The following is a 66,360-nucleotide window of genomic DNA, read 5'->3' on the forward strand; positions in this document are numbered from 1 at the left end:
GCAGGACCGACTGGGATGGGAGTGAACACAGAATAGGCGAGTCTACTTATGCTCCACACGTAACCGACATTTGGCATATATCTGCAATCGCAAAACGTAGCTTGTTCGCGAGAAACTCACTTGAAAGGAATTGAAGAGGTACCAGAAGCTCCATGCATTGATGACATTGTAATAGAGACATAGATACAGGGACGTCACAACACTAGCAAGACCTGAAATGAGAACATTATACAATAGATTAAAAAATAGGATTCATTTGTTCCTCATGTTACATATTAAATTTGCATCCATACTTTTAACCACTGATGCTTCAGAGTCATTTTATGCATGTCTGAGTCAAGGCTCAAGACCAGAAACCAAGTCAAGTCACACGATCTTCATCAAGTCTAAGCCATGTGTCAAATAAGCCAAGTGTCAAGTCCTTGAGCTTGAGTCCAGGTCAAGTCTCAAGATTTGGAGTCATGACAACATGAAGTCTAAAGTCTCTTTTGGTGGTATGCATGATCATCTCTTATTTAACCTGTGCATTAACCTATGGAAAAATATTGGAAGTACACAACATGTAAAAAACTGTAAAAATCTCCCTAATACATAATGTACTTAAAATTGTTTAACAGCACAATGTAACTTCAACGTGTACACACATTTGTACTAAACTAAGTACTTACAAATGTGGCCCAGCACCTGACATAAGTAGTGCTGAATGATATGTTATGTTGTGCTTCGCCTTAGCACTAAGGTGGTAGGTTATAATATACAGTATAAAGTGATGTTTGATTATTTGCCAACAGAAAAGTAAGTAAATTGGACCAAGTGCTTCTATTCAATGTTGTTTCCCAAGTTATTCTGGTACGTTCAAGTTGTGATAGAAGTTTGGGCAGTGGCCAACTGGTTGCCTAAAGTTATTCATGCTTAAATCACCAAATCCCTGTTGTTGACACCAAGGTGATTCTTGAGTTTCAGTGGTACAAGCTTACATCCTGCATAACATTTTCATGGTACTGTCTTTGCAGTGTATATGTTAATATGGACCCTCACACAAGTACAGTATTTGTGGGTTGTGGGTGCATTGGTCCATATAACCACCACTCAACTTTTTATTATAAAACTATAACGTACAGATACAGGACAAATTCAAATCACTAGGATTTGATAAATATGTTCACAGCACAATGCGGTACTGGTTGTAGGATAATCAAATGTAATAGAACATGCGTTTACAAATTCTAGTCAGTGGCAAACACTGACAAACTTGCCACAAAATATAGAAATATATAGAATATAGAAATACTAATGCATTTTAATGCATACTTTTTATATGCAACACCTACCTAATAAATTCGTAACATGAATTTGTTAGGTAGCATATACTGAATAACAGAGAGGATCAGATTCATTAGCAAAAATCCCTCTTCAACAGCTCATTTAACAACTGCATTCAACAACAGATATCACTATACAACAAATGACAACTTGAGATGAGAAAAACATATTTCTAATTGAAAGGAAGTCAAACTGATCTAGAGTAGCTGATCTACTCTGAGACGTTTAATGTTTGTTGTTAATGTTAATGTTACAGCAGTAGTAACAGTTGTGGTAAGTGTAATAATAGTTGTAGTAGAAATCGTCTTCACCCTTACTTTCCACTGTGTTAATGTCAAACTTCTTCCTGTTTCTACTTGAGCCTCCTTCACGTAATCCTTATGTGGTGGAAACACATAGGTATTTCTCTCACTTTTCCTGCACGGAGCACATATTTGCATTTTAAGAGACTATGCTCATTTCACAACATCTCAGAAGATCAGGTTTCCTAGTTTACAACTAGCCACATTCACCACTAGTTTACTGCACAACATCCACCACTAGTTTATTTACTGTTAGCCACATTCACTACTAGTTTATGTTAGCCACAAATCCACCACTAGTTTGCTACTAGCTACATCCACTGCTAATTTTTACCTTTATAGGCACAACATCGACCACTAGTTTGCGAGCTATATCCACTACACTTCCAGCCACAACATCAACCACTAGTCTGCTACTAGGGTTGCAGGGTATACCGCTACTATAAAAGTAGGGGAGAACCAGGTCGATTGTAGCAGGGGTACAGTTGTAGCACGGACCATTATTTGTGTTACACAAGAGCCAGGAACTTGCAACTTCCCTGCAAAAAATCAACACTGTGCGTTCTATTTTGTGGTTGTTATGGTCAAAAACGTGATTTTCATGACAAAATCATTATTAAATTATTGTTTGTATTGGTAGGGCACATGTGTAGGTTGTCCACATTCAAATATTGTAACTCTAGTTGACGCAATCTTTTTGAAATGAGGAAAAAACAAGAAGTGCTACAATTGTCCCAGATCTCCCCTACCAAGGTAACACAATTTTAAAATGGTACTGTACCAGCAGTACTGTGTACTGCGTACTGTGCACTACTGCACATTTTAGAGTGTCCTTTTATTGTGAGCAGCCCAAGGCACACCTGTGCAATAATCATGCTGTTTAATCAGCATCTTGATATGCCACACCTGTCAGGTGGATGGATTATCTTGGCAAAGGAGAAGTGCTCACTAACACGGATTTAAACAAATTTGTGAACAAAATTTGAGAGAAATAAGCCTTTTGTGTGCATAGAAAAAGTCTTTAGATCTTTTATTTCAACTCATGAAAAATGGGAGCAAAAACAAAAGTGTTGCGTTTATATTTTTGTTCAGTATATATCTTTGTGAGCTGTATTTAAAGGTTTTTAGCTTACAATTGGAGCCAATGACTTCTGGTTTGAAGGCTAAAAACGGTACGTGGGAAGTCGGAACATAATGGGAGTAGAGCAAACGCATTGTTGATTTTGTTTTTTTCATAGGATTTGTTGACAATAAGAAATGTATTTAAAAACACCAGCTGTATCCTTTAACAAAGCATCTGCCCGACAACCATCCCGATCTCTACAAGGAATTCAAAGCCTGACAGGTGTGATAATAACAGATAGATACAAGAGTAGATTATTTTACACGCAACTTAATTCAGTCACCTTTCCCCCAGTCCCTGATGAACACTTCATTCACACTCGTTCAAGCCTGATCCTCCTTGTGATTCTGTAAAATTCTGGGGAAAAATATAATAATAACGTGTAGGGCAATAGTGCACACACTTTAAAGCTGCACCAAGTAAAAAAAAAAAAGAGTGTGATATATCTTTAGTACTCAATATAAGAATTTATTCATGCTTCATAGGTGCCCAAAAATAATAAAATAGAAGTGCATCAGCAAATGAACACAAAAGGCTTATATAATACATAGGATTTCAAGCTTGTAAGCTAGTTACTTTTAATATTGATTTTTGCTAACAAAATGCTAATCATCAGGGAAAGTGGACTACAATAGCACCGATGCACTTTGACGCAGAGGTCATGAGCAACTTTCTTTGCCTCTCGTGTTCTGACTGTACTGTACAAATGATTACATTTTTCATAGTGTTACATTGAATAGTTATTATAGTTGTCATTATTCATATATAGTTAAAATTGCCTTGTTCATGTTACTTGTTACACTTTCCAGTTGTTGCTAGTTACAAGCTAATGACTGTTGTAGTCCACTTTCCCAAACAATTAGCATTTTGCTAGCAACAATTGATATAAAAAGTATCTGAAGGACAAAAATTCAAAGGTGATGTTAGTTGATGTACTTGCAAATCCATTATTTTCTATGGATTTTGGACGACACACCATATAAATGCTAACTTTACTGCCTACAAAATGACATCAGTTGCCTTTCTACTGAGTGCAATGTCATCTCAGTGTAAGCCTAAAACAACAGAGTCGAGTCAGAAATCAGTTTGCATGTGGATTATGTGCAACTCAACCGTGTGTTGCCAGACCCAGCTCCAATCTCTGCCTCTACACAAGGGATAAATATTGATATCTTCAGTTAGCACTCACCCACTCCTCCCAAATAAGGGCTGATGGCAGTCCACGCGCCAATGCTACCCAGACGCATCTTCTGGCCAATGGCGAGCTCCATGTAGAATAAAGGCACGCCCTCCACAACCAGCATGATGAGATATGGAATCAGGAACCCGCCTGAAGGTGCAAAGACACTCTTATTTAGCCAGCTTAGAAGAAACAAACGTTGTCAATGTCTGAGCCAGACATAGACAACTTTGCTGTTACATTAGTGTGTTTTCTAGAGTACTTGGACCTATTGGAAACAAAGCGTTTCTTCTAATTGTTTAAATGCCAAGCGTGAGGCTACATGTACACTGAGTGAACTGCAAATAGTTTGCACTGATTTACCTTTTCAAAAATCATATTATAATGAAAATAGCTATAGTAACATAACATTTAAATGTAACGTATTTGTATATTAAAATATGCATGACTGAAATCTAAATGAAAACTACATCATGGTCCCAACTAGGATTCAACAAGGATCAATATTTGCTATTATACTATTATAATGTTTTGTTTTTAACTCTGTAGCACTTTCACTGTGAATGAAAAGTGCAGTACAAAAAAAAGCATTATTATTATAACAATTATAATTATTATTACAATTATTGGACACTCTTGGCCCAATTTGACACACACACTCTTTGGTATGAACTGTCATTTTTTAGCTTCTCTGTATAATTTTATGTCACTTGCCTTTCGTCAAAAAACTGCACTCTAAATAGAAAGGAAACTGCACCAAAGAGCGAGTGTCCGGAATTGTCCACTGGTATGCTAATATTTGAATGTTGATTATGAAGGTATATAACCATAGATATGGTTATTGTGTTACCTTGTTTCTGCGCATAGAATGATGCAACTACATTTTTTTGGTGTCAGTGAACCAAAATAATCCCTATTTAGTTGCCCCCATCACACCTAAAGAGGCCTGTCACATGTCTCCACTGGTTTCCTGCCTGGAAGTTATAAATCCAGGACAGTAATTACAGTAGATAGGTGCTCATTGCTCACTGACCCATGCACAGAACCAATCAGTGGTGTGCACAGACTCTGAAAGGGACAGTGGCAAAATTCTCTACAAGGGCAACTCAGTTGGTTAAGGCGCCTAGCATGTAAAAATGCCTTGTGTTCAAAATCAACCTAGAACACTTGTTGCTTTTTACATCCACTCCCTCCCATCCTTTCTGTCTCTCTTCACTTAGGAATGTCTAATACAGAAGAAATGCCATGCGTTTTGTACAGTGGCATACTTGCATTTCTGACCTTTCTGAGATCTGATCTTTCTCTTACTGAGATTAAAATGTAATCCAATCTTCAAATTACAGGTATAAAATGAAATGGAATATGAAAGTGAACAACTCTGAAATATCAAATAGGACCTTATCAAAGTAGTTTCTTTGTTTTGCACCATAGTCTCCAAGTGGAAAATCACCACACCAATGGGACCAGTATTACAGTTTTGGACCTGTTCCATGAGGATAACTGGAAATAACCCTGTTTATTTTTAGACATTGCATTGTCATTTCTAATCTCCTTGCTTCATTGATCCAACAAGGTGGAATTACTTTACAATCTGTTTATTGCATACAACTTTCCAACTTGAGTCAACTCTAACTGACATGTTCAATGAATAGCTCATTCAGTCCGATAAGGATTAGCTTGAAAGTATTGCAAGAAACAGCCTAACCGTAAAATCTTAGATTATGCAACTAAAACAAATAAACAGGAAGCTAAAATATTCCACTGTCAAGCTTATGTGCAGTAAGAAGATGAAACCCTATCACACACATTGCAGCTTGACCTAACCTCTCTTTTATTTTACAATATGTTGCATATGGCAGTATATGATTTTGCACTCCTTTTATTTGCCCTTCAGTCCGATCTGGAAAGAGACGGCTTTGAGAGCTTTGTACTTGTTTTCATTTTTTTCCCCTATATTTCCTTTAACTAGGCCAAATAAATGAATGATTTGACATAGTGCAGTCAAACCTTCTCTTTTGAGATGATCCTCCTGTGTTGTGAATCAGGAGTGACAACCCAGTATATTTTAAAGCAACTAAAATCCACAGACACAACTAATAACTTTTGTCCTTTAACGTTTGCTAATAAATTACCAAACGGACACTTTGCTGCAAGTTAAGAATGAATGCACTGTGCATAAAAAAAACAGATAAAGAAAATACTTGCAATCCAGATATAAGTGTTGCAGAACAGAATCAACATTCACTTGTGAAAATGATTAATATGGCGTCTCTTTACCATAAAATGCAAATTTTTGTTTCTGTAAATGGATAATTATCTGCTCACTCTTCACAACTACGCCATTATAGCGCAGAGCCAAGATTTGAGTAGTTTAAAATTAACCGATGTTAACGCAAGTCATTATTTGAGTTACACTGCTTGTATTATAGAGAGCTTGAATTCATGCAGGGCTACAGATACTCTGCTGCATATTGCCAATGTGAGAGATTTCTACCTGCTGATGCCAAAGTAGAAAATGTAGTTCCTTACCTCCACCATGCATTTGACAGAGGTATGGAAACCTCCACACATTTCCCAGTCCAACGGCATATGATACACACGCCAGTACAAATTGCATGGGATTGTCCCAGTTGGGTCTTGCATCCTTCTCCATGTCTGTGTCCTTCAAAGTTGCTGCTCCACTGGAGTCACCACGAGAGCCAAACCTCAGACTGCTGCTCCTGTCAGTACACCAACAAATCCAAGGAGAGAGTCAAGTGTGCGACAAGGGTTCAGGAGGCTGAGTCTGTATGCTCCAACCCAGAGTTTTATTAGCACATTCTTATTCTAATGAGGTCCCACACTCAAGAGGGAGGGTCTTACGGTAGATTATAATTGCTACTGCCAAGATAACTTGAGTGAATGTTTGATTTCACAAGCCCTTACAGCCCAACATGACTCCCTCTTCCATGGAAAAGTCCAGTCAGTGTCGAAACGTTCGGCATGAGTTTGCACAACAAGTTTATCTGTGTGCTCCAGACGTAACCTTTCTCCAAGTCTCAGTCCAGCTTTTTCTACACCTGTCCTCAAAGTCTACTTTTGTTTCCAGAAAAAAAAAAAAAACACTGTCTTCTCAGACTCAGGCAAGTTTTAACTTTCTGTTTTTAACCCCAAAAGCCTAGCCAGGGACAGGGGTTGCAAATTAGCTTTGGCGAGCAACCTGCATGCATGGCATCTATTTTGTATTTTATATATGAAACAATGTCTAATACATTTGTAACCGTTAAATAAACGAGTAAATAAAAGTAAATAAAGTGATTTTATGGTCATTTCAGATCCTGAATAAAGCATACACAGATAAGGCAGTAAAGTCAATTGCGTAACTATCATGGTGAACATGTCACATTCTTAAAACTTCGTGATTTTAATCAAAGGAGCTGTTTCCCAGGCATGGATTAAGAGCCTAAGTGTGAGTAAACAGTTGAATTGGACAACAGTTTTAACTATGTCTGCATAAAAATCTCTGATTGTTGAAAATATTTTTTTTTCTACAATATGGCAATAAAATATAATCTTCTATTAATTATTATTCTATTATTACGAGTATAATCAAATCGAAACATAGAACAGGAGATAATGTGCACGGATATGTGTTGTTAAAGATGAAACAGACGGGAGAGGAGAAAATCAAAGAAAATGGCGGACATGCAGGGTTACTTAGGTCTAGCAAGTATTTTATGACTAATACACTTAACACTCCCAGGTTTGACGCCATATTCATTATGCCCCAGCACTGGTCAACAAAGATCATCCTGCTTGCGTAGGCATGCCTCCTGTCAGGAACAAGATATTTTTTGGAGTAGGAGCTGGAAAAGGGGTTTCGAAAGCCAGAAATGTCAGCCAATTCATCACTGATTCAGTGGTATTGTAATACGCAAATGTTCAAGAACCTCAATGTGATGACGCTGATCGTCTCAAACGACAAAGCGTCAAATGTCATCGCAATTGCCACGATGCAACTTCACGTCAAAACTGAAGCCTTATCAGACGCCGTGATTCACTTTCTTGCAGGTCATCATGATTCTCAGATGGTGGTAAAAAACCGGTTGTGCAATGGCCCACGTGTGGTTGCTTGCTGTGTGTCCCACTTATCCATTGTTGAATCCGCCCCATATGAGGGGGCCTGTTTTGTCAGGGCCTGTGGGGGGGCCACGGGGCAGCGTTTAGGACCGCGGGCTGTTGGACAGGAGTGGACACCGTTCGTAAATGGGAAACGATGAGTGCTGCTTCTCTGGGCACAGTTCCCCTATAAAACATCTCGGCATTGATCAATACCCTAACCCTAACCCTAACCCTACCCTGCCTAAAAGACTTTCATTAGTCTGGATTTCAGTGGAGAGTTTTAGTGTCCCGTGATGGTCTAAATTTGTTTCAGATGCTTTTCCACCCTGACAAGATATTGAATATCAGCTATCAGAGGCTTCGATAGCTCAATAGCGAGTTGAAGCCTAGCACTAAGATGCCTTGTGGGACTTAGGCCCTGGTGTGTGGGGTATAGGGACCTGATGGACTCTCAGACGCCTCGCCTTCTGGTCCGTGTTGTTGGAGGCCATGTGATGTGGAGGAGCGACACTGTAAACAGCAGAGCTGCGAGGGCTGCAGCTGGACAACCGGGAAGGATGTGTTTTCCCTCGTACCCCACAGACAGGACGCCCGACGCAGCTTTCTGCCCTAGATACGTCCCTCTGACTCATGAGCTGTGTTTATTTGGGATTCCATGATGGTTCGAGTCGGGTGGTTAAGAGGCCTGGAAAACAAAATGTGTGGCCGTTGAAGTGAAGCGAGCTTATCCGAAGAGGGACGCATTAGAGCCGCCTGCCTGGTTGAGAGGGGGGCCGGGGGGGGTGGGTGGGGGTCATGTTTTGTCGACAGATGTGGAATTTAACAAGACCTGACTCTCAAGAGGTTAGCATCCTGTCCTGTTTCTATAAACCACAACTGGTCCTCTGCACCGTGGTGGCCTTTCAGATGCTCACACCCCAAAGAGAGGGACCGTTGGGACTGGTCTCAGACCAGAACAATCCGGAAAATGCTAGCCTGCAGGCCAGTCTTCCAGTATATAGGCAAAACAGGTTCTGACATCCTGCTGCTGAAACACAGGGACCCCGCGTCCCCTTCCTCGCTGTCAACAATGAGCAATTACCGACTGTTGTAACAGACAGCGTGCTAAGACATCATTACATAAGACGGCCTCTCAGTGTGGCGGTCTTGATCTATGCTAACGGCTTTGGCCCGCGCTCTCTCTCCCTCGCTTTTACATGAGCCATCACTAAGTGATGAACAGTGCAGCTCATTGTAACAAACAATGAATGAGCCAGGAAATGCACATTTATCAAGTGCATGCAAATGGTCTAATCAAGTATATCAACAAGATATACTGGTTTGCTGCTGTTGAATGGACCCCTGGATGCTGTGTGTGGTCTGTGAATAATACTGGACCCCGGACAAGTGCTTGGTTGGAAATGTGTGGGAAAGCCAAGGGGTTGTATTGGCTAGGTGAACCATGGAGCTGATGGCAGCCAGGAGACTTCCTGATGTGTTCGTTGTTGGTTGTTCAGTTTAGAGATCAGCTTCTGACACATCGTCAGTTTGAAGAAGATAGCTGTAGCAGGGATAGAGGCTTACAGCAGTTTAATAGTGTCTCACTTTTTAATGAGGTAGCCTAGTTGCTACTGGGCACTAAGATTTATAACCTCATTACCATTAGTAGAGTAAAGCCATGTCATTTGAATGTGCTCTGGTACAGTAACTTAATGTGCAGTATTAGTGTTGTAGTGTAAAAACAAGCATATTGGCAGGTAATTGCATTAGAAAATCTTTACTCTGGTCTTCTACACTGTGTATTTGTATTAATGTATGGTCATTCACAAATGTTTTCATTATACTGAGTCCATTCACGGCCCATTCTAACTTGTCTGGGTTTGACGCAGCACTGCCACCTACAGGACAGATACAGTCATGAATCAAATCTTTGTTGAGCCATTTCCATATGTGATCCTATATTTTTTTTTTACATTATCCTGCAGCATAATTTCATACTCTGCAATAAGCTTATATTAAAAAAAAACTTTATTGATATTTGCAATGGGAAAAATCATTGCATCAATTTTTCAACTAAGTAGTCTAATCTCTGTAAAATCTTTGTAGTATCAACACTCAACATCTCTGAATCTCAGAATTACTGCATTATTTTTTGCGAGGTTCTTGCATAGCTTAAAGTGATGATACAGCTAGCGACTATCACATCTACAAATGTGTAGGAGCTAAAATGACTTCTTAAGAGTCTAAGAAATTTTGACAAGCTTCTTGCAACCAGTATCTCTAATTCTAACATTTTAGCTGACAACCATTCAATATGTCTGTGTGGATTCTTTAATCTGGTGAAACAGGAAATATTCATTTTCCTCTCCACTGGAAATCAGATTCTATCAGAGAATATCAAAAACGCACACAGGTCTGTTTAGAACACTCTACAACTACAATGGTCAAGGCCAACACCTTCTATGAAAAGCCTAATTCCTGCAGGTTCTGAATATATCTCTGTAATTGTGAAAGAAGAGAGGAGGAGGTGAGGTGAATGATTACACAGACAGAGTGAGACAAGGCAAAAAAGGTTAATAAATCTTCAAGGGAATGGAAAGTTATGCAAGTAGGCCTACTGCTTCAGTCAAAACACACTTGTCTGACTGAAGGTATTTTGAAGTTTCCCACAGAAGCAGATGGGCTACATGGCCACACTGACCACATTATTTGTAGCTTTTTAGATAAATTTGGCCACCACAAAATGTATATTGCATAATTATATTACATAACACCAATTATGGCCCAGATAATGGATCTAAGACATCAATAGCTGATTTTCTGACATGCATACACCTTATTTAGATTTACTTCCATGTATTCTATTCAGGCCTACATTCTATCATAAACTGCATTGAGGCATGACTGTATAATGTGTCACAAGATGATAGTGTGTGCAAAAGTGTATGATACGGATTAATTCATCACCCATAATTGCCCATGTATGCACAAACTAAACGACAATGAACATACCTGTGACAGGCTCTCCATTCTCCAGAAGCATTTTTCTCTTTGAGCAGGCGCAGCATTTTGTATAAATATAAACGTCTTTCTTGTGACTTCTCACACCACCTGGCAGCCATGTTGGAGGGCTTCAGCTCTTGGCAACAACGGCTGAGAACAGCTTGTGTTTCTAAACTTACGACTGCTCAAGTCTTCTCTGATACATCTATCTAAGCGTAGTATCTGGTAAGCTACTGTCTTCTTGTTACCGCATCTGATTTGACATTATGTAACTAGTAGAGTTGGCTAGTAGTTGCATGTTAATTAATAGTAGTTAGCTAGCTAAGAAAGCTAAAAACAAAACAAAACAACAACAACAAGTTTGTTGAGGTTAACTGAGCTGACTCAACTCAAGCTACAATTCAAGAGTGTTTTGGAGAAGCTAGGGCTAAACTGACAAAGAGTAAAGGGACTAGGGCTAAAATAAAGAGAAGTCAATTTGTGTCACAGTAACATTAACCTAAATCTAGAAACAGACTATTATCAAACTGCTCACTTTTACTGATAATATTACGGAATAGAACGCCGGTCACAACACAACAAGCGTTTTCAGGTAACGTTAGGCTAGCCATCTTTTCCTAGAGCTTGTTGTTATATGGCATATTAGCTAACAGTCAATTCTACGACCTCCATGATGCCAGACGCGTAGTTACTTAACCACTAGTCCTTTAAATCAGTGGTTCTCAAACGTTCTCACGTCAAGGACCCCTAAACTGACACAAATTGGACCACATACCCCCATTTGATAAGATTTTGTCCCAGAGTCCCCCATCTGATAAGATTTTTGCTTTTAGATGTTTTATTACAGAAAGTGTATGAAACCTATGACCAAAATAGTCATACATTCTGTCATTGTGTTACTTATGGATGGAATTATAGTGAAAATAAATGATTCCCCTTTTTGCTGGGGACCCCCTGGAACCCCCTCAAGGACCCCTGGGGGTCCCCGGACCCCACTTTGAGATTCACTGCTTTAAATCACCCGCCACATGGTAACCAAGGCAACGGCCTCATCAGCTCACGTGTACTCTCATGCCTCACAGCCTCAAACCCCATCAATACAACCTGAATCTCTATACTGTATATCTGGAATAGGAGCAATTCTTCTGCCATTTCGACCATTAAGACTCTTAATTAAAGCAATAACACTGAACCTTCTTCTGGATAATTCATGCAAATGTAATTCAAAGGTATTGTAGGAAACCGAATTTAAAAGAAAACAAAAATCTGTTTAAGGCTACAGCCTAAAATGACTTACCGATGCCAGTGCGCGCAGGTGTAAATTAAAGGCTTTGATCGGTGAATGATAAAAAGAAAACAGGTCTCCCGCGCTATTCATTAAAGGTAAGTTTTCTTCACTCAGAATTGAAATAAATAGTCTTAATTTCCATTGAACGGATATGGATTTGACAAATTTGTTGATTATCCAGAGTCAGCTAATGAAGACTATGCAAATCGTATTCAAATTAATAAACTGATGCATTATCATATTTTGACAGTATCCATCCGTCTCCAGCGTCTCCGTTCTGTTTGGGATTTTTCCACTCATAGTGGAGAGAAAGGCACATGAACGGCGGGTTACTATTGGCTACGTCTGAGAGGGCTGGTGTTGCGTTCAAGTCCTATGGTGAAAACTGTCAGAACACCTTGACGGTTCACAGCATCGACTTGGAGGTGTGCAGTCGTTCAAACTCTTTTGAAGCCGTCATAACGCCATAGTTGACGTTTTTCTGTAGACTTTGGCTGCTCCTGATCAGCTTTTTCACATTTGAAACACACTGATTTAGTGATGATACATTTGACTTCATGCTTTACAGCAAACCAAACATTGCAATATTAACCACAAACCAAAAACCCAGGGAGTAGTGTCCTGTCATGGCATTTTAAGAGTATTTTCTAGGAGTATTTACCCTGTGAAAGCTAGGGTGAACAGCATTTTCAAGTAGCAGGTTGTATCAAGAGTCACATTAATGGACTCATAATCATCACTGTTATTCTTCTATTTCATTTTATATAGACTACCTATATGATGTCATGTGAAATTTTAGCAGACATTACACAGCAGTGTCTGCAGGTTTTCATAATCAGTGAAATCACCTGACTTTGGTTTTCAAATAATCCAAATGATAATGATTTCTACTTAAGTTCTAGTGTTAAAATTGTCAGTTGCATATGCTTATATAACCCCCATTGCTATATCACAGGTGGAGGCTCGAGTCACATGACTTGAACTCGACTTGGGACTTGACTCTGACTTGTGCTTTGATGACTTGAAAAGGTTTCCAAAGTCTTGACTTGAGATCTTGTTTGTGTAAATGACTTTTATCCTATTAAAACCATATTGCATTGAAAAGTCCTAGATATTTAGTTTTCTTTAAGATATTAAATTAATACTGGACTCTTGATTTGTTCTGACTTGACTTGCTGTTCTACATTTAGACTTGAGACTTGACATTAATGACTTGGACTTGACTTAAGACTTGTGCCTCAAGACTTGAGACTGACTTGGGACTCGAGCAAAGTTGACTTGGTCACACCTCTGCATCCCACATACTTAACACATGCTTAGCTATAGTCATGGTGTTTTTTATTGTTACAGTTTCTTTTTTATTTCCATCAGCAAACCTTGAGTTCCCAAGTAGTATTTTCTAGTAGTATTTACCATCTGAAAACTGAAGTGCGCAGTATTTTCAAGGATGCTCGTATCTCCCATCTCTCCCATGGCACCTGAATGTAGCATCGCAGCCTCTCTGCAGGGCTCATCTGTGTGGGCTCGCATACAGCGAACTGTGTATTGTGAGGTTGAATAGGGCCGAGGCGGATTAGCATGAGAATGGTGTGTCAGTGCGCGCTGGTATAAAAGAGAAGGCCACAGTGCGTTTCGTTTCTGTGACACTCGGGCTCATGATCTCTCACCGTACGCCTCTGCTCCTCCGAACCCTCTCTCTCACTCTCTCGCTCTCTCCCACCTTCTCTTCCTCTTCCCCCTGACCCGCTTGTCATCATCCTCGCCTCGACCTTAGCCTTCACCTCCCCCCCACCCCGGTACCCGTCTTCCTCCTGGAAGACAAGTCGGTGACAGCATGGAGAGCCCCCTGACCTTCCTGTACTTTGCCTATGGCAGCAACCTGCTGAAGGAGCGGCTCCAGCTCAAGAACCCCTCGGCCACCATCCACTGCGTGGCCTGGCTCCAGGTAAGGCCCCTGCTTCCCCTTGTGCGGTATGAACAGCACACACGTACTTTGGACTTTCTCTTTCCCTCTCTCTCTCTCTCTCTCTCCCTCTCTTTCTTCTTTTCAGGACTATAAGTTGGTGTTTGGGAACCATAAGGGCCTGGCCAGTGACCGGTGGCACGGGGGTGTGGCGACCATAGAGCGCAGCCCAGGCGACGAGGTGTGGGGGGTGGTGTGGAGGATGAACATGGCCGACCTGGAGTCTCTAGACAGGTAATCAAATTCTATTTTGTCCTAATTTCCTTGAATGGTTTTATTCAAGAAATTGACATCTAACCATGGTGTGTGTGTGTGTACATGCACCTGTACAGTCAGGAGAATGTGAGGTTAGGTGCCTACAGTCCTGTGGAGGTGTCCGTGAAGACGCAAGACCAGGAGCTCAACTGTCGTACCTATATAATGAACTGCTGTGTGTACGCCTCACCGTCTCCACAGTACCTGAAGGTAACACCGCTTTCTCTACTGTCTCTGCTCTTGGGCTCAAGTGCTTGACTTGACTTGGGTTCTGGTGACTTGAGACTTGACTTTGACTTGTGCTTTGATGACTTGAAAAGCTTTCTAAAGTCTTGACTTGAGATCTTGTGTTTGTGTAAATGACTCAGATTGAAAGTGATGAGATTTGTTCCAGCAGACGACTGAATTTAAATTCTGTTTTCTGAATTTGTATGGAATGATTGGATTTATTGAAGTTGAAACTGATTCTAGAAATCAAACTCATGATGCTCTTACCAAGTTTTTATCCTATTAAAACCATATTGCATTGAAAAGTCCTAGATATTTTGTTTTCTTTAAGATATTAAATTGATACTGACAATGGAGTGCTTTAAGGGCGATTCATTTCAGGCAGCTGCTGATTCTGAAAAGAGAGTCCACTTTTCTACTGCTTCTCATCAAAGTAGTGGGGATACTTCCACCCAAAGTAAACTTTTCTACCATCTTTCACTGAATATTGAGTGTGAGAGTTATGGTGATTAAATATGACTAAAATGAATGGAGGGATGGAGACATGTGATAAGGTTTTTGGATATCTCAACTTCAGTGTGACATTAAGAGCCAGTGCCAATATTCCTTGATTAGTAACTGACATTGAAATAGTAATTTGTTACACAACTTGGGAAAAATAATAACACTACCATGCAACACTGATCAACAGTCACCCATGGATGGCAGTGTAGATGACATCATCCTTTTTGAATGAGCCTCTGTCACTCTGTGTGATGGCAAACAGAACGGTTGTTGTGGTGGGGTTTTTTTTTTTTTTCTTCTGGTGCTTGCCCTGCACCGAGATGGTTTTTGTATTGCGGAGACAATGGGGCAATTTTAGCCTATTCACTCCTGCCCTCTTCCCCTCCCTGAAACATCTGGAATATGCATTTCCGCCCCACAATCCGGACAGACTTCTCATTAATCTTCTCATTAATCGCGACTGATGTGAAGTGATCAACAGGTCAAAACAATCCGGACACACCCTCCTACGCCATGCCACGTTTCACAGATCTGACAGCGTGCGAGCCGGAATGCCAGATTGTTCTTTCGCAAATAAAACACTGCGTTGAGAGGAAAATAACAGGCATATGTGGACAGCATGGCTTTGTGAGCGCAGCTTTGTGTTGTATGGTGTGAGTGCGAGAGACACTCCGCTGAGCCTAACGCATTGTTCCCTCTGTTATGCTGGGCCTGTCTCTGTGTGTGCTGGTAGGTCTGGTTTTGGGCATCCTTGATTCGTACAGTAACATTTTGCGATACCTCAGACATAATGGCGATTGAGCGAAGTGTACAGGGTTGTTTACGGATTTGCAGTGAGTGTGTGGTATTGTGGCAGCTCACATGGCAAGCTCCGTTGCCTCTCGCTACTAACAATGAGTCCAAACAGGGTTTGTCCAAATAGCTGTAGGCTCCACAGGGGAGTTGAAAGTAAACAGAAAAGTGGCAAAGTAGATAAATTAAAATTAGCTCTGATTTCATGGCAGTTCCGCCATCACACACACTTTCACTAATCAGGAAATCACAGAACTATTTCTGCAGCACAGACTGCTGTGGGGTGAAAGTGCGTTACTGGCGGAGTGATCTAGTTTTGGAAGGTCAGGTCAGACTGTGAACAGTAGAGTTTGGTAGAAGACGATCCACTGAGTGGAAATGGTGCTGCTGCTTTTCAGGCTGTGGACAGAAATAGGTCGGTTGGTCGCCATATTGTTTTCACAGACTGGCTTTTTTAGAGATATTTTGACAAATCCCATTTGGACTCATTGTTAGCAGCAAGAGGCAACAGAGCTCACTGTTTCAACTGACAGCTGACTCTGGAGACAGTATTCTCTGTGGGTCCAACATATCCTTTAATAAGCGAACTATGTGTGAACTTAATAGGATTAACCACTCCAACGAGGAGTGACATTATTATGCCTCTGCGCCAGCGACAGCCGTGGCCAGAGGCATCATGTTTTCAGGTTGTCTGTACGTACATACGTACGTCCCATTCTCATGAACACGATATCTCAGGAATGCCTTGAGGGAATTTCTTCAAATTTGGCACAAACGTCCACTCGGACTCAAGGATGAACTGATTAGATTTTGGTGGTCAAAGGTCAAGGTCACTGTGATCTCACGTCCGTCCCATTCTCATGAGCGCGATATCTCAGGAACTCCTGTAGGGAATTTCATTACATCTGGCACAAACGTCCACTTGGACTCAAGGATGAACTGATTAGAATTTGGCCATAACTCAAGAATTCATACGTTAATTATGACAAATTTTCTGTCTAATAGGATAAAATGATGAAGTGATGACATTTTATATCCAAAGGTTCAAAGGTCAACTTCACTGTGACATCATAATGTTTTGCGTACCACTGTAGCTGAGAAAACGATCTTGGGTCATTCTACTAAAACGGTGGAAGTGCTGTCACTTACTTTTGCAGACACCAAAATCCTTTAAGTTGACCTAATAATCACATTAATTATATATGTTCAATAAATAAAGACTGTCCTTGCAATGATAAAACAAAGTTTAATGGCGGAGGCATACAACCGTGAGGCGGATATTTCTAGTTATTTAGTTGCATTGAGTATGTAGCCCAGGGGCAAGGAAAAACACTTTTGTACAGTATGGGACCCTTGACTAAGCTACTATCATGGATAAATTCAAATATTTATTGCAGTTAGTTAACTTCATTTTTTTTACACGTTGATGTTTGATGCAGATTGTCCAGTTTCTGATTTGTGTCTTCTACCGTTGCAGGTGATTGTGTTGGGAGCAGAGCAGAATGGCTTGCCAGAGGACTACCAGGAGAAGCTGAGGGAGATCCAGTCCAACCAGTATGAGGGCCATCTGCCCATGATGACTGATCTGGAACGAGCCATGAGGAGAGCAAAGGAGAGAGCCAATCACCGTTCTGATGCCTGATAACCAACCAGACTCCATGTGTAAAGATGTCGACCTTACACTGGGAAAGTCCATGTGGCAGTGGATTCAGCCTAATAGTGTAGCCAGTTCCCCTAAGCTAGGTGCCTCACACCTCTGCACTTATTTATGGGAGCATTTAATAATCTATGACTTCGATCAACCTCTACCAACGACCAGTAGGAATTAAAACATTGACTGGTCTCTGGCGCAGCTTACGGTGGCCTGTAATTGACATAAATAATAAAGTCACATTTTGACAATAGAGAGGAGTAAGCTAGAGAATTAGAGCACAGATCCATCAGAAACCTCTAGTGAAGAGGTAATATATCACCATGCTAAATACTGGATTATACAACAGTTAGTTCCGGTCAATTTGATCGGACAGAAGGCATTCCATGAGTGCTGATATACAGTATAACAGCACTGGGACATTTTACTATAATGTATCACTCCGCTTTACAGGTCTTCTAATATAAACAGTTTATGTGTTGCTTGGCAACACTTTAGTAGTGGAATCCTGAGGGAACTGTTGTTGTTGGCGGAGACGAATAAAAGACAAAAATCATAATCTGTTGTCTCCAATTGCCATTACTTGATAGCTTTGTTTATAGAACTGTTGTATGAAAGCAATATCACACAAGAGGGAGTGCTGTTAAACTGTGTATCAGCACGGCTGCGATTTGGTCACAGCCTCTTGTGTGATATTGCTTAAATAGTAATACTGCTTTGTCATTTGCTGTTTTAGCCTCCGGAGCTGAAACCTGTTGCAACGCTGGGCGCTCAGTCTAGCAGTTGTTCAGGCCAGAAAGTCAGTTTTGAAAGTGAGAAATCTCAGCACCCGGCCAAGTAATCATTGAGGCATTATTATTGATCAGCAACCCTGTCAACCCAATGGTACAGCAAAATTTTGACTTAATGTAAATGTAATACCTGAAACGGTTTACTCACTTTTTGAAAAATACATTATGACCCTCTTTATTTCATCACAACGTCTACTTTATCAGTAGCCCACTCTGGACAAAATATGATTAATGAGAGGAACAGTTGCGCAGGACTGATGCATAGGAAACTGATGTACTTTCTTTTTTGTGACCAATTTGTTTTTTATTTATTTTATTTTCCACAAGGTTTGCAGGTATACATCAACAAGTAACCTCTGTCAATAACATAACATATAGGTATACCAGGGCATTGACGGACAGGTAAATAAATAAAAACAGGAAATAAAAACCTGACCTACCCCATCCCCATGGGTCTTTCTCTAAATTCCACTATACATGCAGGATATTTCCTAACAGTACTTTGCAAAATGAATAAGCAAACAAAATAAAAATTGTTTCATCATGGAAACTGATGTACTTTCTGTAGGCAATTGTATGGTAGTGTGAGTAATGTTAAAACAGACTAAAAGCCAGTTAAAACCACTAAGATCGGTAAATCAATAGGCGGATAAAACAGTAAAAACTTGCAGCTGGAAGTCAAGTTATTTCAGTAATGATGTGAACTGAGTTGTTGTAAACTCCATGACTTTCCCAGTGTATAATGAGTGTATAAGTCCCATTCAAAAAGGAAACACCAGGCATAACTCATACTATTGAATGTTAGATAAAATGTGTTAAATCTTTTAAGTCTGATTTGGTTGGTGGACAATAATCCCCCTCCTAGTTTTGTGTCTTTTTATACAATATGTTTTCGCACATCAGTTCATTTAAGCTCTCCTCATTATGCTCTGTCATGTCTTCATTGTACCCTTGAACTCTAATGTGATTTCACCAAACTACTTTCCAGGCAGTCACCTCTTTTGGCAGGAAGGACACCTAACTTTATAGCATCCGGGATTAACCCCCCTTTAACATTTTGAGAATATAAAGAGAATATTTCTTTTTTGTTGCGACATGCTGTATTTTATCTGTATATTTGACTGATATGTGTGAAATGATAATGACAAAGTACATTACATAAAATGCAGTATAATTGTCTGAATTAAAAAAAAAAAAGTGATATTTCAGAATAACACACAAATGACATTAGGTGACTTCTCGGCTTGTTCTCTTACCTCCTGCCCCAGTGATTCATTATTGCAAAATAAAAAGTAAGTAAGCTATTTGACAAGATGCTAGTCTGTGACAGGACCTCATACACCCATCCCCTATTTTCAGTGCTGAGGACCAAGTAGTGAGGGACTGGGTGCTGGGATGCTCAAGGCAGACACTTATATAATAACTGTTTTCATTATTTAGGGCTCCAGGCTGTGCACAGGGGTCCAGCACTTTGGCGAGGATGGATACCATCTTTCTGCCTTCATTCTGCTTCTCCAGCATCCAGGCCACTCTGTTTCAGACAGTAGTATTTTTGGTAGACCAACTAACTGCATTATTCATTTAGGGCAGACTCAGTACCTAGTCTACTACAGTAGATTTACTGTTTGTATGATATTTTAAGGTATGATTCGCACTATACCTCACTTATCTTAGATTCCTCCAATATCAAACAAAATGAGGCGGCATTACTTTTTGTAACTTTTATATAAATATAAATGTTATATAAAATCAGGCAGCAAATGTCACATTGATCTATATCTCCATGAAGAATGAATTGGAAAAGGTGGATAAGTCGACTGTGATGAGCATGATTATTTTTGGGGATGAAGGTATATATTAGGGTTCAACCAATAGGCTGATACTTATACCGATATTATTTATTTCAGATTTTTGTGCCGATATTCAATATCTTTAAATTTGACCATTCAGTGTTTCCTCCAGAATACTCCTGACAGTATTGTTGTCAGGGTAGAAAAGCCTCTGAAACCGCATTTAGACCATCATGCAACTTTAAATTCTCTGCTGAAACCCCTGAAATGAATAAATAAAATATGCAAAGTATATGCAAACCCATCTGTCTGACCAGGTATTATGGTTATGATGTCCAGACTTAAGAGCCCACAGTGTCTGAATCACAGTCTTTATCAGGCTCCAGGCTGTACATCGACACAAACATTGTTTTTTGAGCTTATGAATTTGGAAGTGACTTGTTCATATTCACCAATAGCAGACCATTGTTATTCCACAGCACATGTTTCTATTATTTAAACACGTGCTGTTTGCATTAGAAAACACTGTTCTTACCATAATCCCATTATCCCTCTGCTGATATTAGTCTTACACTGAAATGCCATAGCCTGACACAAAGAACCCTATTCTATTCTACTCTATTCCATTAGATTACATTTTTATGATCCCTGTGGGAAACTGGGAAACTGAAAAGAATACATAAAAAATCATACAACAAACAATAACAACAATAAAAATAATAATAATACAACAATAATACACAAAAGATAGGACAGACTTCAAGTGGAATTGGTGTGAAGTCACATTCATCCCATTCATCTGCATCTAGGCATTCACTTTACAATCGGCCTCATCAAACTACAGTTCATCTTTGTTGATGTAGTAGTAGACAAAAAGGAGGGTAAACTATGACCTCCAGTTGGTGATCATCAAGACAAGGTAAGGAGACACTTTATTGAGGGCGTCGTCGTGGCAGCAAAAGGGCATCATATGATTCAGTGGGGGAAAGGAAAAAGAACACAAGACTAGTAGAGGTAATAAAATGATAAAACAATAAAAGCAATGAAGTAGAATGCAAACAATTGTGGGGTTATGTAACATGTATGTAAGTGTTAAGTAGGCTATAAGAGTAAAGTATGAGATACAAATGAATTATAGCCATTTATGGATTTCCTTTCGAGTGGGTTTCCTCCCACAGTCCAAAGACATATAAGTCAGGTGGAGACTCTAAATTGCCTATAGGTATGAATGGAAGCAGAGTGTGTTTGTCTATGTGTGTTAACCCTGTAATGGACTGGCCACCATCACAATGGAAAATTAATTAATTTTACTTACTAACAGTCTTGATTGTTTAGTTAAATGTGGATTAGTAAATATGAAACATTCTACATGCAGCTATAAGTAGGCTATATACAGTAGGCTACAGCATGATTATGCATAAACATATGATTACATACATATAAGTAGGCTTATGTATAAACATATCATTAAGCAATCCACCAATAGAAACAAAATCAATTACATTTTCAGAAAAGCACAAATTTGTAATTCTTTCCCCTTAAAACTCCCTATTCTTAAATAACTTACTGGTACTATTTACTGTGATGCATATTATGAGTTTAAATCATTTTGATTTGTGTCAGGTGGTAAACCCTATTCCACAAAAAAGGGGTGTGTGTGAGTGTGTGTGTGTGTGTGTGTGTGTGTGTGTGTGTGTGTGTGTGTGTGTGTGTGTGTGTGTGTGTGTGTGTGTGTGTGTGTGTGACTTGACTCATTCATGTGGGATAGGCGGGGCCAAGAAAGACACTACTGCACAGGTGCTGTCGGCCACGGAAGTAGGAGTCGTAGAAACTTTATCGGCGTATGCGCTGGGTGAGCAACTTCCATTGGAATAAATGGACCGCCATCTTTGAATGCCTCATCCGTAGTTTAATACATCCATGGGGGGGGCTTTTCCCATTGGAGTACCTGCCCCTTTAGAAGTCTGTGCACGGGCCTGCGGTGGTCCCTGCCAGCGAAGTGATGCTGCAGAGTTCAAGCTCACCGGGAGATCAGCCGCAGGCGTTATTGACCGGACGGGCAGCAGCCAGCGGAACCTCAAAAACATGTATTTTTCTTATGGAAAGATTTGTTTTTTTCTTTTTTACATACGAGTTGCAGTAATGGCAGCCAGTATCCCCACCGCTACTCAAAATAACGGAACACTTTCAAATTGCTCCGACCATTTTTTGTATTTTGCCTATGGCAGTAACCTGCTGACGGAGCGACTGCATCTGAGAAACCCGTCGGCTACCTTCGTCACGACCGGCCGCTTAAAGGTACTTCCACCGGTTAACTGAGTATAGGGCTAAGTTATACAGGCAGCTATAGTGATAAGAACCTAGCTACACAGAGATGGGGAACACTGTAACAACTTCATTATAACCTCGCTCGCATGTTAGCTTAGACCGAGGGAGGGCGGACGGCTAAACTCCGTTAAAACAATCTGGTAATGTTGCCTTGATTGTCGGTAAAGGTATGCTACATACCCCGTAAAACATGATTTAAGACTTTTTCTGAATCCGTACTGTCTACTGGTAAATTCGGCATACATATAATCCACCAAGCAGCTATATATTCAATAAAATCGCATCTTTTAGAATTGGTTCACACATTGCTCACTCACTACTGCCCACCGCGTTGTCTCTTGGTGGCAGATTGTGGGAATAACAAGAACAATTCTAAAAGTTAAAGTTTTAGCCTACTGAAATAACCGCTACTTGGTAAATGTATGCCGAATTAGAGAGTGGCTCCTAACCATCCAGAAAAGCTCTTAAATCGTGTTGTATGTATCGTCCAATAAGCAAGGAATCATTAAGCCTATAACTGCCAGAGATTTTGCGTTACATTCTGTCCATCGTGTTGGATTTTAGGTTAGCTTTGATTTAACGGAGGATGCCTGTTAAAAGTCACGTAACTGTTGTACATGGCTGTTTCAGGACTTGATAGACCAGGGATGGGCAACCGTGTGCCATGCAGGGCCGAGAGTCTGTTTTGCTCCAGCCCTGTTCTGGCCCACCTGATCCTATTAAGGACTAGGGTTGCAAAATTCCGGGAATTTTCAAAGTTGGAAACTTTCCATGGGAATTAACGGGAATTTATGGGAATTAATGGGAATTTATGGGAATAAACGGGAATAAACCAGGAATTTACTAAATTGAAAGTCTGCTCTTAATAGGGAACTTAAATATAGTTGGGGAAAATATATTTTAGCATAATCCTGACTAAAACAACCAGATATCATGCAAGTACAGTTGAATATCTATGCTATTCCTCAATCACATGCACACATAGCACACTGCTTACTGCAGGGCTGTTGAGACCACGCCCCCTACATGCACTGTGCATTCCTGTGCATTTTTATTAATTTTTGAATGGGTTGGGTCGGGGGGATGAGTAATATTTAACTCAACATTCATGTTTTTGTTCTTCAATGAAAGAATTGATTGTTCAATAAAATATTTAACACTTGATAAAGTTCTACTTACAAATAAATCTGTTTTAATTGTATTATTTTGGATGGATGTCTGCTTATAACAAAACAAATATTTATGCTTGGATATGATACCTTTCCATTAAATTACCCTCAATTCCCAGTTAATTCCCATAAATTCCCATTAATTCCCATTAATTTCCATAAATTCCCATAATTCCCATGGAAAGTTTCCAATTTGGAATATTTCCAAAATTCCCCAGCTTAACTTCCCATGGAAATTAACCGGAAACTTTCTGGAAATTTACCGGAAATTTTCCACCCCTTTGCAACCCTATTAAGGACTGACACCTTAATTGGATCAGGTGTGCTAGTGGTATACTATTACCAGCGGATTTATTGTTCAGACTCAAACACTACATTACAGCAGGCCACGCTATAATGATGAAAATCAAAATTATATAATTTTGAATGTTATATTATTTTTAATTCTAGAAGCCTTTGTTATTTTGGCTATATTAGCCTACATTGTAAGTATCTAGATCTACATTTTAAGTATATAGTTGCTATCAGTTCCTGGTTCAATATTATTTTCCTTTTGCACAATCCTGTTACACATTTTCTCCAACCTTTATTAATTTACCATAAAAACACATCACTTGGTTAACCCATTCATCAGCTACCACCTCACCACCACTAGGCCTGCAGATGAATTCCCTCCTACTTTTTAACTGTGTTGCTTATTACTTGCCATGCTGTGGTCACTGTAAATACAGCTCAAAGACAAATACATACACTGGCAGCTGCCAGTGCTCCAGATGCATACAACATGCATGAATTTTAAATTTGTCTCATTAGTATATAATAATAATTAATAAACAGCTTCGCACACAGCCATTAGTGGGGTTCAAGCCTATGGGGCAAATGATTGGAAAGTGAGAATAAAAGCTTGAATTGTTCTATTCAACAATAGAACATTTCGGTGCCATTTGAAAAATTGCCAGTTTGCCCTGATGGTGGTGCTATTCAGTATGACCGAATGTGGTCTGACATACAGCACTTTGGGGCTTTGCAAACAAGTAGGCCTAAATGAATTGTCAAAAAAAGGCAAATCCAAGACACTCTTCATATGATTAAAAAGCTTTAATCAAAAGCTAGTTCATGGTCAAACAGATAAAATCAAGCCAACATGTTTTGGCCACATACGGCCTTCATCAGGGCATAGCAATGAAAGCAGTTCACCTCACACACCATATATAACATAGGTTGACATTAGTCTAATGCAGGCGTGCAGCATGCAGCTCACCACTGGCTTCGACTTGTATCATCCCCATCAAGACCAGTGTCTGAAACTAGAGGTTTCAGACCAGTGTTGACTGTCGTCTACATAAAGCCCACCGTGATTCCCCCCCGTCCTGCCTTTTTGAAATTTGCTCGACTTAACATTTAGGTCCTTGACTAACAAGTCCTTCATGGTTATTAAGCTCATAGAAGACCATAGACTTGGTGCTTTTTTCTTATCTGAAACATGGCTAGACACTAATGGGTCATATGCACTCACTTAACTTAAACAAATGGGTAGCCCCACCACCACCAAAAATGAAAACACGGAACAGAGACGTCTTGGTACAAGGACTAACACTAAAGTTTTGAACTGGATTTACTGCATTTCGTAGCTGTAAAATGGTTGTTGACATTGGCAATGTTTGTAAAGTAAAAGTAAAAACAGACCTATATTCTGTATATAAATGGGTTAAGAAAGTGCTAAAAAGCTAATTTTTCATCTGCAAATCAAACTCTTAAAGTGTCTGAATATATCCAACATTTATATGGTCACAAAATCACAGATGCAGGCTTTAGAAGTAAATAGTTAACATTTTATTACACTACATTTATCTGAATTGAGTTACAAGTTGGTGAGGTGAAGGGGGAGCATGCTGTGAGATCGCGAGACCACGATTGTGAGATTGATTCAACATGGCGGCGCCCTGCTGCTAGATCTGACTTAAAACTTTGCTGCAACTAAGGCCACTTTGGCCTTAGTTACAGATTAAAACATTGTTTAAAAGAAAAAAATGGTTCACTCTATACTCTTCAACCTCCACCAATGACTGAGGATCTCATACACATAGTCAATAAAAAAAAAAACCTTATCTAAAATATACAAACTCTTACAGAAAACAGATAACACGCTTTCCGTACCAACCACAGATTGGGAAAGAGACCTTGCTGACCGATGTCAACCTCTGGAAGCAAATATGCAATAATACTTTTTTTTATGTCCTGTAACCCCAAAATACAACTCATTCAATACAAGATATTGCACAGAGCACATATCACCCAACATAAAGTGCACAAAATGGGATTCTTGGACACTGACACTTGTTCGCAGTGCACACTAGACTACAGATTTTCATGCCACCTGGCTCTGCCCACCCATTCAAACATTCTGGGCAAACATTACACACAAATTATCTTCCATTCTTGGTTTCAGCATTCCAGTCTCCCCATCTGTATGCCTCCTTGGAGATCTCTCCTTGGTTGAACCGCCACCCAAATATCAACAGCACATTCTGATCGCCTTAACAATTGCTAAGAAAACAATATTACTTAACTGGAAGAACAGAAATAACGTCACCATATCTCAATGGACACATCTCTTAACAGAACATATCTCAATGGAAAGATTAATGGCATTATCAAAACACAAAGTTGACTAATTTCATTAAGTCTAGGCTCCATTCATTGAATTCATCCCCTAACCTGCTAGAGAAACACCCTACACTTTTTGCCGATGTGAATTCCCCCTCCCAATTCTCATACTGTATACTGGTAATCCCACCCTAACACTATCTGTACCCCAGCCCCCCACCATGACAGTGGACGCCCTCCTATACCTGTGCTCATAAGATAAATGTCCCTCCCCCTGACTATACCTGTTAGATGGACCCCCTGTACACACAATTATTATTATTTTTTTCTTTTCATTATTTTTATTTTATATTGTTACAAACCTGGCTCAGGACTTGCAACAAATGAGAGAGTCCACACACTAATGAAAGGTGAAAAAGATATTTATTAAACTAAGCGTAACAACTCATAATGAAATATGGGAATGTTAGGCATCAGTGCTGTAAAGTATGTGTGGATGAGTGAAGTGTTGATTGTAGATATAAAGGAAAATAACACCAAAAGCAAACTAATCTAAAGTGTAGGCCATGTGGAGGGCGTCCTGGCTGCTCAGCAACAAGAACCAAACTCCCAGGACAACAACCCTCTTATAGCCTTAGGCCACTCCCTCCTCAGGTGCAGCCGATCAACTGACGGACCTCTTAACAGGAGAGAACTAGAGAAGGTACACTGAACAAAAATATAAACACAACACTTGGTTTTGCTCCCATTTTTCATGAGTTGAAATAAAAGATCTAAAGACTTTTTCTATGCACACAAAAGGCTTATTTCTCTCAAATTTTGTTCACAAATTTGTTTAAATCCGTGTTAGTGAGCACTTCTCCTTTGCCAAGATAATCCATCCACCTGACAGGTGTGGCATATCAAGATGCTGATTAAACAGCATGATTATTGCACAGGTGTGCCTTGGGCTGCTCACAATAAAAGGCCACTCTAAAATGTGCAGTTTTATCTTGAAAAAAGACATTTATTAGGCACTGAACTATGGATCTCACATGACTAGGGCTACAGATATGCATTTTTTGAAAACCAGTCAGTATCTGGTGTGAGCACCATTTGCCTCATGCAGTGCGCAGAGTTGATCAGGTTGTTGATTGTGGCCTGTGGAATGTTGGTCCACTCCTCTTCAATGGCTGTGCGAAGTTGCTGGATATTGGCAGGAATTGGAACATATAGATATCCTTGTTTGGTTTGGCAACTTCCTCCCTTGCAAAACATTTCAGTCTTAAGTCAAGAGGTAGTGTTTAAGATAAAAAAAAAGTGTTCTCAGTCTGTAGAATACAGTCTGTGTAAACTGTTATAGTGAGTTGGAGTTACAAACATGACACGAAAAAAGTCACATAATGCAGTTAAATGGTTACAATCTGGACCTCTGGTTTTAGGATTCTAAAATCTTTTTCTAGATCAGAAGTACAAGAAAACAGTCTGAAATGGCAAACATTTGATTTGACACATATGATTGACTCCAACAAGGTGGTTATAGCTGATGATTTCAACATTCACATTGATAATTCTGCTGCTTCTAACACAACAGCTGAGTTAGAAGCCGTTGGAATTACCTGGATATTTGCATTAATTGCTCCTAAAATGTGGTTTTATCTTCATCTCAATAAAAATAGTGAAAGTAGCCACACACTCGTAGCTCCGATGCAATAATTTATTGAGACATTAACAAAACCGACATTTCAGCAGCTAGGCTGCCTTCATCAGGGTTGATCTACCAGTGTAGTGGATGCACCTTCATCATCATCATCACACATCTGGAAGGGCCTCGCATCCTGTGTGAATCTCTTCCCTGATAACAGATCAGGAAAGTGGTTGGATCATAAAGGAGGTCACTGACCTCTTGGTAAATCACTCCATTTTCACTCTTCATGGATGGTACCAAGAAACAGACTCAGTAAACAACCATAAAACACCAACACACAGCCTGTCTCTGATAAGCCCCTAGGCTCCAGAGAGTCTGTAATGACACCCATTGGAATGTTGCCAAAATAAGAAGAAATCTGTGACACAGACTAATGAAAATTTGGATATCACATTGTGATGGACTTTAATGTATGTCTGTAATTTTGTGTGTAACTGTGATGGTTTATATGATAGTTATTCATGGTATTCGTGTTGTGCATCTTTACATGGGGCTTAGATGGCCATGTTTGATATTAAAATACTCAGTAATGTGTGCTGAATAGAGATGCACCGATCGATCGGCCGGTGACCGGAATCGGCCGGTTTTCAGCTGATCGGCCATGACCGGTGACCGGCCGATCAGTCTCATATATCCGATTCTGTGCCGGTCAAATTTAAGACAACGGTAAAAACTCCGCTGTAATTAAGCAATATTACACGAGAGGGTGTGCGTTACCGTGATGCTTACTGACCGCATCACTGTCGTGCCAATAATGACGGTAACGCACACCCCAGAGTGTAATATTGCGATTATACAACAGTTACCAACAAAATAAAAGATACAAACAAAATGTATTCATATTGTGGGGCAATTCGCTCTCAAAATAAAAAACGTTTTGCTAGTGTTATCTCAGTTTCCCCGGAAATACATGGGGTCTGACTAATAACTGGAAAACAATCAGTCACGTCAGTACTCCTATGTAATGGAACCTAGTTTACTACTCCAGCAAGTAGGCGGAGCCTTAGTAACGACCTAGCAACAGAGACGATTTCTAGTCCCTGTTGAGTCAGCCAGCCAACTTGAGCTAATGCTTTCTAGAGATCGCGGGATTTCCCAAACTGAATAAATACCACACATATAAACACAAAACTGCCTTGCCAGCTCAATCTTGTTGTAACTAAGATATCTGCTGAAAAAAATAATTTTTCCATGGACAGATTTAGCTACTATGTCCACGAACTTCACATGTATTTTTAAGCTAGTAGCGCCGTGTCACCGACTCACCGGCACAGCTGATGGATGGCAGAGCGTCTGGTAACATCAAGGCTGAACACAGTTAGCGTAGCGTTATATTTAAATATATTGTATGATAATATGGCGGAGTAATATTTAGTGATGAGCACGGCTAGGTGTGCTGTCATGCTGATTTGAGCACGTTCTAAATGTCTAGTTGACCAATCAGATCGCTTGGTCGGAACTACCTGTTGTATAATAGTCCATAATAGTAATAGTCCGTGTGTTGTTATATAGATCTGTTGCACCTGTTTTCTTTCGGGAAAGTATTAAGTGGGATATACTGCAATTCATTTTCATTTGGATTTTATTTGTTCAAAAAAGCTCTGTCCAGTAACCTGGAGCACTTTTTTATTTTGAGATTTGTTTGAGTGAGAGTGAGAGAAGGTCCTGTAACCTGGTGCAGTTTTGGAGAAAATGTAAGTTATTAATAGTCAATGTTTTATTATGAACATACAATTGAATTTTAATTTTCCATTAAAGAAAAGTTACAAAAATGTTTGTGTGTGCTGTCAATTATAGTTCTTAGAAAGAAAATCGGAATCGGCCAAAATCGGAATCGGCAGGTCAGACTTTTAAAAAATCGGAAATCGGAATCGGCCAAGAAAATTGCAATCGGTGCATCTCTAGTGCTGAATGCAATCAGGTTAATGTTGTGACGGTAAAGTATATTGCATAGAACTGGGAGACAAAACTTAAGTTTTGTGCATATGAAATTAGATTTTTCCCGCTGTAACACTACACACACTAGCCCACACACACGCCCCCTCACACATCACAACAAAACCACATGCACACATGCCCAACGCGGATTTCACGCCTACGTGGTCATGAACATGTTATAGTGAATCTACACAACTTTGCCTTAAACTTTGTCTCTGAGACTTTGTCTCCGAGATTCGACTCAACATCAGCTCCACGAGCCAAGAAGAAGAACCTGCTTCACCCTCCAACTGGTGAAGTGAGTCTGCCGCATCTGCCTGACAAACACACACACAAACGCCTATTCAGCGTGTGTGTCCTGCGTCTGCTGCGACATCGCTATTCAGCTAAAACACAAATCTGACAATCATCGGATCCGCTGGTCGGCGAGAGCCTTGAGAGACCAGCACGTTATTCATCCAGAACTTGGAGTGGGTCAGCCTTGAGAGACCCACACACCACCAACTCGCCGAGTGTGCAGCCTGCTCTGCTCCGCTGTGACCCTGCCGAGTTCAACTCAGAATCATCGTTGGATCTTCATCACCTCCCAGGCCCGTTGAGCTGAGATTCCTCACAGCCTCCCAGACTCTGCGTGCCTCCTCCTCCTCCAGTCCCCGGTTGTGGCGTATGTATGATCATTGTCCGCTGGGCATCACGCATGCACTACACATAGTTATTCCATTACATGACACTCCACTTCATCCACTTAGTGTCTCCCTATGATTCGTAACTCAGCGCTCTGCAAGTCTGTGCATAATCAGATATACCTCCGTTATTGATTATTCAGCTTGTTCAGTGTTCAGGTATTATTGCCTTTGGTCCCACTTCGTAGCTGGGTCATATCCTCCAGCGTTCAATTTATACCATTGTGTGTTGATTACCTCATTACTATTATAAACACATTTATTCATGTTACTCATTCACCACATTTCACTTGTATCTACCTCATATGCCTTTATTGATTTCACTGATTATTGAGTGTGCTTTGATAGAAATAAATGTATTCTTTCACATAAAGTCCTCTCTTGTGTTCATTGTCTGGGTTTAAATTCAAGCAAGCTCGGAATTCATTCCTTCAAATGAGACTAATTGATTTGTCTGTTATCTGGTGCCCCATTCTTTAAATTCTATTGAACTAATTCTAAATTGTTTGATATCAGACACCATCAATACGTAACACCCACTACACCAGGACACAAGTTTAACTGAAGTTAAAAGCACTGGTACACAGATGCAGACAATCAGTGTAACATCAATCAGCTTCTACTTATCTTCATCTCAGCCATAACAATATGAATAAACAGAGCACACAAACAATTTTACTATGTTTTTATTAAAGAGATTGTTTAAATATTCACAGTCTAGGCTGGAAAACGTCTGTTCACCTCTAGGATAACGACTTCAGTAATCCAATCAATGTGATGACATTCAGATATGGGTTACAGGTGCCTTGCCCTATCAAAAAATCCACAAAGTTTGGTTACCAACAGGATTGCTTTGCTTCCTCAAGGTCTGGACAGCTTGTAACCATTGAGCAATCAATGAATTCCAAACTGTATCAGTAACTTCTATTGGAGACAGACCTCTGCCATGTCTGACAACACCCTGCAAGGAAGTTATGCACCTTTTGGTGATATGCCATGCCCACCACCACCCCCCTTTTGGCCAATCGACATGAAAAGTTAATCAGTTCTTCCTTGGCCCATAACCAACATTCATACCAAGTTTTGTGCAAATCAGTGCCAAACTTTTTGAGATATCCTGCTAACAGACGGATGGACGGGCAGACACACAGATGCTGGTGAAAACATTACCTCCTTGGCAGAGGTAAATACCAAGGAAACCTAACAGAGGTTGGGTCACACAGCACAGAATTCATGATGTAAGATACCCCGAAATTATCAATGAACTGAAACTGTTCTGTAAAGAGGAAAGGTCCAAAATACCTCTTAATACCTCTTAACCATTGTGCAGGTCTGGTCAGTAGCTACAGGAAACATTTGGTTGAGGTCATTGCTGTTAATGAGTTTCTAGCAGTTCCTAAATCTAAAAGTTCACATACTTTTCCACCCAAGGCTGTCAATGCTTAAACAATGTCTTCAATACATGTAAAAAGTACAGTTGTTTTTGTGTGATTTGTGTAATCAGTTTGTGTTAATCTGTTATTGACTAAGACCACAATTTGGGAGCAGTTACGACAGGAATCCAGGTAATACCCTAGGACAAACCTTTTCTCATAACAAGTGACAGTGCAACAACAAAGATGAAAATAATGCAGTAGCAAATCTTTTTACAGTTGACCACCAAATCCTGCACTTCTTTTACAAGTCTGCTGTTGTGTTAATACCCTTGACCTTGATTTTCCAGAAGCTTGCAAATACAAATTAATATACACACAAAAGTAATCAGACCATTTTGAAATGTATTCTTTATTATTCTGCACTCTACTCCAGCTTACTTTGCTATTAGATATCTATTTTAATGCCTCTTGACATGACTGCTTTGTGTAATTAAATGAGTCAGATGTTTTTATTGTATTTCCTTTCTCTTTAGGATCATACCATCCAATTTGGACACTGGACAAAAAACTTCAATGGCACCAACTCTTGGCATGGAGGTGTTGCCACGATTGAGAAGAGTGAAGGAGAATACGTTTGGGGGGTCATCTGGAGGCTTGCCATGGAGGATCTCATTTCTTTGGACAAGTATGTCTTTCTACAAACCGTTTACACTGCTTCACCCTATTGCCTTAAAAGTAATACACAAAAGTTTTCGGGGCTGTTGGTCAACTTATCCATTAAGTGATGAGAACAGCGATGTCAAAATCATTCACGTGTGCCCAGTAGATCATTGGCTCTGGTGTTCCATACTAACACTTTAGCACACATGTTGACTGGTAGTAGGCTCCATGCTAACACTGTAACATACACATTGGGTGATAGTAGGCCATTAGCATTGCCCAAAGTAAGAAGACTGAGTATCACTAGGCCACTATAATGTATGCTAAAGTGTTAGCGTGGAGCCTACTATCACTTAACATAGTGTATGCTAAAGTGTTAGCGTGGAGCCTACTATCACTTAACATAGTGTATGCTAAAGTGTTAGCGTGGAGCCTACTATCACTCAACATAGTGTATGCTAAAGTGTTAGCGTGGAACTACTATCACTCAACATAGTGTATGCTAAAGTGTTAGCGTGGAACTACTATCACTCAACATAGTGTATGCTAAAGTGTTAGCGTGGAGCCTACTATCACTTAACATAGTGTATGCTAAAGTGTTAGCGTGGAGCTAATGTCACTCAACATAGTGCATTAGCATGGAACACCAGAGCCAACGATCTACGGGGGATACATGGATGTCTATGTTCTCATCACTTCATGGATAAGCTGACCAATGAGACAGTCTACCAAAAACTCACTGTATTCCTTTTAAAGATCTGTGTAACAGTCAGCACCACAATACACTTAGAGGTTTTAACCAAGACTCTGGTCTGATTTAAGAAAACAAAACGTTGAGTAATATGAGTGATTATTACTTTACTGTGTCTCCTAAATCTTACCAAGGCAGGAAGGAGTGAGCAAAGGCATATACCGCCCTCTAGAGGTGATGGTGGATACGGACGAGGGAGAAGTCCTCTGTCGAACCTACAAGATGAACAGCTTCACACCTTACCTCACATCGGATCCTTACAAACTGGTAACACTCATATCCTACACTCATATCATAGCCATATCTCCCTGACAATAGATGTAAAAAATATTCTTGGGATCCCAGAATGATCATGTAGGATAGAGAAGTGCTAGGGTGGATAGATAGACAGAAATACAGACAGATAGGTACTTTATTTATTCCTGGGAGAAATTCAATTTTCATAGAAGCAACACATTTTTAACACAAAAACATAACAAAACACTATAATAAGGATAATAAAAAAGCACAAAAATATATCTATATATTAACATATAACACAGTAACCCCTCCACCCATGTAAAAACATTTGGCACAGTAAGCACTAAAAAATAGAAATTCTGTGTACTCCTGCATATAGAAAGATGTTACACATATCCATATACATACTTAGACATTATTTGCGTGTAGCCAATTCTCCAATGGACCTCCATGATGGAGCCAGACCTGGCTGCAGATTTGTGATGTATTCTCTAAACTTCTAAATCTTTAACCTCTACATTTTGTATTCCAGGTTGTGTGTCTTGGTGCAAAACAGCATAATCTCCCCCTGGATTACATTGAAAAACTGGAGGCGGTGGAGACCAATGGATACAGTGGTCCGTCTATTTTGGATGACATCAAGGTTGTAAATCCTCCTGAAAAAAACACCTAAATGGGAGGAAATAAAAAGGATAGTTGATAGGAAAGTTGTTTTGATTTTTAGTGGTAGGAAATAAGAAATATGATCTTCTCAGTCTTTGCCTCAGGCTGGTTATTTTGTAGATTTGTTCATATTATGGGAAGGCAGTGAAATTCTATACAACCCCTTTGTAGAGATTGACTGAATAAATGATGGAATCGCAAAATCTGTCTCTGTCATTTGTCCATAAAAAAACAAGATGTGTACTTTTTAGTTTTGAAATTACAAAGCAGCAATACATTATTACATTTGGTGTCACATTTACTAAATAATTATCAGTTTAACCCCAATAACTTCACTGTTCCATATCACTTTTAGCAATGTTGATTAGTGTTGTTTCTTTTGTTCCATTTTTAATGATGTCTGTTTTGCTGGTGGAGAAGAAGGGTAGGAGTCCTGCTGCCTTCATTGTCTCCTCGTAAGCTCCTTTTTCCTTGTTTTTAAGCCACACTTAAGACTTGTCAAACAAAACAAAATGGGCCCTGTAACAAAATGAAATTTTAGTGGCTGTTTTATTTTAGAAATCAAGTGTCACATCTACTATGCTACAGTGGCAGAGTAAAGAGGATAAAATGTCAAGCATGGTTTAATGGTTTAATTAGCAGCCAAAAGATGTATAGTCCTATTAAACGTTTTTGGTAGCAGTATAATTGTATAATTTAACTCACACAGTGCAAGTTATCGCTTCAACACCAAGAGGACAACATATAAGCATGCAAAAAAATGTGTGACAACTAAAAGTGAAATAGAAACACAATACAAATAATTGCATAGAATGCCAAATGGTAACATATGGAAGTAATCACTTCTGCTATCAGTTGTTGACACGATTTCCATTCTCACCACTATTTTTCTCTAATGACTCAATGTCACAATGTGGCAACTTGAACAGCGGATTGTTCATGGACCGACATTTGATAAGATTTTGTTAAAGTGATCCATATGGGAAGATTTTAGTTGTTGATTTAGTATTGAATTGTAGAACTGTCTGCTCTGTATGAGGTAAGATATAGTCAAGAAGGTGAATACATTGTATAGTGACTGCTACAGCAAATTCTGACATTACTTGAACACTTTGTTGGATCGTTCATGTGTGTTAAAGTCTTATTTCCGACAGTACGTGAAGGCAGCATAAGAATTGCGAGAGAGAAGAGAAGTAACGCCCATCCACGTCTACTCAAGCTTTCACTTCCCATAACAGGCAGGTTAGATCGACGTATATTTGAATCGGAAAATTTGTAAAATGTACAGAAAGTAGTAGGCTATAGATTTGAATAGAGAGTCGTTGTTTCATCGTGTTTTCTTCCAGTGGTGATATTTGAAGAGCTTGGGTGTGGATACTACACTATGGTAGGGTTAAAATTGTGCCGTTATAGTGTTTATAGCAAGAATGTTTTTGTTTTACAGTTGGCTTACAACATGTAGCCCGTACGTGCCGTTCTCTCGAATGGAGAGAACGGTATACCAAACTCCATGAAAACTGCGTCACTTTAAGGTTGTCTCGGTTTTCGGGAAACTTGCATATCTGGCATAACAAGACTTAAAAATCAGTACGATCTACTCTTTAGTTCGGCATACAAGCGACCCACCAATCTGCACTGCAAAATTTCAACTTTCTGAATGAGTTCACCTGCTAGTCCCACAATCTTCTCCCACCAAAATGCACTGTGGGGGGCGGTGGCGATAAGTGTGAATCAATTCCAAAAGTTGATATTTTATTGAAATTAAGTGGCACTTGGATCACTGGTATGCCGAATTTACCAGAACATCGTATTGATTCTCAATTCGTCTAAAGTCAAGTTCTTCGAGGTGCATACCTTTGTTCATAAGCAAGGCGCAATAAATTGACAGATTTTCTAATGGAGTTTGGCGAGAGGATGTCCCCATACGAGCGAAAGAGAAAATGATGTATCCGTCATGTTATGTTGCTGTCAAACAGGTTTAGGCTACATAGTGTGTCATTTGTTATCCCACTATAAAGGTGACTGACCTGCCATAAATATGGGTCAGAGAGAGGAAGGCAACGTGTCCAGCCGCCTCATCCTCACATACCACCGAGAGCTGCTGGTCTCTCGGGTGAAGAGCATTCAGTGCATCCTGGACAACCTGTCGGCCAGTGACTTCTTCTGTGAAGAAGATGTGGAGATTGTAGAGCGCACCATCACCAAGACAGATCAGGTAGTAAAATGAAAAGAGGATCTGGCCATTGCCAACTGCCGCATTTCATGTCCTTGTTTTTTTTTTTTGTAAATTGTGTATCCTGCTGTGAAATGTTTTCTGATTAAAAATCCCAAATAACAGTAAAGTAACAATTATTGTTTGTGAAATTATAACAGAAACACTCATTTTATTTTCATGATGATTATTTTGTAGGTACGCAAAATCTTGGAGCTGGTCCAATGTAAAGGGGAGGAGGCCTGTGAATACTTTATTTACATCCTATATAAAGTATACGATGCATATATAGATCTCCAGCCATGGCTGAAAGAGATCAACTACCACCCAAGAGATTTCGTACAGGCGCTAACAGTGGTTAACACGGATCCCAGTAAGTATCTCAGCCTGATACAATTATAATCTGAGAATAGATTTTTTTCATTGATTCTCAGATTTAGTTATAGACAATAGACTCTCCTGATGGCATTAGTACTACTAGGTGAGGTCGGTATTATTTTGCTCAAAATAATTTTCTGGGGAATCGTGGTAATCCAGGACCATATGGCACAACATCACCCACAGTAGAGAAAAACTGGTTCAACTCTCTTGAAATGGCTCCATGTAACGCCAGACACAGCAGCTCCTGAACTCTGATACACTATTCTTGCCACCAAACTGTGTTTAATCTCTTCCTATTATTTCATATTTCTATTTCTGCGCTTATAATCTATTTGCCTTGCTGAAGCCTATTACTTTTCCTGCTGCAATGACCATGGGCATCGTTAAAGTTGCTAATCTATAAAGTGATGCTGCTCTACCCTGCAACTCTGCAACAAAGTCTTATAAACCAGATGCATGTGCGCAAGTTTGATATTGCATTAAACACCAGCTGTTGATCCAGATGGGATTAAAATTACCCTAGGACGTCACAAGTTAACACAAAATACAGTAGGTAATTTCAGCTAGAAGTTTTAGCCGGTAGCCGGAGGAAATCGCTGACATGTTTGTTCTGTATGGGCTAAAATTCCTGTGGTCCTGAAGTAAAAATGACCAAAAATGAAGACCTCCCCTGGTAATACTAATGCTGTCAGGAAAGGGTTTATGTATTGTACTAACTTGCTGGTTTGCTTCCCTTTCAGTCAGCAAGTACTGTGAGAAACTGAGGCATGAAATGGGCCGGGACACCCGCTTCATCATGTCGTATGGTCAGCGCGAGGAGACCCTGCTGGAGGACCTCTACACTGACACACTGATGGAGCTGCTCAATGACTGCAATGAGAGCCTTGGCTTCCTGGAGAGTCTGGACCAGCTGCTAGGGGAACAGGGGGTCTTCAATCCCGAAGCTGAGACAATATATGTGATGGGGGACGCCGGCGTGGGCAAGTCCATCCTCCTGCAGAAGCTCCAGAACCTTTGGTCCAAGAGGGAGCTTCAGACAGATGCCATGTTCTTCTTCAAGTTCCGCTGCAGGATGTTCAGCACCTTCAAAGAGACAGACGAGATCTCCCTCAGAGACCTGCTCTTCAAGCACAACTGCTACCCAGACCAAGATCCGGACGGTGAGGTGTTTAATTACATCGTACGCTTCCCAGAGAAGGCTCTTTTTACATTTGATGGCTATGATGAAATCCAGGGGGATCTATGCCTGTTGAATGTACCTGAGGTAGTCTCACCAGAGGAGAGGGCACATCCCCTCCTGCTGCTCATCAACCTGCTCTGTGGGAAACTTCTCAAGGGTTCCCAGAAGGTGCTGACAGCCCGGGCAGGGACCGAGGTCCAGAGCAGGGTGCTCAGAAAGAAGGTGGCTCTCCGAGGGTTCTCCCCAGTTCACCTGAAGACCTACACCGGTCTGCACTTCAAGGAGCAGGAGCACCGAGACCTGGTGTCAGTTCAGCTGGATGCTAGCCCCCACCTCTGTGGCCTCTGCTCCACCCCACTCTTCTGCTGGATCGTATTCAAGAGCTTCAGGCACCTGCACACCATGCACGATAGTTTCGAGCTGCCTGAAACCTGTGTCACACTCACAGACATTTTCTTCCTGTTGTCCGAGGTTTGCCTCAGCCGTGCGGCCTTGCCTCCACCAGGTTTGCTGAAGAGAAGCACTAGGTGCACCTCAGAGACATTCAAAGCAGGGCTGAGACCCCTGGCAGCCTTTGCCAAGCTGGCCCTCCAGGGTATGGAGAGAGGCAGCTTTATTTTCAACCAAGAGGAGATTACTACTTGCGGCCTGACAGAGGAGGACCTGCTTGTGGGCTTTCTCCGACCTGTTAGCCACTATGATGCCTGTGGAAGTCCTGCCACCTTTGAGTTCCTCCACGTCACCCTGCAGTCTTTCTTGGCTGCATTTTCTCTAGTGTTGGATGACCAGGCTGCTGTGAGCTCCGTCCTCAAGTTCTTCACGGAATGCAGTAGGAGAAGAGAGAAATTTTGTCTGCCTTGTGTCTCCTGCATTAGTGGGTCTTCAAAGCCCACAGGAAAGGACCCATTCAAAACTAACGAGCACCTTCAGTTTGCTAATCTTTTCTTGTGTGGACTGCTTTCCAAGGCCCACACTGGCTTGATGGAGCATATGGTATCTCCATTGCTGTTAAAGAACAAACGGGCTGTCCTAAAATCCTACCTTTCCACCAGTGTGAAGTCCCACCTCCATGGCCTTCCCCCTTACAAGAGCGATGGCGGCATGAAGGTTCATGTTTTGCCCAATTTCCTGTGGATGCTGAGATGCATCTTTGAGATGGGAAGCAAAGACGTGGCCCAGTTGACAGCGAAGGGCATCACAGCCAACTTCATTAAGCTGGGCTATTGTAATGTGTACTCAGGCGACTGCACTGCCCTGAACTTTGTACTGCAGCACCGTCAGAAACTGCTGGGGGTTGACATGGATAACAACAACATCGGTGACTATGGGGTCAAGCAGCTGAAGCCGTCCTTCTGTAAGATGACAGTGGTCAGGTACAGACATGGCCTAATCTAAACGTTTTGTTTTTCACTGATGAAGGATATTAACTGATACAACACCAGACTCACTGTGTATATTATTTTTAACACTAATCGAAACTATTTCTTCCAGGTTGTGTGTTAATCAGCTCTCTGACAGCAGCATTGAGGTGCTGGCAGAGGAGCTGTGTAAGTACAAAGTGGTGGAGGTCCTGGGGTGAGTAAACATGTCAATTGTTCCAGCGTACTTAAAGCTGAATAAGCTGCAGTATTCAGTATTATCAGTATTCAGTATTATGTTAACCTGTATGAAATAAGTTTGTTTTTGAAATGCGATTATCTCGGTATTGCATTTTTTCATTGAAAACTTTCAGTGATGTTTTTAGAGCTGCAACGATTAATCGATTAATTGATTAGTTGTCAACTATTAAATTAATCGCCATCTATTTTGATAATCGATTAATCGGTTTGAGTAATTTTTTAAGAAAAATAAGTCAAAATTCTCTGATTTCAGCTTCTTAAATGTGAATATTTTCTGGTTTCTTTACTCCTCTATGACAGTAAACTGAATATCTTTGGGTTGTGGACAAAACAGGACATTTGAGGACATCATCTTGGGCTTTGGGAAACACTGATCGACATTTTTCATTTTCGATTTTCTGACATTTTATAGAACAAACAACTAATCGATTAATCGAGAAAATAATCGACAGATTAATCGACAATGAAAATAATCGTTAGTCGCAGCCCTAGATGTTTTTTCATGCTATCAAAAAGCCTGGATCTGCATGTAAAATTGGTAATCAGAAGTTTTGCTGTGGGGAGTGATAGTGTTGTTGATCAATACCAATGATTCATGATACTTTCCAGGCCATATTCTGTTTTGGAACAAAAACTCTTCTACTGCTCAATGGTGCTACGAGTGAGCGACCAGTGTCTCAACACATTTCAGCTACAAAAGCTAAAAAACCTTGTTCCCAAGCCAAAAAACCAAATGACAAAGCAGTAGTATTATTATTCCAGTATTTAACAAGGCAATATATTACCTCTTCACTAGATGTTTCTGTGCCAGAAACTTGTGTAGGAGGGGAAAAGGTCTATTGATGTTGTTTCAGTTCTTACTGGTCACCAATAGAGGTCGATAAAGTTCATAGATTAATGTGCCTTTAACTGTTTCTCTCCTCAGGCTTTATAAAAATAACATCACAGATGTTGGAGCCAAACTAGTTGCTCAGATAATTGAGGAATGCCCAAAGTTGCGAGTCGTGAAGTATGCTACCAATTCTAACTTGCACACAGTTGTTTTAAAAAATAATTTATTTTGTTTCATCCATCTTGAATTAATATTGCTGCTACTCCTTTGTCCTCAGGATTGGCAACAACAAGATCACGACTCTTGGTGGGAAGTATTTGGCCAGCGCCATTCAGAAGAGCAAATCTATATTTGATGTAGGGTAAGAGTTTACCCTGAGTGCCGTTTCACATCAGGAGTTGTATGCCTATTTTCGGATGCACCTCAGATTGAGGTTAAGGTTAAATGTTCTTGTTTCCAGAATGTGGGGGAACACCATTGGTGATGAGGGAGCAAAAGCATTCGCAGAAGCTTTGAGGAACCACCCAAGACTTACCAACCTCAGGTGAGAAGGCAACTGGTCACCGAGCCAATAAAACTCATCGACCAAAGTTACTCATTTGATTGCTTTGTTATAGTCTCTCGGCCAATGGCATCACGTCAGAAGGTGGGAAGAGCTTGGCTGAAGCACTGAAGGAGAATAGCTGCCTCAGGATCTTCTGGTAGGCCTCTGACACATAGTGGACCATCACTCATTCATCTCCGCTAAGTGATTTTGTTCAAATAGAACTACTGTATGTAGAGCAGTGCAGCAACTATTTGCCGTTACAGGTTGGTGCAGAATGAGTTGTCCGATGATGTGGCTCCACACTTGGCTGAATTGATCAGAGCGAACACGGGACTATCCCACCTGTGGTAAGGCAACCATGCATGCATATACACATACTGTATTGTATGCGTACACTGCCCGCCCCACCAGTCTCTTCAGATGATTCAACTATAGATCAGACCTGCCATGCTGTTGAATACCCTGGTCTGACATGTACTGTCAGCATCTGCCTTACTTCATATGTTTGTCTGCAGGTTAATCAGTAACCAGTTCACTGTGGATGGGATGAAACACCTGTCTGAGGCCCTTTCTCACAATACAGCACTCAAAGAGATCTGGTGAGAGACCATTATATCCTCTCTAACTAGCCCTGGTTGAGGTAAACATGTTGAGGTAAACATTTTGTTGAGGTAAACATATTGGTAAACGTTTTGTTGAGGTAGACATATTGAGGTAGACGTTTTGTTGAGGTAAACATATTGAGGTAGACATTTTGTTGAGCTTAACATATTGAGGTAAACGTTTTGTTGAGGTAAACATTGGTAAATGTTTTGTTGAGGTAAACATATTGAGGTAAACATTTTCTTGAGCTAAACATATTGAGGTAAACATTTTCTTGAGGGAAACATATTGAGGTAGACATTTTGTTGAGGTAAACATATTGAGGTAAATGTTTTGTTGAGATAAACATTGAGGTAGACATTTTGTTGAGCTAAACATATTGAGGTAAACATTTTGTTGAGGTAGACATTTTGTTGAGGTAAACATATTGAGGTAAACATTTTGTTGAGGTAGACATTTTGTTGAGGTAAACATATTGAGGTAAACGTTTTGTTGAGGTAAACATTGAGGTAAACATTTTCTTGAGCTAAACATGTTGAGGTAAACGTATTGTTCTGGTTCCAATCTCTAACCGCGACGAGCCTTTACGGAGGTGCACATTCACGCACAACACAAACCTCAGGAATATAGATGCATGTGTTATACCAGCCTATCCTCATCTTTTGCTGTTTTATGTGCTTTTGTTTATTTGCGCTTATTCAGCTAGAATAAATGTTTGCCTTTTGCACGTAAAACAAGAAGAGAAATATTTGCTAATTTATGCATTAATTAGCTTAATTAATGACTTCAACTGGTCATGGTGACTATGGCAGCTCAAGTGCCTTTTGTTAATTAATTATAATTAACGATAATTATTCGCTGAACTAGTCTGTAATTGTTAGGGTAGTAGCCAAACCCTCCATGCCATCACAGCCACTTTCAAATGTATTTACAGTGCGTGTGTGAATGCATTTCCTGATTGTCATGTGGTGTCTGATCATGCTCCCACAGTGTGAAAGGAAACCGACTCTCTGAAGAGGAAGAGAAACTGTTCTTGGCAGAGAAAAGGCTGCGGTTTCACTGAGTAGGCACTGGGTGAGAGGGAGGCATGTGTGTAATATGTGTATAAGAGCAAAGACCTGTATGGGAGGATTGCTGTAGTATGTGTATATGTGTGCGCTGTTTTGGCATTAGCATATTTGTAAGGTATTATATGCTTTATTCTGGCTGCAACTGTTTGGCCAGTTTGACTGCAGAGGACACTGTTACATGTCAGGCATCTTGCACAACCATGAAGTGAATGCACCCACATCAGCATTGTTACACTGCTCTCCAAAGTCAGAGCAAGAATTGGTTCATTTATAAAACGATCACTGGCAAACCCCCCCCATACCTCCGCTCACTACTCAATATCTTCATCAGTAACCGCAATTTATGTTCTGGCAAATTCATTATTATGGTCATTCCTTAAGTCTTCACCTCCTTTGGCCTCATTCCACTCATTCCAGTTTGCCGCTGCTAGTGACTGGAATGAGTTGCAAAAGATGCTAAAACTCCACACCTTCATTCCGTTCCCCTCCTTTAATAACTCATTACAAGCGATAGTTTCTGATCACTGCACCTGCTTTTGAATTTGCTTCTTCTGGTCCATAGTACACATATTTTTGTTGTTGTATATACTGTATATATTGTGATGTCTTAAATTTGACTAATGTTATGTACTTGCTGTATTTATGTGTTAATGTCTTGCACCGACTTGCCTTCTGTTTCTGCCTCTTGGCCAGGTCGTCATTGTAAATAAGAATTGGTTCTCAATTGACTTATCTGGTAAAAAAAAAGTCATCTCACATCTGGAAAGGCCCTTGTATCCTGTGTGAGCCTCTTCCTTGATAACAGATCAGTATTGTGGGGGAAGACTGTGAGATCGTGAGGAAAGGGCACTGACCTCAACGTAAATGATCTGATTTCCACCCCTAGAAGATGGTATCAAGGAACAGACCTGGTAAATAACCATAAAACTCTTAACACTTATCCCTGTCTTTGTTAATCCCCAAAGAGTCTGAGATGAGACACATTGGAGTGTATCCAAAATCAGGAGAAATCTTTGATACAGCCTAGTGAAACCTTGGTTATCACATTGTGGTGGACTCTAATGTATATGTCTATTTTTATGTGTAACTGTGATGTTTTATATAATAGTTATTTGCATTATTCTATTTATCTTTACATGGGGCTTAGATAGCCATGTTTGATATCGAAGTGTTCAGGAATTTGCGCTGAGTTTAATAATGTCAATGTTACGACGGTCAATCATATTGGATGGATCTGGAGCCAAAATCAATGTTTTATGCATATGTAATGAGCTCAATACACTAGCCCACACACACACACACCCCTTACCCATCACAACAAAAGGTTCACACATCACACACTTTATTACGGCTCCCTGTAGTTATATAGTAACTATTCAGTTATTCAAAAATTAATCTAAGTCAGTTTTCCACATAGTTATATTGTTGCCCCTTTATTACTATCGTTGCTGACTCATGTCTTCCACTGCTCAACTTCCATGACTGCTGTTTAATTGTCAGTATTGTATGTGTTCACGTGATCATCTATTCCTATTGCCATTTATTCATCACAATTAATAGGTATACCTCTTGTATATACTGTACCATATTCACTTATATGTACCTGATTATTGAGTGTGCTTTAGTAATAAATATATTGTTTTGCATAAAGTCACCTCCTGTGCTCATTGTGTGGGTTTAAATTCAAACATGCCAAGAACTCACTCCTTCAGATGAGACCTGTTGATGCTGTCTGTTGTCTGGTGCCCCGTTCTTAATTCTCATTGAAGCTAACTCTAAATTATATTGATATCAGACACCATCAATACCTATCACCACTACAGCCATATTCCAGCTCTGTAAAACTGTACTAAGGGATATGAAACTTAAAGTGGAAGCTCTTTTATTCTAGATGGTCATTTTTTTTTTTTTATCTTACTTTGAGGTAACTTGATACCTTGACACCAGAATTTCATTTGGGCAAACAGGGAGAATCTATGGCATCTCAATTAGTGGGGATGGGACGCTCTTCTTTGTTGCAGCCTTGCTTTGTGCTTTAGACTGATAAGTACATTAACATTTTCACTAGTGCAGCTTTAAACATAAAATAACATGATAGGTGGCACAAAAATGCAATAAGTAAAATGTAAAGTGTTATTCAAAAGATTCACTCTTTTAATTTGCTTTCTGTACATATTTTTACATGAATGGAATGTTATAACATTTACAGTATAACTAAAAATTTCCAGAAAAAAAAAAAGAGATAAACAATACATCTAAGCATGTATTTTTTCAGCCTGTTACAGAATTACCCTGGGATGGATTACCAAAATTAAGGTATTTTTCTTTGTATTATCAGTTACTAATTGGACTTCACACAAGCAAAACATTCTCTGTTACATTTCATAAGTTATGCTTATTGTCAGCGTCTTGCAAGACAGCCCACTTTATGATTTCTGACAGCAAAAAAAAAAAAAAAAAAAAAAGAAAGATTGAACTATTTTTTTTATGATGGTAGATTTGGATCCAATGGGATCGCTTCGGGCTCAGAACTGGCAATTGAAACACGAGCAGCAAAACATACACTCACATACAATGACCCCCCCCCCCCCCAAACACACACGCACACTTAACCAAACGAGAAATAAATTATAAAAAATATAAAAGACAAAAGTTGAAATGGGCTAAAAGGTGCTTGACTGATTATAGAGTAGCTCATGTAAGGCTGTCCTGGTATTGTATGCTCAGTGCCCCACACACTCCAGTGCAACACAGAGACCGGACATACAAAGATGCTTCCCAACCTTGAGCCGATACACCGCTGTGTCTTCTAGTCCAATCACATAGCTGTGGGTCCAAACAGTAACAATACTGTGTACAGGGGATTTCCATGTGCAAATAGGGGAACTCCTGCCAGGATGTGAATAGGTCCTTTTCACAAACATGGCACCTGTACTTACGCGGGGCATAGAACGGTGATTTGATCGAGGGTCACAAAATGCTAACCGTCTACTGAAAATAAAAATAGTGAATACATCCGGATGGTATGAAGTTCTGTCAATGCGTGTCTATGGCAAGACTATTTTTTCTAGTTTTCGGTCATAATTTTTTACAGTACAGAAATTACCGTTAGCCAGTTAGCAGTTTGTGACCCTCGATCACGGTTACTTGCGCAGTCGTCTGACAACAGAAACAGACAGATATGTCAATGACAACACCTGTACTGTGTTATACACCAGTGGTTCTCAACGGGGGGTCCAGGGGACCACCAGGGGTCCTTCAGGAGGTTCCAGGGGGTCCCCAGCAAATTGATGAATTATTAAACTTTGCCGTTATTTCAGTTACAAGAAGTTAGCACAATTAGAGAATGATCAAAGTTTCTCTGTTATCTCTCTACCTACAATACAGATAGTCATGGGATTCTGGACAAAATCATATCTAACAATATAAAAATATTCTCAGATTTGGGTCAGAGAGACAAAATCTCATCAAAATGGGGGTCCATGGCCCTAATGTGGACTAAATCAGGGGTCCTTGATATGAAAAAGGTTGAGAGTCACTGTTATACACTATGTTGAAAGTGACCACAGACAGAGTTGCGGACAACAAAAAGTTGGCTTTTTAACATTGCTGGCAATAGTGAGAACCGAGCTATACCCTGCAGAAGCACGGCAGCCATGTTTGTTAAAAGGGCCTATATAGTTGGTTGCATGATAAAACATGCCGCATAGGAATTCATCATTTTTTGAGCAGGGTAGCGCGTTTGTTTTATGTCTAACACATTTGAGAACACAGGAGGATCTGACCCAACCTGGAGAGTCAAATCCATTTCTCAGATACTCCAAACTGGTCAATAATGATTTACAGTGGAGCTAAGAGATGAAATCTGTGGGTTTTCATAGGATATTCAGCATTATTCATCATGACACAAGGCTTGTCCTCTTAACAGTATATTCTACATTCTCTCCATTATTGAGATCGAGCACAACACATGAACTGATTGTAAAAGCAATGAATCTAAATCGTCTCTGCCTCATTCAGTTCAAATCCGTTTTTCTTTCTGTTCCCCACAAGCTGATGTGAAAGAGGTTCCTTGTAGATCTTAGCAGCCAGCAGCATGCCCTTAAAAAGCTCTTAAACCCTTAAAGAGATTTCAAGGCCTTTTTAAATATGAGAACACATGATGGTGGAGGTGGAAACGGGTCACAAAACCGTTCATGGGAACTCCAGCCGACGCAAGCCTCGGCCATCGCTGAGGATCTGTTCTTATCATAAAACATGAGCATCGAGTTCCACCGTTCCCTCTCTGGTTTGACAGGTTTTGGCATAATTTGACACCAGCCATTCCTCCTCTGCATCCCTTCACCTCCATTACCATAAGCCAGAGGGTTACGTGGTTTATTCCAATAGATGGTTAAGTCGCTGTGCTAAATGAGGCAGCTGTTAGAGACAAACAACACAAGACCAAAGTGCCATTCTCGTTTCTGTTAAGGCCAGATTTGTTGTACTTTCCCTCTAAACTACGTCATTACTCATCGTCAAATCTGCTCGCGCGTAAATCACTTGTGTAATTAACGAAAAATCATGATAAATAAATGATTGAAACAGTCAGATTGAGCGAAGGATGAAGGAAGGTGTGACCCCTGTAAAAAGCTAAAGAGTATGTACACAGACTTGCCAGACATTCACACTATTTGCTACAAACTATGAAAGCAACATTCTCCCTGTCCGGAGGAGCGTGGAGCCGTCCACACTGCTCCCGCCTCGTCGGATCACAGAGAGGGACTAGAAAGCTCTGTAGCGCCACCACGTGGTGGGACAGTGTATCACAGGGCACAGCTAATCTCTGTGTGGCTGCCAGGGTGAGATATATATATCGTACACCAGCGGTCTCTGTCCGTGTGCCATTTAGAGTCACGAGTCTGCAGGTTTGCATTCCAGCCAAATCACTACAGCAGCTGATTTCACTGATTATGGCACATGGGTGGAGACCGCTGATATAAACTGTATAGTCCAGGTCAAATGTACACAAATCCTTCAAATTTGTGTAAAAGCACAAAAAATCGGTGTACAGTTCAACGCCCTGAACATTTTCAGAATCGGAGCCATCGTAAAACCAGCTATTTTTTTTCCCCTCATTACCAGCAAATGGGTTTTCCTCCATATCTGCCCAACTGACCATGATGGGATTCGGAAAATTATGTCTACAGCTATGTTTAGATGGCCAATGAATACAATAGTGCTGTGGAAAAAAATCATAAACTATTCAGATCGTGATGTATTTAAATAAATAATGGGTAAATAAATACAATGAAATTGTAATTTTAAGAAAACCGACAGCATTACCATTGCACTATCTATGACAGTGGTACTCAACCATGGTCCATTGACGTCCAAGAGTCTGCAGGTTTTCATTGCAACCAAATGCAGCAGCTGATCTCACTGATTGACACACCTTCAACCAGAGAAGAGGAACTAATCAGTGAAACCAGAACCAGATTGTTGGCCCTCCATGGCACATGGTTAAGAACCACTGATCTATGACAATCAGCAGAGTTCCTACGCAGGTCTGGAAAGTCTGGAAAAGTATTAAAAATGAATTTGATCATTTCCAGGTCTTGAATAGTTTGGGAAATTGAAAAAATGTCTGGAAAAGTATGGAAAATGTTGCGGTTCAGGTCCGATACACACATAATTCTAGCTTTTATGTTGTTGTAGACCCACTTTGTGAAGAATAATGTTCAGATAGAGGGACGCTCTTATTACCCAGCCGCTGTCAGCATGCATTATATCAAATACCCACCAAAATCAAATCCAGTCAAGAACATAGGGTCTGGGAAAAATCTGGAATTTTAAAATGGAAACCGTGTAGGAACCCTGCCAATCATCTCACATATTCTGATATTTGTCGCTGTGAAGAACAGTCTTCATCTATACAGTGATATGACCTAGTTAGCAGGGGCAAGATGTCTGTCTGCGTAAATCATATTGAACACCAGACAAAATCTTCAAAACAAATCAAGGTCTGGAAAAAGTATCAGCCAATCCGTATTGATTCCAATTCTGCAAATGTCGAGGACATCAAACCGTACACGTGTACACATTTTGGTGCTTTTATGCAAAGGTGAAGGATTTCTGGCCTGTTTGTCCCGGACCAGTGGAACAGTAGTTGTGGTAGAGCAGAGAGACGGTCGGTCCTGCAGGTCCATCCAGCCGGCCAATCAGAACAGCCGCTGTCGCTCCTCTGCATCGTCCCTGCCGGGGCCGGGCTGTCGCAGCAAGAAGGCACTGGTAGACACTGATGGTGAAGGTGAAGGAGGAAGGGGGACGAGGGGGAAATGATTATGCATGATCGCTGACCCCCACCCTCCACCACCTCATCCCCCTCCGCCCACACACACACACACGCACACCCCCATACTCCCCATCCCGAACCCCCAACCTCCAGGACCATCTTCCACCTCGTCCGACGTCCTGGTGTACAATCAGCTCCAAACAGGTCTGCTGTCCGTAACGCCCATTTCTGGGTTTGAATGTCAGGTTGAGGGGAGGGGGGGTGGGTGGGGGGGTGTGTGGGAGCAGAGGGTCTCTCCCTTTATCTGTCTGTAATATCAGTCCGTCCAGTTCAAGATGTGAGTGTGCATGTGTGAAACTAGAGCATCAGCATAAAATGGTGTATCCCTGAAGATTGCTTTCATGAGTTTTTGGCACACCGTGGTACTAGAATATCGAGGGGGTAGCGAGGTACAGGGGAGGAGGGGTGGGGGGTGGGGGGCGGGTACGATGGGCAGGGGGTATAACTGGTATGTCACAGTGTCCAGCAGTCTCCTTGAATCCGCACTGTATTTTTGTCGCAAATGACGCGGGGTCGCTCTTCTCATCGTGGGATACCTGTCGGGAAACAAGAATTGGACATACAAGGGAAATCAAAAGTATGTGGAAAAAGCCTAGAATGACTTATCAATTAAAGAATACATCTATCTATCTCTACGAGTTGTTTGCCAAAAACTTTACCTGTGCAAAAAAAGGCTTTAAGCTTTAATCTGATGGGTGCTCTGGACATGATCTGTTCACTTCGAACCACTCATCGATACAGCTGGAAAAGCAGAGGAAGAGATTCAGGAACAGAAAGAAAAACGAGAGACGAGATAAGTAACACTTCCTTTTTTTTAGAATAGAAAGAGTACAAGACAAAATGATATCTATATACAGTATACATATATATATATATATATATATATATCTCAACAGTTATAAAAACAGTTATAAGCAATACTGTTAAAGCGGCAATATGCAACTTTTTTGACCTTAAAACAAATAAACAGGATATATTCTAGATCAGTGATTCTCAACCTTTTTCATATCAAGGACCCCTAATTTAGTCCACATTAGAGCCACAGACCCCCATTTGGACAGTCCACCATTGAGATTTTGTCTCTCTGACCCAAATCTGAGAATATTTTTAATGTTAGATATGATTTTGTCCAGAATAACTGTGAAACTATGATCAAAACAGTCATTCTTCTGCATTCTCTAATTGTGTTAACTTCTTCTAAATGAAGTTTAACGATTCATCAATTTGCTGGGGAACCCCTGGGACCCCCTCAAGGACCCCTGGTGGTCCCCTGACCCCATGTAGAGAACCACTGTTCTAGATTATAGTCTGCCTGTGACCCTGTGTTCATGCCTAAATCTTCGGTTTGCCTGAAGTTGTACAGCAATCAGTGACGTTGGGATGTTTTGGTGCGTATATCATTTCCTGTGGGCCGTATGGGTGTGGCTAACAGCGAGTTAGTCATGGCTATGGAGGTGAGTCTAGCAGCCACAGAGCAGGGAAGTCACAGCAACAACAACAATGGAGTAAAGCAGAAGGAAAAGAAAAAAAAAAAACGTCTGCTGTTTCCATGCCTGTGGTGGCTCAGGCTAGGTGACAGCTCATCAAGAGTTGGGGCAGGAACTACACCAGCTGAGGAGGAGGAGGGCGGGACTAACAGTACAATATTCCTGTCTCAAGAGCTGCGTTCGGAATGGTTGACTCGTTCACTCCCTCACTATTCCCTAAGGAGTGTTTGTCATATAGTGAACTACTGTATATGGGCAACGACCGAACAAAGTATCAGACACTACTTTAAACAACACTACTTCAAAAAAAATGTGCTGGATATTCCCGTGACGCAGCCAGACGGGCCCAGCATCTCATAAACAAACCAGGCACTCATGACAGCTGGTTGAAATGTACTTAGTTTGGAACATTGCATTACAAATAAATTGTTGAAATTCTAATCATGTGCAAGTGTGGTTTTGTCAACTAAGGTGTAAGCTGTTTTGCTTTAGCAAACAATAAGCGTGTGAGCTAACGGTAGCTAGCTCACAAGCTAGCGACTAGCACGACGCTTCTTCTTTGGTGAGACACGACTGCATTGCATTGTGGTATACGAGAAGATTGTAGGGTACATCATCTGTTCACGACAATTTACAGTGCATTGTGGGTATTTTATAGTGAACTATATAGCGAATCAAATTAATTGTCGAGAATTTGGACACTAGTACAAAATGGCGGACACTCCCTATTGGGAGTCATTCCTATGTTCCCAGGGTCCTATGTTCCCCAGTTCTAGGGTTAGGGTTAGGGTTTGGGTTAGGGTTAGGGTTAAATAAAATGATAACCATTGGTTTTGTTGTGTTTATAAAGCTGTTTTGAACCCTTTTCCAATAAAAAAAAACTGGATAATATTTATGAAATATTTTAACTTGAAACAGGTCAAATTTGACCCGAACACAATAGGAGGGTTAATGTGTGTTAACAGAATATTGAACTGGCGAACATAGGACCCTGGGAACATAGATATGCTCCCCTATATAGTGCACTATTTCTATAATAGGGAACGGTTTCGAACAGATCTAAGGAGAAAAGTTGCATATTCAAGCTTTAAAATGAAGGAAGGAGCGAGAGAGGGAGGCATAAGGTCGCTAAAGTACCTCTTCATCATATGGACAGGGGGTTTGGTGGGGCGTATAAACAGAGGAGAACTACAGCAATGCAGCATTTGCCTAGAAAGCGATTCGTACCCTTTATGGTAGATACAGAGGCAGGGCAGGCGAGCGATGGTGTCCCCCTGTTCCAGCTCCTCCAGGCAGATTGCACATTCTCCTGCATCCTTGGTCAGGACGTCCTCTGTAAGCAGACAGAAGGCAACACAGTCATGAACAGCTAGATATACAGGATTACAGAACTGTTTACAACAGGAGGCCAATGAGACAAGACCTCTAAAAACCTTGGCATTTGGAAATATTTAAATCGGGGTTCGACCGATATATCAGTTTGCCGCTATATTGTGTCGATATTGTCCTTTTATTAAAAATGGGATCTGGTCAACCAGTCCACCACTGATATGATGGATATGATGCAGTTTGATTGATTATGTATTTATTGTAGAATTGATCAATATTGCACTGGTTGTTTATGGGAAGACCTTAACCTGAACTGATTCTAATGAATGACATTTTGATCAGATCCATGAATATGTTTCCTGTAATGTATAATACCAGGCTTCAATAGATAATTTTAGTCTCTCATGGTCTACATGCTGTTTCAGAGGCTTTTAAAATTCTGAGAGAAACACTGAAAACTGAAAACACATTTAAAAATATTGAATATGGCCACAAAATATCAGGGATCAGCAGCTTCAATCCAAAAATATTGGTACTGGCTTTAAAAAAATCCACATCAGTCAAACCCTAGTTTATATGCAAACACTATGATACTCCTGTTCAGTTGATATTGTGGGTTCTAACAGCAGGGGGCGACCTTAGATCATGATCACACACACCACTGAGCTACAGTTCCTGTTTTCTAATGCAGTGATTCTCAACCTTTTTCATATCAAGGACCCCTAACTTAGTCCACATTAGGGCCACGGACCCCCATTTGATGAGTTTTGTCTCTAAAACTCAAATCTGAGAATATTTTTTATTGTCAGATATGATTTTGTCCAGAATTCCATGACTATCTGTATTGTAGGTAGAGAGATAACAGAGAAACTATGATCAAAACAGTCATTCTTCTACATTCTCTAATGGTGTTTACTAATGAAAGTTTAACAATTCATCAATTTGCTGGGGACCCCCTGGAACCCCCTCAAGGACCCCTGGTGGTCCCCGGACCCCACGTTGAGAACCACTGTTCTAATGCACTCACACACTTTGCTATCACACACTCACACTGACATTATTGTTGCTCCTAGCGTACAAGACAAGGTTCAGAGACACCTGCAGGAACCATCCCCTTGGTTTACATGAACACAAACAATGCTGTGATACTGAGATGGCACACAAAGTGGGTGAATTCCATCAACACCTGCAGTATCTGCTTTCTTTGGATCTTTGGAAGCGAGTCCCTGATCTGTGTGTCATCACCTCCCAAATCAAAGAAGGAAGAAGGAAACATCACTCTCCCCTTAAACACCGTCTACGATTGCAGTATTACACCACAAATGGAGAGACAATAAAAGTAAATGACTGATGGGCTGATGACAGCTTTAAAATAATAAAACCGTGACATGGTTCAATCACTTGACAGCTGAATGGGAGGTACAGACACACAGTGCTTAGGAGGAGTCATTTATACCTTTATTCTTACTATCTTTCCATGAATTAAAGGTGTTATGTGTATCACTTTTAAGCATAAGTATTTAGTAAGGATTTTTCACGATACCAATATATATCACGATATGGTTCATGTATGCAAAATCACGTTAAATAATCAAATGAATGTTCCTCTCATTGAACCGAATGGTGATGTTAGGTGTGATGTCAAACAAAACAGAAATATTCAAATAATATTCCTACCATACCTCATTTTTAGAGAGTTTTTAAGTAAAATTTGCTTGTCATCATCAATTTAGACAGCAGAAATGTGTCACGATATCAAAATATCTTCATATCATCACGATATGATTCCACTGAAAGACAATAAACGATAATATTGAATTATCGCCCAGCCCTACTACCTTGGTATAATTACGGTAAACAAATAAGAGCGTGCTGGAGAGGATTGGTTACCGACATCTCACTCCAGCGGTATTGTTAGTGCGTTTCTCACGATGAAGACCACATTTCCCATAAACCCCCTCTCCCTCCCTGAACAGGATCAACATGTTGGAAGTGATTTCTCCATCTTCCTTCCCCTCCTTCCACCAATCTGCTGCCAGAAACTCTGAAAGCTTTAGCTCCGTTTGCTCTGGAAGAACAGCGCCCTCTTCCTGTTTCGTGCCGTAAAGCAATTTTGCTTTGTGCCGTAAAGCAATGCAGCAGATTTCCCGCCAAATCCGACCCATCTGCCTTTCACTCCTTCCACCATCTGCCATTGCACAGAAACTGAAAGCTTTAGCTCCGTTTGCCCTTGAAGAACAGCGCCCTCTTCCTGTTTTGTGCCGTAAAGCAATCCAGCGATGGTCTCGTTTGTTCGTGGTAATTATACTACTGTCTCAAAATTACAATTAAAATTTTGATGTTATGGTGTTTTGATGTTGTAGCAGATGTCACACCTTTAAGATCTTACGCCATTTCAACAATTTGCACTAGCATAATGGCATTTGAAATCCATGATTTTTTGTTAATATTTCATAATTCACTTTCTTCAAGCCCTTCCAGCAAACTTTGCACACAGAGAGGAGAAAACATTCGAGACATGAAGCAGTACTCCCTGGTAGAGTAAACAGCAAAGGTTGAGTGGAGGTTAACCAAGGACAAGGACCTCCCAGTTTACTAGCTCACACTCTGGTAGTATTACACTGGGACAAACCATCAGAGGTTATATTGCTGCACTGCGTTTATTATTGTTAAGATTGTAGCTCGGCTAGTATGACAAACAGATGGGGGAGTAGGGCTTCAAAAGAACACAGGCCGAGAGGAGACACACACACACACACACACACACAAACAAGTGTATCTGTCCACACGCCTTAATCTTTCCAGCACACCATAACAGCCTGTTAGGTCTCAACAGAAAGTCATATAATAAGATTTAGACTATAGACAAGCATGATTTTTATTCTAGTGTGAGTAAATAGATAAACATATTCATAGTAACATGGGAATAAGAATAATGCACATCTTGGATTATAAATGAGCTATTTGTGTGATCAGTCAATAGGCTTTTATGGCTCACAATATACAGTATAGCTGCTTTGGCACTGTTGGAGGATGTTGCCTATGCAAGACTAAGGAGAGAACAAGTCTGATTTTCTGGCCCTTAATCCCCCTAGCATAATGATTCTCAACCTTTTTCATATCAAGCACCCCTATTTTAGTCCACATTAGAGCCACGGACCCCCATTTGATGAGATTTTGTCCCAAATCTGAGAATATTTTTATTGCTAGATATGATTTGGTCCAGAATTCCATGACTATCTGTATTGTAGGTAACAATGAAGCTGTGATCAAAACAGTCATTCTTCTACATTCTCTAATTGTATTAACTAATGAAAGTTTAACAATTCATCAATTTGGTGGGGACCCCCTGGAACCCCCTCAAGGACCCCTGGTGGTCCCCGGACCCCACTTTGAGAACCGCTGCCCTAGCATAATGTTGTCGTTCTTTGAATACGGCTTCAGTGTATTGCTGCGTTTGATGTCTTGTATACTTACTGCTATTCAATTAAAAAAAACAATCTGTGTAAAGCCTGACATCTAATGGTAAAAAGCATGCTACTGAAATTGCCATCTGCTATTGGCTGATCTTTGGTGCCAGGTGATGCCACCTTCTGTAGAGTACAACAGGTGGTTTGGGTTTGGTGTTATGATACTCTTTAAATAGGGGTGTGTTGACATCCGTTTATGGCTCCATTTATGTGCACAGATTTCTGAAAAGAACGATGCGTGAACACCACATGAGCAGGGTTTTATGAATCTGAAGAAACGGCTGTATGCATTAGGAATGTAAACAATGAGTAATTTAGTAACTGAGTACTCTTTTTCGCGAACAAAATAGTATTCGATCACTCTTTTTGTCTGGCGTGTGAGGGTTTAGTCTGAGTAAATGAGAGCACCAGTGGCTGAGATGACTCCCTGCTCCACGCTAGCGATGGTAGGATGCTTTGCTTTCAGGTGGTTACACATACTACTTCTTCCACCCATGTATTTTAAAACGATATAATTTTTAACACATGGAAGTCATACTTTTATGGAAATTCACTATTCACTGTTTATTTGCATTATTCTAGTTTAATAAACCTAACCCTAACCCTAAAACGAACCCTAACCCTATCTCAAACGGGTAACTGAATACCCGGATAATTGCTTACATCAGCGTACACACACTGCATACAGTGTTTTATACATCTGGCCCCAAGTGGAACCACTCCATCCAATAGAATGATGGTAAAAAGTTCAATTTTCCAACTTTTGCCTGAAACCGCAGAGGCAAAGATAAACTGGATGTTGAAACGTCTAGAAAAAATTCTATTTGTCTTCTTGTCAAATTTTGCTTTGGCTTCCTATTTATTTACATTTCTGCAATTTTTTTTAACAGATCATTTTCTAAATGCGTCAAACCTCTTGTTTATTAAAATTGCCATGGCAACAAGAAGGTAGTTGGCCGCACACACACACACACACACACACACACACTGGAGTTTTCGGAAAACAGGCTTTGTGGGAGGCCTTGCCCACGAGATTATAATGCAATTTCAAGGAAATGAAATCCTCCCCCTGTAATTTGATTGAGGCTGATCAAAAGTCTTTAAGAAGTGAGATGTAATACACATAAACCTCGCTCGCCCTGCAGCCTCAGGTTTCTTCATCAGTAAAGGCTTTATTCTTCCCTCCACCTAGACAATTAGAATAGGGACAAGAGACGCTTTGTTTAATGTGTAACTAAGATCCAACAGAAACCCGAGCGGTGTTGATGGTGGAGAGAGGATGAGTGACAGAGAGAGAGAGAGAGAGAGGGTGTGTGTGTGGGTGGATGTGTGTGAGTGAACGTGTTGCAAGCCTGAAATGAAAGCAGGGAGAAGAGAAAGAATGGACATTGGAAGAAGAATAACTGTAAGAGAGACTAAAGGCAACCGGTGACCGCGAGTCAGAGTTAGTATTATGAGGCTGTAACAGTGTGATGTCAGAGTGATGTAGTCCGGGCTGATGACATCAGCACTCTGTTGGCATCAAGAAAATAGTGTGTACACGTGTGTAATTATGCTAGGATGGTGTGTGTGTGTGTGTGTGTGTGTGTGTTCATGCATGTGTTGCACATCCGAACATACAGGTGTTGGACAAAAAGACAGAAACATGACATTTTCATAAACATAAAAGTTTTATACTCTCTATCTTTGACTGATACAACCCAAGAGTGATTTAACCTATAGCCAGTTCATGAAGACTTTTACATTGTCTGTTCTAAACACCCTCTTAAACCTCTTAAAAATCTTCTCAAGTGCCATTTTTTTTAACTATAGATCTTAAGAAAAAAAAAAAAAGGAAAAAAATGCTATTCTCAAAAACAGTTCTTATATATTTTCTTAACTTTCCTATGTTTCTTCCTAAGAAAAAACGTACAAATAAATGGTATTCTTGAAATGAAAGTTCTCAACTTGCTTTTGAGTGTGCCTCTGAAAAACCTCAGTTTGGAGGGCCATATAGCCCTACCACTATAACCCTAACCCTAACCTACCCTAACCCTCCTAACCCTAACCTACCCTAACCCTCTATCCCAACAAGAATCGGGACACCCTGCCCCTACGCGTGAACGCGCAAAACGAAGGGTTAGGGCTAAGTGGTAGGGGCAAGGGGTGTGTTGGGATTGGGCCAAATTTGTTCTTGATTTTTTTCTTAACTTTAAGACGGACCTTCACCTGTCTTAAAACTCCTACAGTGAAAAGGTAAGCCTCTAATATCATATATTTAAACACATTTTAGACAAGTAGGTTATAGTTCAAAGTCTTCATAGGTTCCCCTACACCTAACATTAAGATGAACATTTATTGTAAAGCTTTATTTGGTGTAGGGCCAGGTAGGCCTCTGTCTCATGTCTGTTGAAAATAAGCTGCAAATTTTACAGTTACCAACAGCAACCAATGTTTAAATCTTTGCTCTAGTTGCCCTAAATAGGTTTTTCCCTAATTGTTTTGCAGATGGAAGCACTTTGGGTTGCCTCCTAGCCTTGTCTCCTAGCCTCCTAGCCTTGTCTCCTAGCCTCAATGGCAGTAACCCTAAAGTTTATTAACCAGAATTAATTCAGGCCCTATTTTGAGAAGTTCTTAAGTAGGAAAATTAAAGAAATTCGTAAGAAATTAGACTGTTACTAAGAAAATATTGAGGAATTGCACTTAAGAGCCTTCTTAAGAACTTCCTAAAATTTCCTCTTATGTTAAGAACTATCTTAAGAACACATTGGTGAATCCGGCCCCTGGTGTCTGGCAGCTCTTTCCTGGGAAAAATCCTCTGGAAGGGATACGTTTCCGGTTTGTTTGGAATAAACAGAAGAAGAGCTGGGTAGTTAGCATGAGCAGTGATAGCCACCATGGCTGAACAGACAAAGAAGAGAGAAACTCCAACTGCATCAACAGAAAATCTGACAATCAAACTTAACACTAGGAGAGTTGAAACACCACAAAACTGCAGACTCAGACATTACAGTTCAACACAGTTCAGGACTTGATGCCTTCCAAGGAGGACTGAAGCTGTTCTGAAGGCAAAAGTTGGCCTTACTCCTTATTAGATACCTGACACTCATATATTGATAGGTGTTTCTGTTATTGTGCCTACCCCCTGTATGTGCGTGTTAATATGTTGACCAGCATTCATTCCCCCCCCCCCCCGGTATGTGTAGCATCAGTCTGGGTCTAAAGTGGATGTCGGAGTGCGCACCATTAAATCCATCACCTGCAGCAAAACACACAGAGCCATTAGAACTGGCCTTACGTAACAGTGGATTAGCCCACATAGCCCTGGAAAAGCCTGTTATTATGAGCCACATGGCATCCAGCTCAGCTGATGGTGAAAACATCTCTATGTACACTGACAGAGCCGGCCAGTCATTCATTCAGGCAGACGGAGAGAGATAAAGAAAGAGACAGAAAGTGGAGTTAGATCGATATATGGTCCAATATCGGACTTTTGTTAAATATCACTTCGTCCAGTCAGTGTTGTTTGCCTCTGATATGATGGAGGTTCCTTCCCTGACCACAGCTACAGTCTGGAAAACCTGATACCTGAATTGATTTTCTTTGCACATTTGATTCATTCATTGAATTGTTCAATAATGCTTACTGTGAATTCATTCTTCATATAAAAAGGCAGTAAGGTATCCCAGAGTTCCTCTTACCACTGAGTAGGTGAGGTGGGTCATATTGCCTTGAAGAGCTGCTTTCAGAATTTCTGGGTCAGGGTTTCAATGACGAGTTTTAGTGTCCCATGAAGGTCTAAATTAGGGCTGGGCGATATGGACAAAATCAAATATCACAATATTTTTGACCAAATACCTCGATATCGATATTGCGACAATATTGTAGGGATGACTATTGGTGCTTTCACAAAATATTTACACAATGAGATTTTTGATACATAATCATCAGTAATGTGGATATAATGACTAAGCGGGTGAAGGCAAATAATAGAACAGCTAGAACAGTCTGGTAAGTTCAGAAAATGACATCACTTTACTGTAATGCAGCCTTTAAAACCAGGAAAAGACACTTATGCCATATCACCATATTACCATATCCAAAATCTAAGACGATATCTAGTCTTATATCACGATATCGATATAATATCGATATATTGCCCAGCCCTAGTCTAAATTCTGTCTTTTTTTTTGGAATTGTCTAAGCATGAAAATGGTCAGATATCAGCGCAAAATATCGACTATCAGTCTAAAAATATCCGTATTGGTGTTGACCTTTAATAACCCCGAACAGAGCCAGAAAGAGCCAGACAGCTCCTGACGACAGTGAAAAGACTGCTTCGTCTGACCCATGGCTCGCCGACCTCTGACCTCTGCAATGACACCCCCTCCCCCATCCCCCCTCCCCCCCCCCCAGCAAGGAGGATTAGGGATCCGGCGCTTCAAAGATCAGCGTCTCCTGGCCCCTGGTTTTACCTCTTCCGCTCTCTGACAACATGACAAGTGCGTTTTTTTCACGTCAGCCACAGCGTCAAGGAACGAGGTCATGAGAAAACCAGAGGCTCCATAATGCAGTTCTGGTGCAGATGCAGAGACAGGGTGGGGGGTGGGGGGTGGGGGGGGGGTAGCTGTACAGTATCTGCTGCTTCGGTCTGACGTAACCTATAAGCCTGGGACTGGAGATCAGCAGCAGTTAAGTATACATGACAGCTGCTATGTGTGTGTGTGTGTGTGTGTGTGTGTGTGTGTGTGTGTGTGTGTGTGTGTGATGAACCAGTTGTGGACTCTTGTTTACACTCCGCTGATACTGGACCTGCCCCGCGCCGCATAGCGTTATATTTAAAGACCAGACGAGTATGTGTGTGGTAAACAGAGCTAAAGAGGAGCGCTGTAGTGATACTGTCCGTGTGTGTGTGTGTGTGTGTGTGTGTGTGTGTGTGTGTCTGTATGTGTGTCTGGTTTGGATTTATAATGTCCTCCCAGTGACCTTGGCTGGGTGACAGTGGAGGGAGGGAGGGAGGAAAAGTAGAACCTGCAGAGCACAGCGATACACGGTAAATGGAGAGAGAGGGACATCATTAGATTAGCATAGGTGCAGGACACAAATATATAATCCACACAACAGAAAACCTTTGTGAAATCAGGACCTAAATATTCACAGAGCTTGATTGGATAGAACGGCTCTTCCACCGTTTCGCGTTCAGATTTTTTCCTGTTTTCGAGTAGACAAGTCTGTCAGAGAATTATTTCAGCACACTGCCTCCGACAGAGAGGAGAAGCTACACTGAAAAAAATGAACTGAATTGTCCTCCGTCAATGTCCCTTTTCAATAAAGCTGGATAAATGATCCCACACAGTGGCCTGAAGTGAAATACTTTGACATTTACCGAGATAATAAATTGACCTTGAAAAAAGTCTGACAATCCGAAATCCAGCTATGCTTTTCAGACTAACAACCAATGTCACGTCAGCATGGCTCAAACTTATAAAGTGGATTGTTGCTAAGTTAACTATCTTACGTTAGCTAACAATTCAGTGAGATTTCTCATTACTTTTTGCGGCCTGGACTGACAGTCAATACAGAGCAAACTATCCTGAGACACATGAACACAACTCATCTGTTTTATAGAGAGGAACTGGCTCAGGAATGTTAGCTTAGTAGCAGCCTAATGTTAGAACAGCATGGTAACTTTTAAACACATTTTAACATTCAGGTTATCTTACAAGAATATAACTAGATAATTACTGGTAACTTACTTACCAGTGACAAAATACTGGCTACATTATAAGTGTATTTACTCTCAGGGTCCCAAAGTTTCCCCCTCTTCTACCATGAGCCACTGTCAGCTCTTCTCTCCTTACGGTCTGGATCCACATTTTTCTTCTTAACGGCTCCTTGTTTTGCTCGGGAACACAAAAAACTTTAAAATTGTAAAGTTTTTAAGTTTGTTTGCTGTGAATCCCACCACACAACAGCTTTTAGGCATGTTTAATTTGGGCAATAATGACAATGATGTGCATTCGGTCACACAAAGTGAATGGAGAGCGGTGCAGTGATTTCCCCCACGATGGGCGTGGCCTATTTCATGCACTGTCTCTGTGGTAATTTGACTGAAAACTCGATGGAAAGCTGAAGTTAGCGATGAGGTTAACATCAAAGACTGCTTCTCTCGCTAGCTCTTCTCGTCAAAATCTGCATATTAGTGAACATAGAGCTACGCATCACTACTAAAGCTGCAGCTACTTAAGCGCACAGTATGTAATTTTTGCCGCCATCCGTCCTTACAGTGAATATGTTGAATAGGTAGAGATACGTCAGTCCAACCCAACTCCCATGCAAATGAATGGGGACTGGTTTCAGGAAAAAATTACAAGTATTGAGTGTGTGCATTGAAACCCACACTTTACTTTTAGGCTTAGCAGCTCTTCAAGGCAATGGCCCACCTCACCTATTCATTGCACAGGAGAAGCTCTGTGATACTTTACTGACTTTAAATGAAGAATTCATTCACAAAAAAACAGAAGAGTGAAATGAATAAATAAAGAGGAGATAAATGCAGAGAGAAGAGAAAACCTGCACTCTCGTGTCGGTGAGATGTCGGTGAGACGTCGCTCAATGTCATATTGCTTTCACATTATTGCACTATTGCTATATTGCACATGGTGAGGTGTGTCTTTGTGTGTGCATGTGTGTGTGTGTGTGTGTATGTGTGTTAAGGTAGGGCTGTCCTTGGACTGCTTAAAGCAAACAACTGAGAAGCACATAAACATGCTGATTAAACACCTTCAGGGTCATATGATTCTGTGGGGGTGTGTGTGTGTGTGTGTGTGTGTGTGCATTGCAGGCAGACAGTGGAAAGGCCTAAGTGGCTATTAACTTACACAGCCCTCATGGTTATGTTATTAGCATGGCCACAAAAACCACTGACTGCTCGGCTCAGTGACTACGATATGATAGGGAAACAACACACACACACACACACACACACACACACACACACGAACATCCACTGTGCTGCTTGCTGACCCTAACCCTTATGACCCCCTCCCCACTATTCCTCTGATGAATACCATTTCTAATAATTGATAAATGAGTCGACCACTGGAATAAAGTGGTCCTCATTAATATACTATATATATGATTAACCATGCATTGAAAGACACACATTCCATTACTTTAACAGAGGAACTAAACCCAAACAAAACCAAATGTTTGAACCGGCCATCTGCTATTGGCTGATCTTTGGAGCCAGGTGATGTCACCACCTGTTGTACTCTATAGAGGGTGACATCACCCGGCACCAAAGAACAATTGACCTTATGATTGCCATGTTGTGTGTGGGTATTCCAGTGAGTTAAACATGTGATTGCTTCCAAGTAGTAGCAATGGGATATCATTCCACTTTGCTTCTTCTGATTGGACTTGAACGCAGCACAAGCCAGACATAAATAGGTTTCTCATAAAACTCAAAGTGAAAACAGCACCCTGCGTAATATGGGAGTGAGCCAGGCATCTTAACCAGGTTTCTCATAATCAGAGCTTGAGCTTACCGGGTTATTTTAACCCAATTATGATGTTGACCCAAAACCAGGTTAAGAAGGGACTTATCTGTGCATGTAACCAGTATCATTTGTTGCTTCGATGAATATTCCCATGAGTATATGCACCGAGCAGAGGGCATCTATAATGTATGATATTGACAGAATTACATTGATACTTCACGAGCCCAGCGTATCTTGAAGAAACTGTTGCCCTCACACTCTGCACTCTGGCCCAGTCAATATAGAAGTAGAGAGACAGACCACTAGTCAATTGGTACTGATTCAACCACGCAATACCAGGAGATCAATCCCAATGCTGAGATCTCCATTCATCACCTGAACGAGCCACTTCCAAGACTCTTCAACACAGCGTCTAACTAAAAGCAAGTCAACACTCCAGGCTCCATTTATAGGAGGATTAGACAAAGCCTGTATTAATATGGCAGCCGCTCTCACCTATTTACAGACCGTCTAAGAAACACACACACACACTTACTTGAGTCCGACTGATATGGGTTTCAGAAGTCCAATACCGATATCAATAATTTTGGTTTGAAGCTGCCCAAAACCAACATTTCAGTATCTTTAAATTTGAGCCCCCATAAAAAAGCATTCATGCATACTTGTGTGGAGCCTGATCAAAATGTCGCATTAGAATCAGTTCAGGTTAAGGGCTTCCCATAGACAACCAGTACAGTAGGCCTACTGATCAATTCTACAGTAAATATGTAATCAATCAAACTGCATCATATCTATTATATCAGAGGTGGATGACACTGACTGGACCAGATATTGTCCTTTAATAAAAGGACAATATCGCCAGACCATATTGGTGTAACCCTAATACACACACACACACACACACACTCTCAGTGAAGTGTGGGTGGTAGGAGAGCGAGTAGAGGTGATGATCAGTTAGTTCAGACAGTTATTGATTTGCCCAAAGCTTTTCAGCATCTCCGGTGTTTTGCTGGAGTAGAAAGTTGGCTCGGATATATGTAGAGTGACAAAGGCTGGGCCTGACGCCAGGCAAAAAACAAAACCAATACCAGGCTTCACATGCAGGACAAGCCCACAGAGAGCGAGAGAGAGAGAGAGGGGGGGAGAGAGAGAGAGAGAGAGAGAGAGAGAGAGAGAGAGAGAGAGAGAGAGAGAGAATTAAATTAAGGCACCTGTATTTAAAATGTCTTCATTATACACAAAAGTATAAAAATGCATAAAAAAGGAAGACACATCTCATCTTGAACAGTGCTATTGGCTGGTCTTTGGTGCCAGGTGATGTCACCTTCTATAGAGTACAACAGGTGGTGACATCACCTGGTACCAAAGACCAGCCAATAGCAGATGGCCAGTTCAGTACCCTACTTTTCACCATTAGATGTCAGGCTTCACCACATATTTTGGGTTTGGGGTTTAGTTCCTCTTTAAAGTGGTAATCCCTTGAGTTCCTGATTTGGTTTTAAGGCTCATTGTTGTGTCACTTTCCCAGAATTTTCCCAGAAAAGACCCAGCTGACACCAGGAGTTTAGAACAGCAAATGCAAAAGCTTTCATCAACTGTTTATAGGTTGAATATAGTGTTCTAAATTCTCTAATTCTTGTAACTTCTTGAAGTTTAACAATTCATCGGTTTGCTGGGGACACCATGGGACCCCCTCAAGGACCCCTGGTGGTCCCCGGACCCCCTTTTGAATGGGCATGACACACACACACACACACACACACACACACACACACCCTCTACTCTCCTAATAACAGCTCTGAGGTGCTTCTCTCTTGACTATAGGGTAGATATAGTAGATAGGGACTTAACAGGAAGGACATTAGAGGGAGAAACACACTGTCTTCTCTCCACTGCATCTCTATTTGTCCACACCGAGCAATTCAAGGACACAATCTCATTTACCCCTTTTTTTTCTTTGTTATTCTTTTCTTCAACCATGTGGAAAAGCTGAGCACTTTTAATAGGCGTGAAAACCTGTTTTGACGGCGATGCGCTACAAAAAAAAATCATAAAAAGAAAATGTTTCCACGGCAGGAAATTCCTCTGGTGCCTCCCGTACCCATGGATGTCACATTGTTGTTAGGTGTATGAGATAGCCTAAGACAGTGGTTCTCAACGTGGGGTCCGGGGACCACCAGGGGTCCTTGAGGGGGGGTTCCAGGGGGTCCCCAGCAAATTGATGAATTGTTAAACTTAAGCATTATTTCATTTATAAGAAGTTTTTATTGTGTTTTATTGTTAGAAAATGTAGAAGAATGACTGTTTTGATCATAGTTTCTCTGTTATCTCTCTACCTGCAATACAGATAGTCATGGAATTCTGGACAAAATCATATCTAACAATAAAAATATTCTCAGATTTGGGTTTTAGAGACAAAATCTCATTAAATGGGGGGTCTGTGGCCCCTAAATTAGGGTGCTTGATATGAAAAAGGTTGAGAATCACTGGCCTAAGATATGAAGAAACGTAATTGATTGCCAGGGGGAAATTAGAACATTGCAACAGCAAAAGTAGAAAAGTAGTATTAGAATGAGCGGGGAAAAAAGACGAGTATAAGGACGAGCATAGAATATGAAATAAGCAATAAAAGCTCGAAAAAGCTAGAAAAAACATAACAGAAGGTAAATTTCAGCATGTTAAGTATGAGAATGACTATGGGGGGAAAGTCTCGGTTGCTTTCTTAAAGATGTATGTGTGTGTATGTGCACATGTGAGTGTGTGCTGAGTGTGGGCATCGGCAATGATTCTCAAAGTGGGGTCCAGGGACCTCCAGAGGTCCTTGAGGCGGTCCCAAGGGTCCCACCAGAATGAGGATCATTGTAATTTCACTATAATTTAATTCAGTAGAAATGTTCCCTGTCAGAGAATGTGCAAGAATGACTATTATAATCATAGGTTTCCCCTCAGCACTATTATCTCCACTATAATCTACATTTCAGTACTAATTTACAATAACTCTTAAGCTGTAAGGTCTAGAATCAGTTTTTTCCCCCTCTGATTCCTTGGCTCAAGCCGAATCCGGTTTGAAATCAGCGAGATAAGTGAGAAATTCTGAAAACATTGAGATATCTGAAATGTGCGCGAATAGAGAGAATAACCACGGGGGAAAATGTCAGTGTTTTATATCCTAGATCTCCAGGACTTTGTCACGTCTCACAGCGTCAGAGGAGTTTGAAGGGAAAGCATTGCAGTCGTGCAGAGGTAATCCTCCTCTCCGTTCACCTCCCTCCTCATCCCTCCCTTCCTCCTCTCCTCTCCCGTCCTGCCTGAAAGCACGCCGCAGTACCCAGCAGAGCCCTCTGTGTATTTATGAGAAGGGTTAGACCAATATGTTGGTTTGCCGATATTGCCATTTTATCGAGAATCAGATCTGGTCCGGTCAGTGTGGTCCACCTCTG

General features: G+C 40.7%; 4 protein-coding genes and 1 long non-coding RNA gene across 7 annotated transcripts in view; 3 read left to right on the top strand and 2 right to left on the bottom strand.

Annotated features, from left to right (window-relative positions):
* The window catches only part of LOC139648662 (sodium- and chloride-dependent transporter XTRP3-like), a gene marked incomplete at its 3' end in the record, with an annotated part of 7,235 nt that extends 654 nt beyond the window's left edge, over window positions 1-6,581 (bottom strand). The window contains exons 1-4 of the mRNA XM_071524844.1: window positions 6,458-6,581; window positions 3,938-4,078; window positions 121-212; window positions 1-10 (exon numbers count right to left, since the gene is read on the bottom strand). The exon at window positions 1-10 is cut by the window's left edge and continues 218 nt beyond it. Coding sequence (XP_071380945.1) covers window positions 1-10; window positions 121-212; window positions 3,938-4,078; window positions 6,458-6,581 — 367 coding nt within the window. The remainder of the gene's footprint in view (window positions 11-120; window positions 213-3,937; window positions 4,079-6,457) is intronic.
* A 7,552-nt stretch (window positions 6,582-14,133) lies between these two features.
* Window positions 14,134-17,683, top strand: ggctb (gamma-glutamylcyclotransferase b). The gene is made up of 4 exons (XM_071524846.1): window positions 14,134-14,244; window positions 14,351-14,496; window positions 14,595-14,727; window positions 17,519-17,683. Exons 1-4 carry the CDS (start codon window positions 14,134-14,136, stop codon window positions 17,681-17,683), a joined length of 555 nt encoding a protein of 184 aa, XP_071380947.1.
* A 4,408-nt stretch (window positions 17,684-22,091) lies between these two features.
* On the top strand, window positions 22,092-34,564 carry LOC139648663 (gamma-glutamylcyclotransferase-like). The gene is made up of 4 exons (XM_071524845.1): window positions 22,092-22,571; window positions 32,595-32,746; window positions 33,607-33,739; window positions 34,245-34,564. Exons 1-4 carry the CDS (start codon window positions 22,194-22,196, stop codon window positions 34,383-34,385), a joined length of 804 nt encoding a protein of 267 aa, XP_071380946.1. The 5' UTR covers window positions 22,092-22,193; the 3' UTR covers window positions 34,386-34,564.
* Window positions 34,565-35,642: 1,078 nt separating this feature from the next.
* nod1 (nucleotide-binding oligomerization domain containing 1) lies at window positions 35,643-44,428 on the top strand. Of its 3 annotated transcripts, XM_071524842.1 has the most exons (12): window positions 35,643-35,762; window positions 36,394-36,590; window positions 36,786-36,960; window positions 37,709-39,521; window positions 39,640-39,723; window positions 40,693-40,776; window positions 40,877-40,960; window positions 41,060-41,143; window positions 41,217-41,300; window positions 41,410-41,493; window positions 41,662-41,745; window positions 42,740-44,428. In XM_071524842.1, exons 2-12 carry the CDS (start codon window positions 36,414-36,416, stop codon window positions 42,810-42,812), a joined length of 2,826 nt encoding a protein of 941 aa, XP_071380943.1. In that variant the 5' UTR covers window positions 35,643-35,762; window positions 36,394-36,413; the 3' UTR covers window positions 42,813-44,428. The 3 variants fall into 3 exon arrangements, 2 of the variants coding, with proteins under 2 accessions (XP_071380943.1, XP_071380944.1); XR_011695586.1 differs by lacking the exons at window positions 41,410-41,493; window positions 41,662-41,745; window positions 42,740-44,428 and having other exon boundaries at window positions 40,877-40,955; window positions 41,217-41,295; XM_071524843.1 differs by lacking the exons at window positions 41,217-41,300; window positions 41,410-41,493; window positions 41,662-41,745; window positions 42,740-44,428 and having other exon boundaries at window positions 40,877-40,955; window positions 41,060-41,202.
* Window positions 44,429-49,354: 4,926 nt separating this feature from the next.
* LOC139648660 (uncharacterized) lies at window positions 49,355-51,974 on the bottom strand. Its single transcript, XR_011695585.1, has 3 exons — window positions 51,868-51,974; window positions 49,813-49,894; window positions 49,355-49,689 (listed from the first exon to the last, which is right to left on the bottom strand). It is a non-coding gene; the product is annotated as an uncharacterized lncRNA (long non-coding RNA).
* Window positions 51,975-66,360: the final 14,386 nt, after the last annotated feature.

The sequence above is a fragment of the Centroberyx affinis genome, unplaced genomic scaffold (genome assembly GCF_046629955.1).
Source record: "Centroberyx affinis isolate AG114_WGS23_722 - 3 ecotype Tasmania unplaced genomic scaffold, CSIRO-AGI_Caff_v1 ptg001238l_1, whole genome shotgun sequence".
In the NCBI taxonomy this organism is placed as follows: domain Eukaryota; kingdom Metazoa; phylum Chordata; class Actinopteri; order Beryciformes; family Berycidae; genus Centroberyx; species Centroberyx affinis.

Excerpts from the sequence above, each read along its gene's own strand:
- LOC139648663 (XM_071524845.1), top strand. The coding sequence starts at position 22,194 with ATGGGGGGGGCTTTTCCCATTGGAGTACCTGCCCCTTTAGAAGTCTGT. Across the intron at positions 22,572-32,594 it reads TCACGACCGGCCGCTTAAAG|GATCATACCATCCAATTTGG; the intron begins GTACTTCCACCG and ends CTTTCTCTTTAG. Across the intron at positions 33,740-34,244 it reads CATCGGATCCTTACAAACTG|GTTGTGTGTCTTGGTGCAAA; the intron begins GTAACACTCATA and ends TTTGTATTCCAG.
- ggctb (XM_071524846.1), top strand. The coding sequence starts at position 14,134 with ATGGAGAGCCCCCTGACCTTCCTGTACTTTGCCTATGGCAGCAACCTG. Across the intron at positions 14,497-14,594 it reads GACCTGGAGTCTCTAGACAG|TCAGGAGAATGTGAGGTTAG; the intron begins GTAATCAAATTC and ends GCACCTGTACAG. Across the intron at positions 14,728-17,518 it reads CGTCTCCACAGTACCTGAAG|GTGATTGTGTTGGGAGCAGA; the intron begins GTAACACCGCTT and ends CTACCGTTGCAG.
- nod1 (XM_071524842.1), top strand. The coding sequence starts at position 36,414 with ATGGGTCAGAGAGAGGAAGGCAACGTGTCCAGCCGCCTCATCCTCACA. Across the intron at positions 39,724-40,692 it reads AAAGTGGTGGAGGTCCTGGG|GCTTTATAAAAATAACATCA; the intron begins GTGAGTAAACAT and ends TTCTCTCCTCAG. Across the intron at positions 41,144-41,216 it reads CCAAGACTTACCAACCTCAG|TCTCTCGGCCAATGGCATCA; the intron begins GTGAGAAGGCAA and ends GCTTTGTTATAG.